General features: G+C 38.5%; 1 long non-coding RNA gene across 1 annotated transcript; it reads left to right on the top strand.

Annotated features, from left to right (window-relative positions):
- The first annotated feature begins 22,937 nt into the window (after window positions 1-22,937).
- On the top strand, window positions 22,938-54,247 carry LOC140710022 (uncharacterized). The gene is made up of 5 exons (XR_012090898.1): window positions 22,938-23,097; window positions 23,454-23,514; window positions 33,635-33,775; window positions 51,768-52,132; window positions 54,043-54,247. It is a non-coding gene; the product is annotated as an uncharacterized lncRNA (long non-coding RNA).
- The last annotated feature ends 17,842 nt before the right edge of the window (window positions 54,248-72,089 follow it).

Raw genomic sequence — 72,089 nt, 5'->3', positions numbered from 1 at the left:
AGCCAGAAATGAGCAGGCAAGGGAGCCCCCTAGGAAAAGAGGTCCTGAAGATGCTGCCCACTGATAGTCAGGGCTGGACTGACACTCAGCAAAAAGGACGATGGCTACATTGGCTACATCTGGCCTTGTGGTTGGGATCCTCTAGCCCTGAAGGGGACTTAGACCATGCCTTAGCCAGAGACAGGTATGCTAGGGATTTTCCCCACTGACAAACATGCCCATTCCTCTAAAAACTCACCCTAAAGTAGCCTTTTGCTCATTATAATAGTAAAAAAACACATCTCTGGGAGATTTAAAATGCTAATAACACATGCAATGTGTGTACTAACATGTACAACCATAGAGCCTGTGTATCCAAAAAGACCTCCCAAAACATGCTTGCAATTAACATCCACTCACGCCCCTTCATAAATAATCATGTAAGATTCTCCTAAAGAGTGTCCCTCAGCATTAGCTCCTGGTTCATTCTTTTGTGCATTGCACTCTGTTTTGATTTTCAGAGTGTTCTGTCTTTTTAAATAATGGTGATACTGCTGCTACTACTATTTTTCCAGCTGGACCAGCCAAGAGCTGTTTTCCACTCCTCTCTAGAAATGTACCTGTAGTCCTTCAGTAAATTCTGCTACAATGTGTCTCTTGGCTGAATTCTTTCTTCCAAGTTAGACAAGAACCAAGGATGCTCCCACTTCCTGGTAACAATACCAGGAATTTTACATGTTGCTGTGGTTGACTAGAGCTATGCCTACCCTCATCTCCACAGAAGGCCTATTAAAGTACTGATGCTATTTGTCCTAAGGAAAAAGTTAAGAAGATAAACTAAACTCTGGTTGCAGGGTTGTTCTATGTTCAAACTAGGGAAGAGCTAATTTCCAGCCAAAAAGGAGACTGCAGAATTGGATATGTACATCTATATATTGGTCTATTATGCACTTATTAAGATGGCTATAGAAAAATGTGTAATATCAGAGAAAATTTTTATGATATGCTATGGAGGTCAAAAAATTGTTCTCAGTTCATTCCCCATCATTCTCTGCTCTGTTCCATCTCAGAGGGAGCCATATTTCCTTGTCCTGTGGCTTCCAATAGTTGCAATGACAGGCACAAGCAGAAAACTGAGCACAGGTACAGCCAACAATGTCAATACTGAATCCAGACTGCCTGGGATCCCTTTTTTATGGATTTTGTGTGTATCTCAGCTGCTTTCATGTGATTTCATTTCAAGGGAATGCCTCCAGTTATTTTCCAGAAAACTGTTTGCAAGTTCCCAGAGCCCACTTTTCCTAGCAAAGAACTGGAAATGCCCAGGAATTTAATTCCAAGAGTGGGGCAGTCACTCTTAACCAATGAATAAGATAACTGGAAGTAAGAAAACATTTGCTTCAGGGTCAAAGAATTGAGGTACAGCTTACACTTCGGATGGTCCCTGCAGGATTCAGCTACAGCCATCCTCTAAGGTACTTTGCCTGGATTTTGTCTTTTGCCCCTCTCTTATCCTACTCCTTACACTCCCCTATGGGTTCCCCCAGAAACACTTCTGTGATAATTCTTTCCATACAAATTCTTGCCCAAATAAAACTCATTATAAACCAGTAGAAGAAAGGGAGACACTAATGGATGTTTTCCCTGTCCCTCTGCCTCAGTACTGTCCCCAGCAAAGGCTGCATCTTCTCCTTGGCTCCAATTTCCATCAGGTAGCCTTCAATGGGGTTATTCAATGCAAGTACACTCAAAGTCTTTTACATTACAGTTCAGATGTTGTGTGGAAGAATGAGACTGCAGGATTTGGGATGGGTGTCTCAGATAAAGCTGAAAAATCTTAAACCACCAAAAACCTCTTGCTATTTTAGGGCAAAAATGGAGACTTGCACCTACATTATTCCCTCATCTTATCATATAGCCCAAGAAGCAGCCAGTCTAACAGAATAGGAGATGGTCTATGGAAGATTTACTGGGGTTGGTTTGCTATTTTCCAAAATGTAGTATGTTTTAAAACGGAGGCAAATATAAGGTGTTATTTTCTCCCATTGCCAATACACACAGACCTGAAATCAATAGATAGAAATAGAAGTGGCTCTTTCACTATTACACATAATATTCCATCATTGGAATTTTGCAGCCCTGTGTTCTGATGCTTTATAGATCATAGTTCCCAACTGGCAACTGGTCATTTGGGGCTCCTCATACCAATGATTCAACTGGCAGAAGAGGAGTTACTACACCAGTTTTGATGGTTTACCCAATTTATCAAAGGGAAATTGCATTGCTGCTACACAATAGGGACTGGGAAGACTATGTCAGAATCCACTAGGAAACATCGTAGTATTTCCATATCCAGCAGTAAAAGTTAATGGAAGATTATAGCAACCAAATCAAGGCAGGACCACTAAAGACCCAATATTTCAGGAAGAGTTAGATCTCTCCAACAAAAGAGAACCCAGTTAAGGAACACCTGAGTGTAAGAGAACAGGGAGCAGATGGTGGAAGAAGAAATTGAAAAATACCAACTATGGCCTCATGACCGTTACATAAATGAAGACTGTATCAGCTATGCATATTTTTATTGTTACTATGCCTGCATTTCTTAACAAAATACCCATTTTCCCCTTTTATCTATTCTCTACTATTTTGTTGGAGGAGTACTAGTGGGTTCTAATTTTATAAACTTAGTTTTCAGAGATGACCCTGAGAAGTGACAACGTGCTAGCAGCCCTCACTCTCTCGGCGCCTGCTTGGCCTCGGCGTCTGCTCTGGCCACTCTGGAGGAGCCTTTCAGCACGCCGCTGAGCTGTGAGGGCCCCTCTCTGGGGCTGGCCAAAGCCTGAGCCGGCTCTCTCTGCTGGCGGGGAGGTGTTGGGGGAGAGGCACAGATGGGGAGCCAGGGCTGCCAGCGGCACTGGTTCCAGGTGGGCACAGGCTCAGTGGGCTGGCACTGGGCGCGACCTGCAGGGGAACTGCTGGGCTTGATTGGGGGATGAGCTCCCTCTGGGCTGCCAGAACGCCGGGGCTAAGTGCTGCAAAGTGCTGCGGCTAGTGCCATTGTGAGGTGAAACCGGCTGGGCTTCTGGGTAGGGTGGGGACCTGAAGAACTTTTCTGTCTAGTTAAAGGTTTGTAAACACACCAATCAGCACTCTGTCTACCTAATTTGGCGGAGGCTTGGGGAACTTTTGTGTCTAGCTAAAGGATTATGAATGCACCAGTCAGCATTCTGTGTCTAGCTAAAGCTTTGTAAACGCACCAATCAGCACTCTGTCAAAATGGACCAATCAGCACTCTGTAAAATGGACCAATCAGCTCTCTGTAAAATGGACCAATCAGTAGGATGTGGGTGGGGCCAGATAAGGGAATAAAAACATGCCACCAGCACTAGAGAAGCTACCCTAGTCAGCCCCAGCAACCTGCTTGGGTTCTCTTCCACTTTGTAGAAGCTTTGTTCTTTAGCTGCTAGCAATAAATGTTGCTGCTGCTCACTCTTTGGGTCTGCACCACTTTTAAGAGTTGTAATACTCACTGCTAAGGTCTATAGCTTTACTCCTGAGGACAGTGAGACTGCGAACCCACCAGAAGGAATGAACAACTCCAGACGTGCTGCGTTTATGAGCTGTAACACTCACTGGGAAGGTCTGCAGCTTTACTCCTGAAGCCAGTGAGAATACGAACCCACCGGAAGGAATGAACAACTCCAGACACACCGCTTTTAAGAGCTGTAACGCTCACCGCTAGCATCCGTGGCTTCACTCCTGAGTCAGGGAGACCACGAACTCACCAAAAGGAATAAACTCTGGACGCATCTGAAGGAACAAACTCCAGACACACCATCTTTAAGAACTGTAATACTTACTGCAAGGGTCCACGGCTTCATTCTTGAAGTCAGCAAGACCAAGATCCCAGCAGTTTGGGATACAACCCCACCACAAGTAGGTATCCAGAATTAATGAAAGGGTCTATATATCACCTGGATAAACTGTCCTTGGATAATAGTTACTTTTTGCCTCCGCTTTGAAGGAAAGGAAGAAATTTTTTTTTTTTCTATGTAAGTGACTGCTGTTTTCTCTTAGAAATATTAAGTTGTTGTGTGGGCGTTAAACGTGGGTAGAAGGATTTGAAAATGGGGGCCAAGTAACAAAAGGACAGACTATAAACAACCATTCTACTGTTTACTTTTAAATCCATTTCTTCTCTTCTCCACCCTGGTATGTATTACAGCCAACTACATTTCCATGGTCCAAACTACATAAGAAGCAGAAGGTCAAAGGATAGGAAAAGTGAGGAAACTTGGTTTTGTTCCTTATTTTATTTATTATTTATTTATTTATTTATTTATTTATTTTTGGAGATGGAGTCTCACTCTGTTGCCAGGCTGGAATGCAATGGCGCGATCTCAGCTCACTGCAACCTTTCTCTCCCGAGTTCAAGTTATTCTCCTGCCTCAGCCTCTTGAGTAGCTGGGACTACAGGCGCCCGCCACCATGCCCAGCTAATTTTTGTATTTTAGTAGAGATGGGGTTTCACCATGTTGGCCAGGATGCCCTTGATCTCTCGACCTTGTGATCCGCCCACCTCTGTCTCCCAAAGTGCCGGGATTACAGGTGTGAGCCACGGCGCCCAGCCTATGTTTTTCTTCTTTTCCTGCTGCAGGTGTACCCTCAGCAGCAAATGTATCTTCTCTGTGGCTCCAGCTTCCACTGAATGTCACCATTATCCCAGCTCTACTTTGCAGCCCCTCTGTGGATCTAATTCTCACTGGATGACGCTGGCGTCTGTGTTATGTTAACTCTGCTGCTTCTCTGTATTTCTTAAGGTCTATGACAGTAGTAAGAAGCATTTTCCTACTGTTGATAATTTCTGGGTTCCCTCATCATTCTGTTTAGCTTCTCAACTCTTGAAGCTGCAGTGTAATACATTTCCTTTATTTTACACTTCTATTTAAAATATTGCTGTGGCTTGATTGTCCCCACCAAAACTCATGTTGAAATTTAGTTGTCATTGTAACTGTGTTGAGAGGTGGAACCTTTAAAAGGAGATGAGATCACAAGAGCTCAGAACTCATGAATGAATTAATTGCGTTATCAAGAGAGTGTGTTAGTATCAGGAGAGCAGTCTCCTGATAAAACGATGAGCTCAGTCTGGTTTTTTTCCTCTCTATGCCTTGTGTACACATTTCCTTGCCATGTGATACCTTCACCAATGATGCAGCAAGAAAACTCTCACCAGATGCTAGTTCCATGTTTTTGGACTTCCCAGCCTCCAGAACCATGAGCCAAATAAACTTCTGCTCTTTATAAATTACCTAGTCTGTTGTATTCTGGGTAATTTCTATAGCAGCAGAAAGTGGACCAAGATAAACAAGTACACTGGTTTCTATTTGCTCCTAATACCATGCTTAAGTGTACAATATAGAATACCACATAGTATATACAATATGATCTCACTTTATTAAAGAAAATACACAAAAATTGTTTTGGAAAGATATACTTGTATATTATTAACAGTGGTCAGGGAAGTCAGGTATATATACATATACATATATACACACACACATATACATATATACGCACACGTGTGTGTGTGTGTGTATGTGTATTTGAGACAGGGTTTCACTCTTCCCCAGGCTGGAGTGCAGTGGCACAACCACGGCTCACGACAGCCTCAACCTCCCTGGGTTCAGGTGATACTCCCACCTCTGCTTCTACAAGTTTGACCGTTTTAGATACTTTATATAAGTGGAATCATATAGTATTTGTCTCCTGTAACTGGTTTACTTCACTTAGCAAAACATCCTCCTGATTCATCCATATTATCACAAATGGCAGGATTTCCTTCTTTTAAAAGGCCAATAATATTCTATTGTATGAGTATGCCACAATTTTTTCTCAACTCATCTATCTGTGAACAGTGAGGGGTGGTGTTTTAGTTGGACTTACTAATGCCAGTTGTTCTGACAACCCCTAAATCTCAGTGGTTTAACACAATGAAATTTCATTGCTGGCTCACCTCACAGTCCAATCAGATGTTTGGCAGATCAGTAGTGGTTTAGGGCTTCTTACTTATTCTGTCTGTGGTTCTAGCATCTATCCGTTGGTATTTCTTTGGAGTTATCTGTTGGATCCCCTTCATTCAACCAGCTAACAAGTGAATTGGGAAAGTATAAACAATGGCATAAAAGAGTTAGGGGCCAGGTCTCTCCCAAGTGCTTGAATCATCCACAAGTGTTCTAAGTATGTCCAGTATATTTTTCAGGTTTGTTTTGTCTACACATAACAGAAATCCAAGTACACTAGCATTAACAAATCGAGGTTAATTTTTTCCACATACAACAACAAAAGCAAAAATGAGACATCTAACACTAACTAATACAACTATACCAAGTTGCCACCAGGAACTCAGGATTCTATATGTTTTCACTTTACCGTCCTTACCATGTATCTTTCTTCTTTATACTTGCAAAATGGTGCTATACTACTAAAGATTAGCATATTGGATCAAGTTCTAGGAAGGAAGGGAGAGGAGAAAGGGTTAATAGCATGTGCCACCTGTCCGTCTTTTTTTATTCAAGAAAAAAATAGCTTTCCCAGGAACCATACCTAGAATGTTTTCTCTTATTTTTCATTGGCAAGACTGCATGTGCAGGGAAATTAATGCAATGAGTATTTTACTAGCTCCATTGCCATGGTGAACAAAGATGAGCTCCTGTAGCTAAAGCAAAAGGGAGGAAGGACATTGGGCAGCCACTATGAGCTTGTGCCTCGTGTAGATGTGCCAGTCTCCAGAGCTTTAGTTGAGATCTCTGGTACACTGATTTTTTTTCTCTGCTTCCTTTAAGAGCTTTAACTGTGCAGCCCAACCAATCAAAATAAACATCCTCATTTTCTTTAGTATCCATAAGTCGAAGGAGTTGAATATTTCAGATTTGCTCCCTCACACAAGCTATAACTCTAATTTCCTGTTTGAGTCAGACAAGAGTTTGACTCAAGATATAATAATATAGGGTGAGATCTCTTTATAGCATAGGCTTGGTGCCTTTTCAACTGAGGCACTTTCTGCCATACTCTAAGTTTATTCATGTTTCCTGACCTGGGAATGTGATTCCAATGACTGTGTATATTACTCTGGTTTGCAAGAACAGAAATCACACATGTAATTGGAGAGGGCTCTGGACATGCAGTTAATGCTTACTATCAACTTTGCCCAGGATCAGGGAGAGGCTTAGAACACTATTTTGCATTCGATAATGTGGTTTTAGTTCACGTACCTAGGACACATCTTTAAAATAGTTTCTGCTCTGTGTAAGATTGATATTAGGTAATTGGGAAGACATGAAGATATATTAGACACAAAGCCATCTTCAAACATTTGACAAATTAATAGAGGATAGATAACATGTATTACAATACCCATAATACAAATTAGATTATGATGAGCATAATGTGTGTAAAAAAATTATTTCCTTTGTGGGTATGTAGAAAGATGATTATGACATCTACCTGGGTAAAATTTTGATAGGTAAATATAGGGAAGAGGAAGTTCAAATGGAGAGAAAATAAAAGCATGTAAGTGTAGGAAAAAAAAAAAAAAGGTGAAGTCTATATTCATAAAATCTAGAAAATACTTGAAAAATGAAGTTAACAACATGGGTTGAGACCAAGTTATGGGAAAAGGAATTAAATAAGTCCACCTGTCCTGAGTTGTAAAACTGACAAGAAGCTTTTTGTTTAAAAAAAGTTACGTCTTAAAGGGTCAAGGGAAGAATTTGCAATAACAAGATTTCCAAAGGTCCAATTAAAGGAGGTCAGAGGCTTAGAGTCAGGAATAAGCTTGTCTAGAGTCTATTCAAGCTGAAGGAAATGTTAAGTCTGTCTTGGTAGTATCTAAAAATATAACCCGGGGTCTACACAGGTCATGGTTGTTTCAGGCAATATGGAGGGGAACCATAATATTGAAGTAAAACACAGTTAACAAATCTTGTATCTTCTTAATATTCATATTTAGGGAGGTGAATATTTTAAATTAAATATATAACAGGTTTTATAACAATGGATTTATTTTAAAATTCAAAAGCATCTCTGTTCTCAAAATTTATTAAATCAGTGCACATTTCTAACTGCATGCCAAACAGCCTGCAGTGCTACGAGTACAGAGACAGCACCAAGACCAGAATCTTGCCTCATTTCTCCTAAAGCAGATAATGTTATGCTTGCTTGGCATTGTTGCCAGCACGACTGTAGCTTGCTGTCACTCATCTCTAAAAAATTAATGGCATTACTATAGAAAGTGTTGCCCTCCTACCAGTGTAATCCTGAGTTACTTGTGTCACTAATGCGAAGGTGGGAAGTTGAAGATTATTTTCATAATTGCTGCCTACTCTGATGGAAACATACAGTGAACTGCTTTTTTTCAAGTGTCAATGAAAATACCATCTTGCACATATCATTTGAATGATTCATAAATCACAATGAAAGTTTGCCCTTGCTCAAAGGCAAAGAAAAAAATTTATGGGGGACTTAAATAGGTAGAAATGGGTTTAAAAACTGCTTCTCAAACAAAAATGTTGGATAACAATAAGCGATGGTTAGAGACGCTAGCTTCAAAATAACTCAGCTTTTCTTCAAAATTGCTTGATTCTTTCAGAGTACATCTGAAATTTTCTGTTAATTTTTTGCTTCTCTCAACTCTATGGATGGGAGGCATAATAAAATTTGGTGTAGATGGTATTTCCAAAATATATTTATGTAAATGTCACTTGGATAAAAATCCTGTATTCCAAGGGCAAGAAAATCAATCCCCAACCTCACTGAATATTTGATCTATAATTACCTTCCAAAATTAGGTACTGGAAGGACATAATAGGTCTAATTCCACTGAAGTATTTTTAATAGCATATTTAAATCATCCTTGATTCCTCCTATACTTATTAACAATTTTCTCAGATAATTTTATGAATGATAATGACAATCTTCAGGGATTACTTAAAAGGAGCTTTCAAAACCATGCATCAGGAAGACAAAAAAAACACTCCACTGCTTTTTAGAGTGAGTTTCTCTCTAGTGAATGGAAAATAACGATCAACGTTTGAATTTCAGTATTTCATGAAAATAAAATATCCTATTATGCCAAATTATTTAGGAATTCAAAATAAAGTCCAAAATATCTTCAGGTTATGGTTTAGTGCCATCTAAAAAATATATGGGGCCAATTTTCAGATAGAAGCCATACATTTTCTTATTTTTCTTTCAAAACTAAATAACAGCAAGAAAAAGGTAATAGGAACAACACAAAATAAGTGAAAGTAAGCAAGCAGAGAGGTCAGTGAGTACTAAGCTGGCTTTGCAAGAATGTTTCTGCTGAACTTGGAGCCCTTCAACTTCTGCTTTGAAGTCTGCATAAGTCAAGGACAGAAGCACAGCCTAGAGCAAGTGCTAAGTAAGGAATCTCATAAGAAATTATACTTCATAAAACTGAAATCTCACTGGGTTTCACCCTCAGTGTAAGGATTTTAAAAAGAAATAAATACTCAGTCACAAGAATATAATAGTCTCAACCTTGGCACTGGAAACTGGAAAGAAAAGAGTTCCCTTGAGAACTCATAACCGCAATCCAGACCTCATACTAGTGTGCAAGCCAAACCATGCAGTATGTGCAATCCATACAAGTTTAATTGAGAATTCAAAGTGTTTCTGCGTTGGTAGTGACCTAAGGGAACTGGCAGAAGCAAGTACAAATTATCTCTGGAGACCTCAAAAATATTCCCATAGGTGAAATTCAAAGAAATACCAACACGTCAAGTCAAAAGTCACAAAACATACAAAGAAACAACACTATAGGTGAGGGCAATCAAAAATAATAAATGTTAGGATCTGACATGCAAAGAATTTGAGATTTTTGAAACTATCAAAATGCTAATATTTCTCACAGAATATTAAAGAACTATTAAAATATGTATACAGAAATAAAAGGGATCACTGAAAACATGAGTAAGAAGACTCTAAAGAATTGCAAGACATATATGAAAATAGAATTTCTAAAAATGAAAATATATAATTAAAATGTAAAACTCAATGGATACATCCAACAGCACACTATACACAGAGAAAAAATTATCTAAAAGATGAAGCCTAAATATTATTCACAGCCTAGCAGGAAAGACAAAGAAATTAACATATTAGTATTTGTTTAAAGAGAAATTAAGGAAACAAAACAGGGATTGAGAAGATCTAGCAATAATCTAATGGAAGTTCCAGAAAAATAAAATAATATGGGAAATTTAGAAGAATATTGAAACAGATGTCTGAGAATATTCTAGAATTTTTGAAAGTCTCCAAATATCAGAAGCCCAACAATATTAAGCATGATATAGGAAAAAAAAATACAGATACAGATATAATCTCCACAGTTAGCTACATTATTCATTTTGGAAAACGACAGGACACCATATTTCAAGAAACCTTAAAATCAGTCAAGGAGATAAGATCAATCATCTTGACTATTTTACAGTAATGAAAGCTAGAAGCAAGATGTGTTCCATGTGATAGAAAACGAAAACAAAGAAACTGCCAGTCTAAAATTTTATAACTAGTGACAAAACACTTCAATACTGAAGGTGAAATAAGTATATTTTGAGAAAATAAAAACTGAAAAGAGTTTGCCTTTGTAAACCTGAGTGTGTTAGTTAGGGTTCTCCAGAGAATAGAACCAATAGGATGTCTGTACACACACAGAAACAGTGTGAGAGAGACAAGAGAAAGAGAGAGAGAAAGAGATTAATCGATTATGGATATTGGCTCATGCACTTAATGAAGGATAAGAAGTCTCACAATCTGCTGTCTGCAAGCTGGAGAACCAGGAAAGCCAGGGGTGTAATTCAGTCTGAGTCCAAAGGCCTGAGAGCAAGGGAGAGGGAAGGGGGCTGTGGGGAGGAGATGCTGGTGTAAGTCCTCAAGTCCAAAGGCCCAAGAACCAGGAGCTTCAATGTCTGAGAGGTGGAGAAGATGGATGTCCCAGCTCAAACAGAGAGAGCTAATTGACCCTTTCCTCCTTTATGTTCTGTTCAGGCTCTCAGTAGATTGACTGATGCTCCTCTATTTTGATGAGTGCAGATTTTTACTCAGTCTACTGATACAAATGCTAATCTCTTCTGGAAATACCCTCACAGACACACCCAGAAATAATGTTTTACCAGTTATCTGGGCATCCCTTAGCACAATCGAGTTAACATAAAAAATTCACCACCACACTGTACTAAAAGAAATTCTAAAGAATGCATACTACAGAAATAAGCCTTCTACAGTTTTTATATAGAATTTAAGTATACCAAAAAAGAATATAATTGAGATGGAGATACTTTAACTTATAGTGTTTTATGGACCTTGTGTTTTCCTGAAGGAAGTTGAAGGTTTTGATTAATAATAGGATTTTATAAGTTAGAAATGTATGTTTTAATTTATACAGAAATAATAAAATAATAGAAACAGGCCAGGCATGGTGACTGATGCCTGTAATTCAGCACTTTGGGAGGCTGAGGTAGACAGATCACCTAGGGTGAAGAGTTCGAGACTAGCCTGGTCAACATGGTGAAACCCCGTCTCTACTAAAAAAAAAATACCAAAAATTAGCCTGGCGTGGTGGTAGGCGCCTGTAATCCCAGCTACTCAGGAGACTGAGGCAGGAGAATAGCTTGGACCAGGGAGTTGGAGGTTTCAGTGAGCCAAGATCGTACCATTGCACTCCAGCCTGGGCAAGAAGAGTAAAATTCTGTCTCAATAATAATAATAATAATAGAAACAAATTATATAAATTCTAAACTAGTAGCAAGGGAAACTGAGTTAGTAAAAAAAAATATATCTACGAAAGGGAATAAAAAAATACAAAGCCCAGGAAACATATTTTGGAGAAAAATGTATACATTTATAAATGCATATATAAGCTAAATATGAATAATACACTAAAATTTAAAAACATATGAAAATTTAGAATAAAGTGAATGATAGTACAAATAAGATGGTAGATTTAAATCCAAATATATTATTATATTAAACATCAACAGACTAAATGCAGCAAAGACAAAAATTATAAAAATGGGTATAAAAGAATTATATGTGCATTGTGTGTGTATGCACAAACATACATGTTAATATATATTTATATACATACATATATAATCTAAACTATGAGGAAACAGAACATTTCAAAGTTAAAAGGTAGAAAAAGATAAGTACTAACAAAAAACCCTAGTGAGATAAAGATAGTGACAAAAGTTTTAAATCACCAGGATTTACAACAATCTTATGTTTATATGTATGGAATAAAATGGTCTCAAAACATAAAGCAACATTGAAAGAACTACAAGAAAAATAGAAAATTCCAGCACCATAATAATGAAAAAATGTGTCACGATCTTTCTCACTGATTGCTCACTACAAAAAAGAAAAGATGCTCAAAGTCATTAGTAATCAATGAAAAACAAGATATAGCTATAGCAAGATATAACTGCATGTCTGCCAGCTTGGCAGAAATTTGTAAACTGAACAATAGGCCATGAAGCAACAGGAATGCTCATCCACTTGCAACTGCTCAGAAAAGTTTGGTATGTGCATTCCTTTGAACTAACAATTACACTCCTGGAAACAGACTTTAGAGAAACTTCTTGCACATGTGTATCAGAAGAAAGTTGTGTTCATGAATGTTTATTTTTGCATTTTTCAAAACCCAAAAGTGCAAACAACAGAAAGTATAAACTATGGTATATTTCTACAAAGGAAAATTGTAAAGCAACAAAAACAAATGAAAATAAACACAGCAATCATCAGATAAAGAGGAAATCTCAGAAATATAATGTTGAGTAAAAGATTCAAATCACAGAAGAGCATAAGAACTGTGTTTCTATTTAAATAAAATTAAAAACAGGCAAAATCAAAGAATATATTTGAGAGAAAGAGAGAGAGTGAGAGTGTGTGTGTGTGTGTGTGTGTGTGTGTTGCAATACAGTACAGTGGCTTGCATTGGGCCAACTAACAAAGTTGACTAAGATAATTCAGAAAAATCAGGACATCTGGATGTGACAGCCCACACATTCAGGACTACTAGAACCCAACTTGCAGAACATTTTCCAGTATTCCAAAATTTTCCCAAGTCAATATAGGCAATGAGGAATCAAAAAGAAATTTGAAGTTAAAAGGAATAAAAGCTCAAAGCTCTGAAAGATAAATAGTAAGACTATGGCCTGAGAAACAAAAGCTGTACAAAGCCCACAGTATTCATCATATTCTCTCCCTCAAGTCCTCCAATTACTCCTCATAATTAAATACTAATTCCTTAGCATTCTGAATTCAACCCACTTTAGCTAAGCAAAACAGGCCACTTTACTCTCCAGCTTCACATTTTCTTCATTCCTCATTTTTGTTACTATTATTCCCTCTCTCTAAAATCCCTTTTGCGCATCTCATCATGTCAAATCCCTGCTCAATAGGGAAAAACTGAAGGCCTTTCCTCTAAGATCTGAAACATGACAAGAATGCCCATTGTTACCACTGTTATTGAACATAGTACTGAATGTCTGGCTAAGGCAATTAGACAAGGAAAAAAAAAAAAATAAAGAGCATCCAAACTGGAAAGGAAGAACTCAAATAAGCCTTGTTTGCAGATGGTATGATCTTATATTTGCAAAAACCTAAAGCCTTCACCAAAAAAACTATTAGAACTGATAAATATATTCAGTAAAGTTGCAGGATATAAAATCCACATACAAAAATCAGTAGCATTTCTATATGCTAACAGTGAATAATCTGAAAAAGAAAGAAAAAAGTAAGCACATTTACAATAGCCACAAATAAAATTAAATACTTAACCAAAGAAGCAAAAGGTCTCTATAATGAAAACTATAAAACACTGCTGAAAGAAATTGAAGAGGACACCAAAAAAATGGAAAGATATTTCATGTTCATTAACTATAAGGATCAATATTGTTAAAATGCTCATACTACCCAAAGCAATCTACAGATTCAATGCAATCTCTATCAAAATAGCAATGACATTCTTCACAGAGATAGAAAAAACTATCCCAAAATGTATATGGAACCACAAAAGAACCCAGAATAGCTAAAGCAATCCTAAGCAAAAAGGACAAAATGGGAGGAATCACATTACCTGGCTTTAAATTAAACTATAGAGCTATAGTAACCAAAACAGCATGGTTCTGGCATAAAAACAGGTGTATGGACCAATGGAACAGAATAGAAAACCCACAAATGAATCTACTTACCTACAGTAAACTCATTTTTGACAACAGTGCCATGAGATACACTACACAAAAGATAGTCTTTTCAATATACAGTGTTGGGAAAATTGAATATCCATATGCAGAAGAATGAAACTAGACTCCTATTTCTCATCATGTACAAAAATAAAACTAAAACAGATTGAAGACTTAAATCTGAGACCTCAAACTATTTAACTACTACAAAAAAATTTCGAGGAAACTCTTCAGGACATTGGTCTGGGTAAAATTTTCTTGAGTTACACCCCGCAAGCATAGGCAACCAAAGCAAAAATGGACAAATGGAATCATATCAAGTTAAAAATCCTCTGCCCAGCAAGAGAAACAATCAACAGTGAAGAGACAACCCACAGAATGAGAGAAAATATTTGAAAACTACTCATCTGACAAGGGATTAATAACCAGAATGTATAAGGAGCTCAAACAACTCTATAGGAGAAAAATCTATTAATCCAATCTAAAATGGGCAAAAGATTTGAATAAACATTTCTCAAAAGAAGACATACAGGACTGGGTGTCGTGGCTCATGCCTGTAATCCCAGCACTTTGGGAGCCAAGGGTAGTGGATCACTTGAGTCCAGGGGTTTGAGACCAGCCTGGGCAATGTGGTGAAACTCCATCTCTACAAATAAACACAAAACAAATTAGCTGGGTGTGGTGGCACATGCCTGTAGTCCCAGATACTTGGGGGGCTGAGGTGGGAGGATTGCTTGAGGCCAGGAGGTTAAAGCTGCAGCAAGTCAAGATCATGCCACCGCACTCCAGCCTGGGCAACAGAGCAAGAGGCTGATTCAAAAAGAAAAAGACATACAAATGGCAAACAGGCATATGAAAGGAGCTCAACATCATTGATCATCAGAGAAATGCAAATCAAAATTATAATGAGATATCATCTCACCCCAGTTAAAATGATTTATATCCAAAAGATAGGCAATAACAAATGCTGGCAAGGATATGGAAAGGGAACCCTTGTACACTGTTGGTGGGAATGTTAATTAGTACAACCACTATGGAGAATAGTATGCAAGTCAGGCAAAAAAACTAGAAATGCAGCTATCATATGACCCAGGAATCCCACTGCTGATACCCAAAATATTGGAGATCAGTATATCAAAGAGATATCTGCATTCCTGTACTTGTTACAGCACTGTTCACAACAGCTAAGATTTGGAAGCAACTTAAGTGTCCATCAACAGAGGAATGGAAAAAGAAAATGTGTTACATATACAGAATGGAATACTATTCAGCCATGATAAAGAATGAGATCTGTCATTTGCAACAACATGGATTTTATCATGTTGGAACTGGAAATTATCATGTTAAGTGAAATCAGTCAGGCACAGAAAGCCAAACATTACGTGCTTCTCACGTATTTGTGGGATCTAAAAATTAAAGCAATTGAACTCCTGGAGACAGAGAGTAGGAGGATGGATACCAGAGACTGGGAGGGGTAGTGGGGAGGTTAGGGGGAGGTGGAGGGGAAGTGAGATGCTTAATGGTTACAAAAAAAAATAGTAAAGGAAATAAATAAGACGTAGTATTTGGTAGCACAACAGAGTGACTATAGTCAATCATAATTTAATCGTACACTTTAAAATAACTAAGAGTATAATTGAATTGTTTGTAATACAAAGGATAGATACTTGAGGGGCTGGTTACCCCATTTCCCATGCTGTGATTGTTATGCATTGCATTCCTGTATCAAAACATCTCATGTACCCCATAGTAGATGTGTATACCCCTATTATGTACCCACAAATATTAAAATTAAAAAATGTGGATTGACGTCACCGAGGGACAGAGTGATGGCATTTTTCTCAGGAAAAGTGACTAGCCTTCAATACCTGTTTCTATTAATAGTTATCAGATATTTAGGCAAATTACACTATTAAATGTACAAAAGCTAGCTTCTTTCACAACTCTGAATACACTGCTTAGACGTGAAAGCTACAAAAGAGTGCAGACTGAAAATAAGTGGCCATCTTTTAATGTTTCTCCATTCCTTTATGTACAGGAGTCAACAGTTTTATTATTAGGACAATTGCACTGGCTGAACTATCAAGAATGAAATGGAATTGCTGAACCTTAACCCAAGGACTACCATATTGCTTTGAAACCCCAATTTTACTTCATCAGAAATCCCATTGATGAGGGAGTATGAGTGTAGCACAGCTGTGCTATCTGTAAACTTTAGTCTCCCACCTTCTGTTTCTGAGGTGACCAAGGAGTTGCTTGTAAACTATACAGTCTACTTCTCCCATGTTTGGCCTGCTCAGTGAACGGAACAAATCTCATAGGGGCAGGAGAAGTTAGAAGACAAATACCGACCTGGGGAGTACCTGGGGATTAAAAGGTATAAACTTGGTGTTCTGCAGTATATTATCTGGCAACAGCTGTCAGCTATCTCCAAACAATGAAAGTTAATTATATTCTATTCATCTCTTCCCCTGGTCATAGTCATTATTCTAGCCCACATCAGCATACAAGGTTATTTAACATATTAAATAACATTACAGCATTACAGGACTAGTTATTTTCATGTCCCAGTTGATCCAAGCACTGCTTAGATATTGGCTGCAAGTCTGTTGGTTGCCACAAAATTCTCTTTGGAAAATCTCATGCAGCAGGGGTATGTAGAACATTCATTGTGTCACTACACTTAATGAAACTTGTTTTTGGATTTAAAATTTCCCCAAGAATTATATTCAAATATATTACTTTCATTTATGTCATTCACTTCCTCCAAAACCAGCTCAAAAATAAATTATTTAACTCAAATTATTTTACTCAGCCTTGATTAAACTCAGAGATCATATGTTTCAGTAGCAACTAGTGGAAATTTTAAGTAAAGAGCTGTTGAAGTAAGGTTTTTGAGAAAGTAAAGCAGATGATTACAAATTAATCTTTGTTGAAATGAAAAATAAGGGCAATGTTAGTGGTATTTGCATATTAGTTGCCTCAAAATTTCAGTGAAAGTTGTTTTTTTAAGATCTTATAATCATAGTTGATTTTTTCCTAAATCTGTTTACCCAAGGGAAAAAAATGAAATGTTTCTTTTAACAACTACAGGAGTCATTAATTTATAAACTTGAGACTAAATGTTTATTATCAGAAACTATATTTGTTAAAAGAACTTACTGTTTCTTTAAACAATGTTTGTCTTGGGAAATTGGCTTTCTCACTAACCTTAAGATAATTAACCTACTATCTATGATTTCACTGATCTGGCTCTAATTTACTTAATCAGTGTAAAAGAACAGAAAGATATTCCTATGATTAAAAATATACATAAGAGAAATCAACTCCCAGAGTGATGATGTGAGAAGTGTGGACCCTCTTGCCAGTCAGTCAATCATTCAGCTGCTGAAAATGGTATTAAAAAAAAACTCTAGAAATTGTCTTAAGGCATATAGCAAATGGAAAACATTTAGTCCAGAAAATCTACTAAATTTCACTAAGGACATCAACAGCCTGGGGCAACTGAGCCATGAATTTGCTCACATACCATCACTTCCCCCAGGCCCCAGATCAATATGATGGAAGCTCTACTGCAGAAATGTGCAGCTGAGACCAAAATTCTTCTCTACCTAACTGCCAGCCAGAGACACATAGAACTAACAGACATCTATAGAACACTCACTCAGTAAAAGCAGAATACATATTCTTCTCCAGTGCACATGGAACATTTTCCAGGAGAGCCCACATGCCAGGCCATAAGCAACATGGGTATTAACCACAGGAAAAGGTCAAGAGAATTGAAAAGAAAGCAAATTCTGACTTTACGAAACCCCTGAACCAACCAACCCCAGCAGCCACCTACTTACAGACTTATTGTTATGAGATGAAAATAAATGTATTTTTATTAATCTGCTGTTAGTAAGAATTTCTATTTCTTGTTGAAAGCTGAAAGTGTTCATAACAAATTCTATCGCTATGCCAGAAAGAGGAGAAGATGGTGCTTAGAATTTTGACAGGAGACTCTGGGGCTTTTTACAAAAGAATATGTTTTTTTTCTTCCCCACATACACCATTCTATTAGGGCCATGTTAGAAGTCACTTGCACTATGGCTAGCTACAATCTCACTTAATACTATGCACAGCCTGACAATAGAGCAGCCCAGTCATTCACCCTTATTGCTCAGGCTCTCAGTGTGCATGTGTAATGATGTCTAATCCTTCCTGTTTTTTTCAAGGCTCTCAACTTGCAGTTTAAAGCCTTTAATAATGATCTGAAAATCACTTTTCATTTAATTTGGTCAACAAACTGAAAAAAAATTACAGTCGATACCAGAAAGTGGTAAACATCTTTCCTAGTCTCTTCCCATAAACTCTTGTAGTGGATCTCAAAGTGTAGTCCCCAAGCCAGCTGCATCAACATCATCTGAGAACTTGTTAGAAATGCAAATTCTCAGGCCCCCACAGACCTTCTGAACCACTTGCTCAGAGTTTGAGAGCCCCTGCCCTACAGCGCAGAGCCATATCAGGTGATGCACTCTCTCCTCCTACTCTTAGGCTTTTCTTTCTTACCACCTTCTTCTAGTATCTAGCTTTTCCCCTCTCTTCTGTCAGTGTTAAAAGCCTGCAGATAATATCCAAATCCATCATCTGATCTCATTAATTATCAGGATGACTGCTGACCCCACAATAAGGCTCACGGGAGATTCTCCACTTACATATCATAATACATAACCCAAAAGCCCATGCTCCAAATATTTAACCACAGCCTGTCAAAACCAGGAGGAAAGTAGAGTAAAAGGTCCTATATGTCTGTCCCCATCCCAAGTAAAGACATTGAACCTCTTTCTTCATTTAATCCACCCTTAATCATGGGCCCTTCCTCTCATTTTTCCTTCCTTCTTCCTCTATCCCTTCACGTAGCACTCAGTCAACTCACTTCAAGTTAAAAATAGCTCTCACTGTCAACTCTACCTCATTTCAAACTCCAATTATTATCTTTACTCTGTCTAAACTTTACACTGTCTATTTTCATTTCTTTTAACTAGGAGAGTGAAAGCTGAGCATCGATGATCTGTGTTTATATATCCTAGAGATTCAGCCTAATTATCTTGTGTTAAAGACAATGTATTATTGTTTCATTCATTTTTAATCAACCCTCTCTGCAGTGAAAGAATGTCCTTTTTGAAGAAGTGATCTCAGTGTGAATCACCCCCAACCCTGGTTAACCTTTACTAATGTCTAATTTATGTACATATTCACAAGGTTGTTTTTATATGCTTCTCACTGTGTATCCCCTAGCAGATTTTTTTAACAGATATTTCTCATGTATTTTCCTGATTACTTGAAGACTTTTGAAAATCTGACTTTGGTTATATGTTCATTAAAATGTCATGCAGCACTATCCTTCCAACTAGAGACACAAAAAGTAATGAAAGACAAACCAAAGCCAAGAGACTCCTCAGCCTGGGTGTACAGTAGAGTTCACCCCAATTACAATAAAGTATCCCTCATTTAAGCATCTAAAAAACAATTTTAAAAAGTACTATAGAACAGACGTCTCTCAGGAGTGTCAGCTGTTTGAAAAAAAATTTGAAGGGTATAATAGAAGTAATGCCTACATGTGTCTCTATTCTATGAACAAAACTATTCTGCTGACCTGTGTATTCTTCTTTTTCCCTTGCCACTGATATTTCTCTATTTTTATTTTATTTTGCTCTTTGAAGCCACCACAAATCCTTCTTGGAAAAACATCATAAAATCAATGATTTATTTTAAAAAGAGTTTCAGTAGCAAATTTGTTACTTTTAGTAATATTAAAGTGACAATAATAAAATAACTTATACAGTGCTTTTAACTTTTCTATGCATTTCATTAACATTTTTCTATGGATTCTTACACTAAATCTAAGAGCAGGAATTTTTAAATTTTAACAATAAGGAATTAAAATTTAGAGATGTAAGTCTCTCACGGTCATTCATTTAGATATCATTAACAATAACAAAAACAGCAGCAGCAGCTCATTACATTTGCAGATTGCTAACTAGGACTTAAACTAAGGACCACCAACTCCAATTCCTACACTATTTCTCTAGTCGTAACATACCTCTCCAGTACCTATGAGAAAAAGTAACTAAATTACTTAGAATTATCAGAAAGGAGAAATGATTAAAGCCCAAGCCAGTGTTACACATCATCAATCACTAGCATACACTTGAATATTTACATAGTTCCTTAATTCTCTATTTAAGAAAGTCTAATAAAGAGAGAAGTTAACAAAAAAAAGAGCCTAAATAACAAAAGAAATTCTAAGCAAAAAGAACAAAGCCAGAGGCATCACATTGTCCAAATTTAAACTATACTATAAGGCTACAGTAATCAAAACAGCATGATGTTGGTTTAAAAAAAAAAAAAAGACAGACACATAGACCAATAAAACAAAATAGAAAGCCCAGAAATAAAGCCACACCCACAACCATCTGATCTTTCACAAAGATGCAGAAAGGACACCATATTCCATAAATTGTGCTGAGATAGGTGGTTAACCATATGCAGAAAAATGAAATTAGACACTTGTCTTTCACCAGATACAAAAATTAACTCAAGATGGATTAAAGATTTAAATGTAAGACCTCAAACTATAAGAATCCCAGAAAAAAAAAAAAAAATCCTAGGAAACACCCTTCTGGACATTGGCCTTGGGAAATAATTTATGACTAAGTTTTTGAAAGCAATTATAACAAAAACAAAATTTGGTAAGTGGGACATAATTAAACTAAAGAGCTTTTGAACAGCAAAAGAAACTATCAACAGGGTAAAAGAAAACCTACAGAATGAGAGAGTAACTTAAACAATGGAAAAAATCAAATAACCCCATTTTTTAAAATGAGCAAAAGACATGCACAGACACTTCTCAAAAGAAGGCATACATATTAGCCAACAAACATGGAAAAAGACTCAACATCACTAATCATCAGAGAAATGGAAGTCAAAACCACAATGAGATACCATCTCACACTAGTCAGAATGGTTATAATTCAAAAGTCAAAAAATAACAGGTGCTGGGACAAAGGGAACACTGAAACACTGCTGGTAGGAATGTAAATTTGTTCAGCCACAGTTTGAAGACTTCTCAAAGAATTTAAAGTAGAACTGCCATTTAACCCAGCAAACAAATTACTGGGTATATATTCAAAATAAAATGAGTCATTCTACCAAAAAGTTACATACACTTGGATGTTCATTGCAGTACTATTCACAATAGCAAGGATATGGAATCAACCGAGGTGTCCATCAATGGTGAACTGGATAAAGAAAAGGTGGCACACATACGTCACAGAATACCATGCAGCCATAAAAAAAAAAGAGTGAAATCATGTCCTCTGCAGCAACATGGATGCAGCTGAAAGCCATTATCCTAAGTGAATTATCACAGGAATAGAAAACCAAATCCCACATGTTTTCACTTATAAGTAGGAGCTAAACATTGGGTATTCGTGGACATAAAGATGGCAACAAAAGAAACTGGAGGCTGCTAAAGGAGAAGGAAGGAGGCAGACAAGAGTTGAATAACTATTGTGTGCTCACTACTTGGTTACACCCCAAACCTCAGCATCACACAATATACCCAGGTAACATATACCCCTTGAATCTAAAATAAATATCTCTTTTAAAGAGAGATTGAGGTTCAGTGGTAGGACAAAATAATGGAAAAATCAGTGGCTCAAGATCTACCTAGTAGGTAGAGCCAAGACTAATTACTAGTATTATCACATGCTGGGAATGTACCATTACTTCCATTTGAACCTATTCTTTTCTGTCTTCCTCTCTAACATATAAACTTGGGGTAGGTCACTGAGTTCTATGAACCTTGGTGGTGCTGCCTGTAAACTAACATTATTGGACTAGATGATCACTAAGCTCCCATTCTAATGGCCCTTGTTTCTATAAATAAGAAGTGGGCAGGTTCTTTTAACAATTCTTGAAAAGTAGCAATTGAGAAAGCAATGCTCAGCCATCATCAAGTTGGGCTTGATCAACCTCAGCTCATGATTACCACACTTTGTGTGCAGCAAAATCATCTATAGTATGCTTAGGATTCAGGCTGCATATGTGGGGAATACAGCAGAGTTATGTTTATAAGAATTACTTCAATCTCAGTGTTTTCAGTTCTCAATTGAGGAGCAAAAGGTCTCAGCCTTTTTATGTAAGGCCTTCTGCCTCCAAATAGTTGAAAAAGTTCCGGAAGTACCCACATGTACAATTTAAATGGCCCCTAACCCTCACCAGCATTGGACCAGTGATAAAAATCACTTTTTCAGAGTCTCCAAGAGAGGGATCAGTAAGGGAAAAGTTCACCAAACACCATGAGAGCAACTCCTTACAGCTCAGGTCTGAGATCTTCTAGTGATGCTGGTCTCGGGCCTCTGCCTCCCTACAGGTGCTCATTTGGGATCATTGACCATTAGCCGTGGAATGTATGTGGCTTATCATTCTGTCTAGTTAGTAGAGAGATGCTTTCCCTTTTCCTGTACAATTTTGTAAGATTATCTCAGAGTAAAGCTGTTTTGAACCCAGACAACAGTGGAGTTTTTCTGTTTGTTTTTCCCACCCCGCATGAGCACTTATGCAGTTATGTTTATCTTCCTTGAGCACCTAGAGCTCATTGGTGGTGGAGGGAGTCTTACAGCATAGGTGGCCTCTCAGAGTCTCAGCAAGGTCACTCTTTTCCATATGTAATAATGAGCCGTTGTTCTATTCATCATTACCTCATAGAGCCCTTTCTTTGTCTCAGTTCTCATTTACTTACTCTTTTTTTTCTCCTTTTCCTTTTCCTATACCTTCCTTTGGTCCTTATAAGTATCCAAATTGCCCTGCAAGTATGAATTTTACAATAATGTCCTCAATTTGGTATATCAAGACTGATCTTAGTAGTTTCCTTGCACTAGGCACGTTCAGCTTAAAAACAAAAAGTGCCACCTCTTTTCAATAGAAAGAGATAATGTCCAAAAGCCTGAGGATAACAGTTAAACCCATTGAAAATCAATAAAAAGCCCTTTAAAGGCTACCATTTTCTTTAATGACATTTTTTCTTAGTGTTGGATGTCCCCTACCATCAGGCAATCAGTAATAGGATTGCAACTCTTACAGGGAAGGTGGAGGGACTGAGGAAAAAAGAGAAATTGAATTTATGTGTCTTTTCCTTAGCACAGCCTCTGATTTCTTTTTCAGAAAATAACTTCTGAACATACAGCATGAGGAAGCAGTGCTTCCCAACCAGTACATTTGAGTGGTGAGTACTCAACCCAGAGGTCTCAGAAACCTACCAGATTCCCAACTCTGCCACAATTTTGCACCAAAGGGCACCCTCACTTCACTTCTTTGTGGGTGTAAAATGAAGAGAAAGATACCTGCCCATCAGAAGCCAGCACCATGCTCCAGGCATAGGGCTTCAAGAAAACACAGAAGATTCAAAAATGAGGATTGTCATCTCAGAGAAGTTTATGAAATTATTAAAATTTGCAAAAACAATTTTAATCCTATCCGGGGTCAGCATGACAAAGCATTCTCCCCCTAGTCAAGCAGCAAGCGAGGGAAAGGAAGAGCTGCTCACCTTCCATCTGAGGGACTGGGCCAGGGACAGTTTTATCGAATGTGAATCTAGGCATTGCACCTCCATACATGACCATCCATTTTCACAACTTTCTTTTCTGCATTTACTCTGGTTTCACCTTTCACATGGGACTCCTCTGACCTTCAACTCTCTCCCAACTCATGTGTTATCAGGCTGGCTGTGACATCTGATAACTGACATCATCTGGCCGTATGACTTCTCTCTCTCATGAATAGGCAGTCAAGGTCTGGCATATCCTGACTTCTGTAATCAATTGTTGTGATGAAAAAATTCATTTGAACAAACATAGAAGTGTCAGAAACATTTTTAGGAAGGCAGGACCCTGGAAACAGAGTAGGAAGTGATGACAACATGCCAATTCAAAAATAATGTAAGTTATTCTACAAATAAAACCTAGTCAACATGAACAAATGACTCAACTGTTTCTCCTAACAATGACTATAGAAAATATTTAAAAAAAAAAAAAAAGATGTTGAAAAATATAAATATTTGGGTAATTACCCGCTGTCATTACTCCACACAGTGTCTGGATTTTCAACTTTGCCTTCCAGTCACATGAAAGATTCTTGAACTGGTATGTGAGCTCTGCATCTTCTTTTTAGAAGAACTATTTAGACAATGCTCAACTTACAAAGAAATTGCCACTACCCTTGTGTGAAAGAAAGGCACACAGGAGAAGTAGTGGCAATTTCTTCAAAGTTTAGAGAAACTCTGCTAGTTGAGAGGAACTGCTCAAGTTTCTCTCAACTAGCAGACTTTCCTGGACTGCCTGAATCCCCGTCTGCTGTGAGAAGAGAATTTCAAAACGTGCTGGTGCTCTTGGAGAGCTCCTGGGTTCAGAAGTGAGGAAAGGGAAGAAGTTTCAAAACCTATGTGTATCAATTAGAAATTTTTTTTGCAATTAAATAAAAAACTCTGGTAACAAAAAATATTTGTTTCCTTAGCAAGAATTCAAGAGGAGGACTGAGAGAAAGCCCCTGATTTAGCAGTTGGGAACCCAGAATCAGAACAGGTTCAGCGGACTTCAGTAGAATGGTCAGGGTAGAGACCATGTTGCAATGGCTTGTCTGGGAACAAGCAGTTTTTTTTTTTTTTTTTTTTTTTAAGTGCAGAGATAAATTATATACTCTAGACCTTAAAAAACATAAAAGACACAAAAATGGCCAACAAATATGTGAAAAAAAAATGCTCAACTTCACTAATCAACAGAGAAATGCAAATCAAAACCACAACGAGGTATGACTTCAGCCCCTATTATCAAAAAATAAAAAGTAATGAATGCTGGCAAGGATGCAGAGAAACGGGAACACTTGTATGTGGTTGGTAGGACTTATACTAGCAAAGCCACTACAGAAGACAGTATGTGGTTCCTCAAAAAACTACAAAGAGGGCTACCATATAATCCAGTAATCCCACTACTGGGGCATTTATCCAAAGGAAAGAAAATCAGTGTAACAAAGAGACCTCTTTACTCTCATTTTTATTACAGCACTATGCACAATAGCCAAGACATGGAATCAACCTAGGGTCTAACAACAGATGGCTGGATAAAGAAGATGTGGTATGTACACACAATGGAATACTATCAACCATTAGAAAAAGAGGTTTAATTGGACTTAGAGTTCCACACGGCTGGGGAGGCCTCAGAATCACAGCAGGAGGCAAAAGGCACTTCTTACTTGGTGACGCGGCAAGAGAGAATAAGGAGGAAGCAAAAGTGGAAACCCCTGATAAACCTATCAGATTTCATGAGACTTATTCGCCATCACGAGAATAGCACAGGAAAGACCAGCCCCAATGATTCAGTACCTCACCGTGGGTCCCTCCCAAAACATGGGAATTCTGGGTGATACAATTCAAATTGAGATTTGAATGGGAACATGGTCAAACCATATCATGTATATATATGACATTTCATGGATGGAACTAGAGGACATTAAGTTAAGTGAAATAAGCCAGGAACAACACCACATGTTCTCATTCATATGTGGAAACTAAAGAAAAATTAACCTCATAGAAGTAAAAAGTAGAACAGAGGATACTAGAGGCTGAGAAGGGTAGGGGAAAAAGGGTGGGGGGGGTAGGGAGAGATTTGTTAAAGGATACGAAATTTAGTTAGATAGGAGGACTAAGTTCTAGCATTCTATAGCACTATAGATAACTATAGTTAATAACAATATAAAGGTTCAAATAGCTAGAAGGAGGATACTGAATGCTCCGAACACAAAGAAATGATAAATATTTGAAATGATGGATATGCTAATTACTCCAATCTTATCATTACACATTGTATGTATTGTCATATCACTAGGTACCCCATAAATATGTATGATTATCCATTTAAAATATTTTTTAATTTAAAAAATAGGAAGAAAAAAACCTTAGCTTTAGAATTTGGCAGAGTCACAGAGACAAGAAAAATTTCCCAAAAGGTATCTATAGATATTAAAAAACATCACAGAAGATTAAAAAGGGAAAGGGTAGGTTTTATGGTAAAATAATTTAGGGATATACTGAGTAAGCAAAGGTAAGAAGATGTCTTTTCATTACTGCAGAACTTCTCAGCACCTTCAACAAGCTACTGTGAGTTCTCAGTATTCAAAAGGAAGTTAATAGTATACAAATGACTCAAGTTTATTTGACAAAATGATTATTTTTTCCACTGAGTACCTGCCAGAACTAGTATTTAGAAGACAAGCTATGGAAAACACGGCTTAAAGAATAGAGGATAACATTGTATAAGCCAGGTAGAAACAAGAAGTAAAAAAGGTGAGATTAAAGAAGCATTAAGGGATACCTGACGGGAGAAGGGCTCAGAAAGAATAAGGGATGTGGCAAAAGTGAACAGGTGGAGGCTAGAAGGGTGCTTCTTCCTCAGCTGTCTGAGAGGCATAAAGAGAGAGGGAGAGAAAAAGGCGTCAGCACATCTACACAAAGCAAAGGTAGTTGAGGAAATTCACAGGGCAAGACTATATTCTTTTCACAAAAGGAAAGGTTAGATGTGCGTAAAGGACAAAGGTCAGGGCCAACTAAGGGAAAGAGAAACAAAGCCATCAGTGTCTGGGAAGGGGTACCAGGAACAAGGAATAAGTGAAGGCAGGGAAATGGGACAATATCAGTTTCAAAAATATGCTTTTATTAAATGTGAAGATTGGAATTATGCATAAGCTCTGACCTAAAATTTTATTTTAATGGCATTTACTCCATATATGTGTGTGTGTGTATATATACACATACTCGTATAATATATATATACATGTGTATACATACACACTTGTATAAGTCTGTAGTTACATGCTCTAGGATGTTTATTAAAACATTGTTTATAGTAGCAGAAAATTTTTAAAAACATCTACATGTAAATTACTTAAGGATAGTTAACAAATTAGTCCACATTCTTAGAACAGTAGATAGGCAGACAATAAGAATATACTGACTTGGAAAGATGTCCACGATATTAAGTGAAGAAATCAACTTGTAGAACAATATGTGTAACATGAACCCATGTGAAACCTGTGGGTGCGGGTGCGCACGCACATGCACACATGCGTGCACACAAAAAATGGTGGTTGCATGTCTAAGTACATAGTTCTAGGCTATGGTTTTGGTGGAACTCAGGCTGGAAAAAAAAGGAGTAATTTTTATCTTTTACTTCATATCCTTCTGTTTGGACATTTTTACAGTAAGCACATACTGCATTTATAGTTTTTATAGTTTGTTCCTTCCTGGATCTACACTCTAGAGACCCTCCTCCTTCTCTCCTGCGGCACGACTTTGCCTCCTAGCTCCCAAGAATCAAGGGCAGGCTGTACTCTCCTGCTGTGACTCAGGCCCTCCTAGACCTCAGGGCCTCATGAAAGACAGAGATCACTTAGATTTACTGATAATTTCACTTTGTGACTTCACTTTGTGGCCAATCCTTTCTGGTTCTCTGATCTTCAGACCACAAAAATGTCATCCAGCTCTAAGTTTGATCCCAATTCTACGCAGACTAGAAAGGGCATGCCAGGACAATGACAAAACATTAATTTTGGGGGCAAACAAACTTTGTTTCCAATAAATAACATAGAATTAATTCCTGGAACATAAGTGTGTTTATAAGTCCAGCCTGATCACATAATACTAAAAAATCAGTAAAAATACCGACTTAGAAATTATTTTTATAGAAACATGATTTTACCTGAACTTTCCTATTATTATTTCTTCTACAGACTCAAAATTCTACTCTCATTTTTATTTTATTTATTTTCAAGGAGAAATTCATTGTCCGATGTTCACTTTTCAGAAAGTCCAGTCAAAATTTGCTTACAATAAGCCGTGCAGATGTTTCTTATAACCACTAGGGGTCAGACTACTACATTAGTAGAAGTCAAACCCAACTTGAAACATGGTATTAATTGGTTGAGGATCAGGCTAACATTCTCCTGCATAAAAACAGAAGACTGACCATTTAAATTAAACATTTTATAAAAGAGATAATGAGAAAGAATTCATTTGACAAGAGAGGCTCAGAAAGTTTAAACTATCATATATGATAAATACAATATAGTAAAGAAATTTCATCCTTAATAAAAATTTCAATTATTCACTTGCTCATTCTCATTGGCAAGATATTACTCCAATCTAAGTGGGCTCAGATCAGAGGATTAATCATTGAACTGGGCAAATGTTAGGAGAGCAGAAACAACTAAAATCATGAAACTGTCAGCAAAAAAGAAGAAATCCTCATTTATAAAGGATAAACCGCATGACTAGCAGAGGATTGAGATGAATGGCTGAAACATTTTTCCAATGGATTTCAGCCATGGTAACAATAAATCTGAGTCATCTCACAGAAATGGGTGTGTTCAGGAGTGTGGGCAGCTCTGGACTGGGCCTTTGTTCCACTCCCTGTTTGTGCCACAAACAGGGCCCTGACCACACTCCTCTTCTCCTCGTCTCAAAATGTCTTGAGTAAGATTAATAAAGAATATTCAGGCCTTAAAATTAAACAGATTTTTCTAACAATATTGTTATATAAAAGCTAAGAAAGTGAGGGGAAAACTTTCAAGATTTAAGTTTTAACAAAAATTTTTTAAATGAGGGTATTGACTCTTAAGATACATTATTACAAGTTGTGTTTTTTAAAAATGGAACAAACTAAGATCATAGACCATATCTACTGCCAGACAAAGTGATTAACAAAACATCAAAATTTATTTACATTTTTAATGATAGTGTTTTAAAGTAAATACTCTAAGTGTATATGTAAACATATATGCGGACTATTCCCTGGAATAATAAACAAATTAAAAAGTGGTTACCTGTTGGGGGTGGGGTAGAATTAAATGGATATGGATAGTGTGGCTGTAAGAATATAAGGTTCGTTTCTTTATATATTGTTTTGATATTTTTGTGATTGTATTACATGATGCATTACATTTTTTAAATTTTGAATATATCCATTGCCTATTCAAATTTTTTAAAAATTAATTTTAAGCTTTATAAGGGCAAAAATGTGGGCCAATACAAAATTAAACACAACTGAATATGAAAACCCTCCATGATTTGAATGGGGGTTAGAAATGACACAGGTATCTTTGTTGCTGATATAAGTTGGCAATATAACAGTGATACTATGTTTTAAATGGACGGCATCAAAATACCTCAACCAAATTGACCACATCTTAATGGTTGTATCTAAAGATTTTGTTTGGCAGATTTTTCACCTGTGCCCCAAACCCTCACTGAACTGCTTGTACCTCGTATGACACTAAATTCGGAGAGGGAAGAAGTTCTCCCCTCCCCTTTTTTCTTTACATACACACGTGCATGCACAGCATGCACACGCATGCGCACACTGGCATGTGTGTCAATGAATATTAATGTCTGCAAATAAACAATGGAGATGGTCACAGGCAAATTTATTCTGCAAATCACTAACCTAACTCATAGCCTTCTCAACATACAGGTCAAATGTGATTTCTATCAAAATTCCAGCAAGAGAATTTGTAGATGTAGACAAGATTATTGTAAAATGTATATGTAAAGGCAAAGGAACTCAAATAGATACAACCATTTTGATAAAGAATAAAGCAAGAATTATTCTACTCGATTTCAAAATATATCGCTACAGTAATCAAGGCTACATGGCACTGATGATAAAATAGACACATAAATCAATGGAACAGAATAGATAACCCAAAATAGACCTATAAAAATATGTGCAGTTTATTTTTCACAAAGGTGCAAAAGCAATTCAATGGAGGAAAAATAACTTTTCAACAATGGTGCTGAAACAATTGGACATCCACAAGTCAAAAAGATGAACGTGGGCCTAAGTTTCAACATTAAATTAAAATTAACTCAAAAAGTATTAGCCTGGGCAACATGGTGAAACCTCATCTCTAAAAAAAGAAAAATACAAAAAAATTAACCAGGCGTTGTGGCATGTGCCTGTGATCCCAGCTACTCAAGAGGCTGAGGTGGGAGGGTGGCTTTAATGTAGGAAGCCAAGGCTGCACCCCAGCCTGGGTGACAGCGCAAGGCCCTGTCTGAAAAAAATAAAATAAAATAAAATAAAAACAAAAATAAATAAATAAAGTATTAAAGATGTAAGTGAAATTTTAAAAGTATAAAACTGTTAGAAAAAAGTAATAAGAGAAAGTCTTCAGAATGTAAGACTAGGTAAAGAATTTTTAGATTTGACACCAAAATCATGATCCATAAAAGAAAAGATTGATAAATTGGATTTCATCAAAATTTCAAACTTTTGCTCTATGAAAGATTCTATTGAAAGGATGAAGAGACAAGCTTCAGAATAGGAGAAAATATTTGCAAAAAAGTATCTGGCAAAGGACTAGTATCTACAATATATAAACTATTCTAAAAACTTAACAAAGAAAAACCCAATTAGAAAATGAACAAAAGACATAAACAGACATACTAATAAATATGGTATACAGGTGGCAAATAAGTACATTATAAGACATTTCACATCATTAACTGGCAGGGAAATGTAAATTAAAACTACAATGAGATATCATTACACATCTATTAGAATGGCTAAAATAAAAAATTGTGACAACACCAAATGCTGACAAGAATGTGTAGAAACTGGATCACTCATACATTGCTGGTGGGAATGTAAAATGCTACAGACACTCTGGAGATTATTTTGGCAGCTTCCTAAAAAACTAAATGTGCAACTGTCATACAATCCAGGAATTGCCCTCTCCAGCTTTTAGCCGGGGGGTCGGGGGTGCGGGAAAAAACTTCCATCTGTTAAAAAAACCTATACATAGATATTTTTAGCTACTTTACTTGTAATAGCCTAAAACTGAGTACAGCCCTGATGTCCTTCCACGAGTGAACAGTTATACAAAAATCTGGTATATCCATACGTGCAATACTACTCAGCAAGGAAAAGGATTGCATGAACTATTGATACACGCAGCAACTTGAATGAATGTCTGGAGAATTATGATGAGCCCAAAAAGTCAGTCCCAAAAGGATAGGTACTGTATGAGCCCATTTATATAACATTCTTGAAATGACAAAATACTAGAAGTAGAGAACAGGTTGGTGATTGCCTGGGGGGAAGAATGAGGTTGGGAATTGGTGAGAAAGAAGGATGAATGCTACAAAAGAATGCTACAAGAATCTTTGTGATGAAAGTTCTCTGCATCTTGACTGTATCAATATCAATATCTTGGTTGTAATATTGTACTAAAGTTCTGTAAGATATTAGCATTGGAGGAAAGTAAGGGTATATGAGATTTCTCTGTATTATTTCTTAGAATTGTGGGTAAATCTACAATTATCTCAAAATGATGTTTGGTTATATATATACACACCTATGTGGGTGTTATTATAATTTTATACCTAAAGAAATATATATGTTTAGTTTACATAAAATATTTCTAAAAGAATTAATAACATAAACTATGACCTTGAGTTGTTATGGAAATGAGGATCATAGTAGCTATGCATATTTTTTCCTTGTTGGATGTGCATGTGTGTGTGTGTGTGTGTGTATGTGTACAAATTATTAAGTTATTGCCTACCAGTTCCAAAGCTACTCTTCTCTTTGCTTTATGTTTCTGGAACTGGGACTTCACAAATCACACTTCTGCTTTCCTAACTTAGGCTTTCCCTCTTAAGCTCCACCAACACAGGGAAACTAAAAGACAGAAGGAGAATAAAGGAACTTCCTCCTTCTCATTTGCTTCCTGTGGGCTTCTCTGTTCCATGTCCTTCTGGGCATCACACAATAACAGGTCTTCTCCATCTAAGGGTATCAAGGTCTTCGAGTAGCAGCAGCTGAATTCAATTTGCATGTTTTCCAATCCTTGCAAAATCAGTCACACTGAACTGGTGTCAGCAAACTTTTGCTACAAAGGACCACATAGTATATATTTCAAGCTTTGCAGTCCATTCGTTCATATAGCAACTACTCAACCCTGCTGTTGTAGCAACAGCTGTAGATAATATTTAACTGAATATGCATAGCAAGTATAACTTTATTTTTGGACACTAAAATTTTAATCTTCTATGAATTTTATGTGTCACAAAATATTATTATCATTATAAGTGAAATTGTGCCCCTCAAAAAGATATGTTTTACTTGTAACCTCCTATGTCTGTGATTATGACCTTATTTGGAAATGAGGTCTCTGCAGATAATCAAATTAAGGTGAGGTCATTAGGGTGGCCCTAATCCAATATGACTGGTATCCTTCCTTTTACTTTTCTTTTTATTTTTATTTTTTCCTTTTTTAAGAAATGGGGTCTTGCTATGTTGCCCAGGCCAGTCTTGAACTCCTGGGCTCAAGTGTTCCTTCCTCCTCTACCTCCTAAAGTGCTGCAATTACAGGCATGAGCCTTCATGCCCAAGCAAGTGGTATCCTTACCAGAGAAAAATGTTACAAAGACATGGACACAGAAAGGAGTTCGTTCTGTGAAAATGGAAGCCAAGATTGAAGCAATCAGCTACAAGCCAAGGACTGATTGCTACCTCCAGACTAGAAAAAGTCAAGGAAGGATTCTACCTAGAATCTCAGGGGAATCATCGCCCTGTTGCTAACTCTAGTTTGGATTTCTAGTTCCCAGAACTGTACAAGAGTAAATTTCTGTTGTTTTAAGTCATGTAATTTGTGGTATTTTGTTACAGGTGGCCCTAGGAAACTAATACCCTTATTCTTTTATTTTTTATTCAATATTTTAAAAACATAAAAAACCATTCTTAACTCCCAGGTCATACAAAACAGGTAGAAGGCTGGATTGGGCCTATAGGCACCTGACCCCCACCTCAAAACATCAACATGTGCCAAGCAATGCCCATACAGTCTGTTTTAGACCCACACTACTACATTCTAAGAATTTCAGTCTCTTCCCTTTTCCTCCACCCTGAGGGAAAGGTAAATGCTTCTGTAATTGCTACTTATATTACACTTTGCTATTCTCTCTTTCCTCTTCAGTTACCTAGCTAATAACTTTATACCTAGCTAACAATTATTTATGTTAAATTTTCTCTGTTAAAATAATTGTGTGGTTTTTTTCCTGGCTGGATCCTGACAGATATAATTTTCTTCTGAAAAGATTATTCAAGATTTTATATGAAGTACATTGACCTTTAAGGCTTTTGGGATGCCACGGTAATTATTAAGTTTGATTTTAGGTAATTAAGTTTGATTTTAGGTAATTGAGACAACTCTTTGCAGAGCTGAGATCCCTGACACAGAAATTGCATACTTTATTTGTCACAAACTTTAATTAATAATCATTCTTGCTTTAATAGATTCATTCCTCTGAGGACCCTCAAGTACTTCAGAAGAACTAAAAAATGAATACTGTGTTACACCAAAGAAGAAATAAAAGCTGCCAGTGTCTTCAGAAGTTAAACAGATACCTGTTCTTTGACCCAGCAAACCCATCCTAGGTACTTACCCAAGAAAAATAAAAACATGTATTTACAAAAAGACTTGTATAAGATGTTCAAAGCAGCCTTACTCATAACAGCCAAAATCTGAAATAACCCAAATGTCCATCAATAGGGTAATGAATAAGCAAACTGAAATATAACCATATAATGAAATACTACTCCATCAATAAAAAGGAATGAACTTCTGATACACAAAACAATGTAAATAAACTTTAGGAACATTATGTTGAATAAAAGAAAAGACACCAAAGAACATACGTAATTTTGTTTATATGAAGTTCAAGAACAGGTAAAAATAATCTGTGATGATGGAAATCAGAAGAATGGTTGACTTAGGGTAAAAGAAGAATGTTGACTGGAAAAGGGCAGGAGGGAAGTTTTGGGGTGATAGAAATACATCCTGGTTGGGATAAGGATGAAAGAGGCTTATATATTTGTCAAAGCTCATTGACATGCACTTTATTTTTTTAGATGAGGTCTTACTCTCTCTCAGGCTGGAGTGCAGTGGCACGATCACTGCTCACTGCAGCCTCAACTTCCGGGGTTCAAGTGATCCTCTCACTTCAGCCTTCTCAATAGCTGGGACCACAAATGTGCACCACCACACTCGGCTAATTCCTTTATTGTTTGTGGAGATGGGATCTGCCTATGTTGCCTGGGCTAGTCTTGAACTCCTGGACTCAAGCAAACCTCCCACCTCAGCCTCCCAAAGTGCTGGGATTACAGGCATCAGTCACTGCCCCCAGTTAATCTGCACTCTTAATAGGTGCATTCCACTTTATGTAAATTTTACTTTAAAAGAGTAAGAATAAGTAAAGAAAAAAAAAACTAAGGCATAGGTGAATCTCTAATTTTCAGACCTGAAATTCATAGCATAAGCTTTGGAATTATAGACTAAGCTTTTAGAAGGCAAGCGCTAAAACTATCTTGTTTATTTTATATCTAATTTAACATGCTGTAACATATCTATTGATCCAATAGGTGTTAATATTAGAAGCATGAGCACGTTTCAAACATATAAAGTAGGCATCACTTCCAAATAAAATCTGCGTAAATAGTTCAAGTTTGGCCTTCCCTTTCACCCTTCTTTTTTTTTTTTACAGTATAAAAGATTCTGAGGGATTTTTTTTTTTTCTCACCTGATTTTGATTCCCAGCAAGCATCACCAATATACAATAACTCATTGAAGGAAAACATTCTTCCTTTGGAAAAAAGACTAAAATTAAACACTTTTCATCTACCTAAAAATCATTACAATGGCATCAAAATGTGAATAATTTAATCTGCTCATAAAATATTGCCTACCACTGACAGTGCTTGGCTGTATGTTCAGATTGACCCAATTTAAGAATTTCTAGACACAAAAAATTTCAAGTTGAAAAGTAGTCACAACAGTCACCTTTTCAAGTCTAGTTCACAGACATTATGAGTAATTTTTTTGCAATGTCAAGCCATTTTGGCATAGCATTTGCCTTCCGTCATGAATAACTAAGTGTTCCTTTTCTTTGTTTACCTTACTTTTAATTAAACAAATAACATATTGTTGGGGGCTGGGCACAATGACTCACACCTGTAGTCCCAGCACTTTGGGAAGCCAAGATGGGTAGATAGCTTGAGATTAGGGGTTCAAGACCAACCTCACCAACACGGTGAAAATCCATCTCTACAAAAAAAAATCCGAATAACAAAATAACATATTGTTGGGTGTGTGTGCATGTAACTTGAAACAACCCAAGTGCTTATTAATATGAGAATTGATGAAATAATTATGGAAACATGCAGCTTTTTTTTCTTAATGAGATACCTTTAAATGTGGTGGCATGAAAAATTTTTCTGGATATATTAAGTTGTTAAAAACGAAGTCACAGAAGGAGAGGCATAGTATGATCATATTATGTTCAAAAATCTATAACTGTGTAAAATAATAAAATGTCTGTAAATATTATCAAACGAATAAAGAAAACATTTAGAAGGATCCATCTACACTGTTAAAGTAGTTAACTAGAAAGAAATGTTAAAAAGAAGGTGTATGCAAAAGGATTTGCACTTGAATTTTATAAGCAGCATATAAATCTAGTTTCTGGAATGATGCTTGATACAAAGTAGATAACAAATAGTTGTTGAATGAATTAATATATTACTTAAGGAATCAATGGCTTCTATAACTTTAAAACAAAACAATTATATTAAAAAACACAAATAAGTAAAACAAATAGAAACCATCTAAAATCAGCTCCCCAAAGAACTGTTGTTTACATTTTGGCATATACATATAGCCCAAAGTTTTTATTTTTAATTTTCAAAAATTGTATATATTTATGGTGTGCAACATGATGTTTCAATATATGCACACATTGTAGAAAGGCTAAATCAAGCTAATTAACATATCTATTACCTTACATACTTTTCTTTTGTGTATGTGACGAGAGATCTAAAATCTACTCTAAGCAATTTTCAGCAATGTTAATAAGTATACAACATATTATTAACTATACTCATCATGTTGTTCAATAGATCCCTTGAACTTATGACTCCCATTGAAATGAAATTTTGAATTCTTTGTATCCAATATTTTTCTTTTTAATACACAATATTAAAACACCAGACCAGGTATGTAGCACAAGCCTATAATCTTAGCACTTTGGGAGGCAAAGACAGGTGCATCTCTTGAGGTCAGGAGTTCGAGACCAGTCTAGCCAACATGGTGAAACCCCATCTCTACAAAAAATACAAAAATTAGCCAGGCGTGGTGGCACACACTTGCAGTCCCAGCTACTCAGAAGGCTGAGGTGGGAGGATAACCTTGAAAGAGAGAGACCCTCTCACATTGTTTTATATTGTTTTATACTCAGTACCTGTTTTAAGAAAAAAATAAGGAAGTAAAACCAAAGACAGGCAGCCTGGCGCCAGGCCCGAAACCAGGCCTGGGCCTGCCTGACCTAAACCCAGTAGTTAAAAATCAATTCATAACTTAGAAACCGATGTTATTCATAGATTCTAGACATTGTATAGAAGAACACGTGAAACTCCCCGCCCTGTTCTGTTTCACTCTGACCACTGGTGCGTGCAGCCCCTGTTACGTACCCCCTGCTGGCGCAAATCAATCATGACGCTTTCACGTGAAATCTTTAGCGTTGTGAGCCCTTAAAAGGCACAGAAATTGTGCACTCAAAATTGTGCACTCAGGGAGCTCAGATTTTAAGGCAGTAGCTTGCCGATGCTCCCAGTTGAATAAAGTCCTTCCTTCTACAACTCAGTGTCTGAGAGGTTTTGTCCGCGGCTCGTCCTGCTACAACCAGAGCCCAGGAGGTAGAGGTTACAGTAAGCTGTGATCATGCCACTGCACTTCAGACTAGGCAACAGAGTGAGACCTGTCTCCAGAAACAAAACAAAAAAAGATAAAACAATGCACAATATTTTGTAAATTGTCGCTTTCCCCAATCAAAAATATACCAGGGTATCTTTCTTTTCTTTTCTTTCTTTTTTTTTTTTTTTTTTTTTTTTTGAGACAGAGTCGCACTCTGTTGCCCAGGCTGGAATGCAGTGATGCGATCTCAGCTCACTGTAACCTCCGCCTCCCAGGTTCAAGCGATTCTCCTGCCTCAGCTTCCCAAGTAGCTGGAATTACAGGCATGTGCCACCACACCCAGCTAATTGTTGTATTTTTAGTAGAGACAGGGTTTCACAATGTTGGCCAGGTTGGTCTTGAACTCCTGAGTGCCAGAGATCTGCCTGCCTCGCCCTCCCAAAGACTGGGATTACAGGCGTGAGCCACCGCACCCAGCCACCAAGGTATGTTTCAATGCCAATAAATACATGCCTCAATAATTTTTAATATCTTCATTTTATTTTAGCATTCATTTTTTTATTCTAACAGAACTATTCTCCTTAATTTAAATGTCAATAATGTTCATTCAGTCAGTCAGTCAGTAGCTCAATCAATAAATAGTTTTAAAGACCATGCAATATTTCAGGCAGGTACTCAGGCAAGCATAAGAATACAACAGTTAATGAGGGGAAAAAGGCACCTGTCTTCATAGCAACTGAAGTCTATGAGGTGAGATAAACATTAAACAAATAAATAGAAAGATAAATACATGGTTTTAAAATATAATAAGAAACCTTTTTAAAAAATTTGGAGACAGGCTCTCACTCTGTCACTCAGGCTAAAGTGCAATGGCAAGATCACAGCTCACTACAGCCTCTATCTCCTGGGCTCAAGTGATCCTCCCACATTAGCCTCCCAAGTAGCTGGGACTACAGGTGTGCACCGCTATGCTCAGCTAATTTAAAAAAAAAAAAAAATTAGTAGATATGAGGTCTCACTATGTTGCCTAGGCTAGCCTTGAACTCCTGAACTCAAGCCATCCTCCTGCCTCAGCCTCCTAAAGTGCTAGGATTACAAGTGTGAGCCACAGCACCCAGTCAAGAAATTTTCTTAGAAGATGCTATTCATAATAGAAAAAAAATACATTTAGAAGATGTAATTCAATAATTTCCCTTTGTGAGTGTCCAATTTAAGCTGAACTTGCAGGATGGGCTGAATGTGGCCAGACAAAGAGAGCAGAGAGCACTACAGACAGTGAGAACAGAATCAGAGAAGAGCACACCACTGTGGAACAGAGAGAAAGCAGAACTGAAGAAACTTCTGGAGGAAGGGTGTGGCACTAGACTAGGTTGCAGGGTAGAACTTTGGATTTTATTCTAAGTGCGGAGGGGAGCCACCAAAGAGGGGTTTTGTTTTTGTTTTTGTCCCCTCCCCATCCCATGTATAAATGTACAAGGTTTTTCTTTCTTGAGTTCACTGACCACTAAGAACAGAATTGATTGCAGGAGCAGGAATGAAAATACACAGATGACGAATAAAATGAGGGTTTCCAGGCTTGGGAAATATGAAGGAGTAAGAACAGCTGCCCACGAATAGAAAGTGTTACAGAATGATTTGGCAAAGAAAGATGATGGGGAAGCAGTTGGAAAGTGTCTTTCTGTAGCAATTCAATGCACACAGTATTTTACATATAATTTCAGGGTCCTTGTAGAACCCCTGAGTAGAAGACCACAGCTTTAAGACTGGTCACCATCCTTATCAAGAGAAAAGTGGGATTTGAGATGGGTTTAATAATTCTCTTGCCCTTACTGCCCTACTTGCCTTCCTTCCTTGCCCTTGAGAAGGCACCAAGACCTCAGGAGCCACGGCAAGGTTACTCTTAAAATATTAAAACTAATTTACATTGCCAGTGTACCTTCATACTCATTTAAAAATAGAAGACTGCCCAGAAGGAATGTGCTGGGAACAGAAAGAAACCAACTTAGTGCTATACTCTTACCACAAATCATTTAGAATAACATTTACAAACTGGCCAGTAGGTGATGAAATACCTTCCCAAATTTCTCTGCTTGTCTTTCCCTGTCTGGTCATTTACAGTGGCGCTTCTACATTGCTAAAAATAGGTTCTCAAATATGCCAGAAATAATTGAGTCTGCTGTCCTCAATCTCCAAGGGATAGGAGGCTGATATTAAACTGAAAGTAATCATTCTGAATAGAGAGATGTTTTATTGTTTGGGGCTTGTTGGTATGGATTCTTCACCAGTGTTTGTTGTTGTTGTTTTTAATACACTTTAAGTTCCGGGATACATGTGCAGAATGTGCAGGTTTGCTACATAGGTATACATGTGCCATGGTGGTTTGCTGCACCCATCAACCCATCATCTACATCAGGTATTTCTCCTAATGCTATCCCTCCCCTTGCCTCCCATCCCCCAACAGGCCCAGTGTGTGATGTTCCCCTCCCTGTGCTCATGTGTTCTCATTGTTCAACTCCCACTTATGAATGCTTGGTTTTCTGTTCCTGTGTTAGTTTGCTGAGAATGATGGCTTCCAGCTTCATCCATGTCCCTGCAAAGGATATGAACTCATCCTTTTTTATGACTGCATAGCATTCCAGGTGTATATGTGCCATATGTGTATATATTTTGTTTATCCAGTCTAATATTGATAGGCATTTGGGTTGGTTCCAAATCTTTGCTATTGCGAACAGTGCTGCAAAAAACATATATGTGCATGTGTCTTTATAGTAGAATGATTGATAATCCTTTGGGGATATACCCAGTAATGGGATTGCTGGGTCAAATGGTATTTCTGGTTCTAGATCCTTGAGGAATCACCACACTGTCTTCCACAATGGTTGAACCAGTTTACAGTCCCACCAACATTGTAAAAGTGTTCCTATTTCTCCACATCCTGTCCAGCACCTGTTGTTTCCTGACTTTTTAATGATTGCCATTCTAACTGGTGTGAGATGGTATCTCACCGTGGTTTTGATTTGCATTTCTCTGATGACCAGTGATGATGAGCATTTTTTCATGTGTCTGTTGACTGCATAAATGTCTTCTTTTGAGAAGTGTCTGTTCATATCCTTCACACACTTTTTGATGGGGTTGTTTTTTCTTGTAAATTTATTTGAGTTCTTTGTGGATTCTGGATATTAGCCCTTTGTCAAATTGATAGATTGCAAAAATTTTCTCCCATTCTGTAGGTTGCCTGTTCACACTGATGATAGTTTCTTTTTCTGTGCAGAGGTTCTTTAGTTTAATTTGATCCCATTTGTCCATTTTGGCTTTTGTTGCCATTGCTTTTGGTGTTTTAGTCATGACGTCTTTGCCCATGCCTATGTCCTGAATGGTATTGCCTAGGTTTTCTCCTAGGGTTTTTATGGTGTTAGGTCTTATGTTTAAGTCTTTAATCCATCTTGAGTTAATTTTTGTATAAGGTGTAAGGAAGGGGTCCAGTTTCAGTTTTCTGCATACGGCTAGCCAGTTTTCGCAGGCCCATTTATTAAATAGGGAATCCTTTCCCCATTGTTTGTTTTTGTCAGGTTTGTCAAAGATCAGATGGTTGTAGATGTGTGTCATTATTTCTGAGGCCTCTGTTCTGTTCCATTGGTCTATATATCTGTTTGGGTAACAGTACCATGCTGTTTTGGTTACTGTAGCCTGGTAGTGTAGTTTGAAGTCAGGTAACGTAACGCCTCCAACTTTGTTCCTTTTGCTTAGGATTGTCTTGGCTATGCAGGCTGGTTTTGGCTCCATATGAACTTTAGTTTTTTCCAATTCTGCGAAGAAAGTCATTGGTAGCTTGATGAGGATAGCATTGAATCTATAAATTACTTTGGGCAGTATGGCCATTTTCACGATATTGATTCTTCCTATCTATGAGCAGGAAATGTTTTCGCATTTGTTTGTGTCCTCTCTTTGGTCTTCTCATGTAGTCCCATATTCCTTGGGGACTTTATTCTTTCCTTTTCATTCTTTTTTCTCTAATCTTGTCCTCACGCTTTATTTCATTAAGTTGATCTTCAATCTCTAATATCCTTTCTTCCACTTGATCAATTTGGCTATTAATACTTGTGTATGCTTCACAAAGTTCTCGTGCTGTGCTTTTCAGCTCCATCAGGTCATTTATGTTCTTCTCTAAACTGGTTATTCTAGCTAGCAATTCCTCTAACCTTTTTTCAAGGTTCTTAGTTTCCTTGCATGGGGCTAGAACATGCTCTTTTAGCTCAGAGGAGTTTGTTATTACCCACCTTCTGAAGCCTACTTCTGTCAATTCATCAAACTCATTCTCCATCCAGTTTTGTTCCCTTTCTGGCAAGGAGCTGTGATCTTTTGGAGAACAGGCATTCTGGCTTTTGGAATCTTCAGCATTTTTGTGCTTGTTTTTCCTCATCTTCGTGGATTTATCTACCTTTAGTCTTTGCTGTTGGTGACCTTCGGATGGAAATTTTGCGTGGTCATCCTTTTTGTTGATGTTGATGCTATTGCTTTCTGTTTGTTAGTTTTCCTTCTAACAGTCAGGTCCCTCTTCTTCAGGTCTTCTGGAGTTTGCTGGGGATCCACTCCAGACCCTGTTTGCCTAGGTATCACCAGTAGAGGCTATAGAACACCAAAGATTGCTACCTGCTCTTTCTTCTGGAAGCTTCTTCCCAGAAGGGCACCCACCAGATGCCAGCCAGAGCTCTCCTGTATGAGGTGTCTGTTGGCTCCTGCTGGAAGGTGTCTCCCTGTCAGGAGGCACGCGGCTCAGGGACCCACTTGAAGAGACAGCCTGTCCCTTAGCAGAGCTCAAGCGCTGTGCTGTGAGATACTCTGCTCTCTTCAGAGCTGGCAGGCAGGAACATTTAAGTCTGCTGAAGCTGCGCCCACAGCTGCCCCTTCCCCCAGGTGCTCTGTCCCAGGGAGATGGGAGTTTTATCTATAAGCCCCTAACTGGGGCTGCTGCCTTTCTTTCAGAGATGTCCTGCCCGGAGAGGAGGAATCTAGAGTGGCAGCCTGGCTCCAGCGGCTTTGTGGCGCTGTGGTGTGCTCCACCCTGTCCAAATTTCCAGGCAGCTTTGTTTAAACTGTGAGGGGAAAACCGCCTACTCAAACCTCAGCAATGGCGGGTGCCCCTCCCCCGACCAAGCTCCAGCATCGCAGATCGACTCCAGACTGCCCTGCTGGCAGCAAGAATTTCAAGCCAGTGGATCTTAGCTTGCTGGACTCTGTGTGGGTGTGATCCACTGAGTAAGACCACTTGGCTCCCTGGCTTCAGCTCCCCTTCCAGGGGAGTGAATGGTTCTGTCTTGCTGGCGTTTCAGGTACCACTGAGGTACCAAAAAATAAAAAATACATAAAAATTTAAAAATAAAATTAAAAAACAATCTCCTGCAGCTAGCTTGGTGTCTGCCCAAAAGGCAGCCCAGTTTTGTGCTTGAAACCCAGGTCCCTGGTGGCGTAGGCACCCGAGGGAATCTTCTGGTCTGTGGGTTGCAAAGACCATGGGAAAAGTGTAGTATCTGGGCTGGAATGCACTGTTCCTCATGGCACAGTCCCTCATGGCTTTCCTTGGCTATGGGAGGGAGTTCCTTGACCCCTTGCACTTCCCGGGTGAGGCGATGCCCCTCCCTGCTTCTGCTTGCCCTTCGTGGGCTGCACCCAGTGTCAATCCAGTCCCAGTGAGATGAACCTGGTACCTCAGTAGGACATGCAGAAATCACCCTACTTCTGCATTGATCTCACTGGGAGCTGCAGATTGGAGCTGTTCCTATTTGGCCATCTTGTCTGGGAATCCCTGATTCAACCAAGTGTTTTTAACTAAAAACAAAAATGTAGTCATTTCTCTGCCCTGATAAGGTACTGTACCATATGTTTTCACAGTGTTCTGTAAATATCAAGAATATGACATGTCCTTTGCCTTTAGGTATAAGGGAAATACCAAGATAGTTTCCAGTCTGTAACTTTCTACTGGGAGGGCTAAAGGAAAGAGTCATACCCCAAATCTAAGGGTCTCGTCATTGAAGATTCCATAGCGCCTCTCTGACTTCTCCATGCCATAGGGTCCTCCCCTCCTCTGAGCTCATTCGCTGGTCATAGGCTCCTTATAGTATTAGGTATCTTGTTATAAAATATGTCTTGCCTTTACAAGACCCTGGAGGCACTATCTCTTGCCTTTATCTGTGCTTCCCATGAAATTGGTACAGTGCTTGCTCCCTGTAAGCACTCAGCCAATGCCGATTCATACAGCATAAAAGTTCCTAAAACTTGGTATGGGATAGAGTCTTTTTTTTCTTTTTTTTTTTTTTAAGGCATCCAGAAAAACAAGATCTTCTAGATTTTAGAACAATTCATATGCCTATTAGATCATCCTCTGAGATTCACATTCTTGTGAATGTGGTACAATCTTTAATTTTTTTTAGGAATCCTCTGGTTCTGGGTTTGTCTAGGCAATAGAAAATGAAGACTCTAACCCCAACGAGGGCAAAGCTCCTGGGAAGTAACATGAATACCTCATCTCACCACCCCTGCCTTGGGAGTCAACACAAATTTGTCTTTAAGAAAAACAGACATCCTAAAGAACTCCAGGGCCAATGGAGGACCCTGACCTTCCTCAGAAGCTGACACAGAAGGCCAAACCTTGCTCGCTCTCAATCTAATTTCCCTAAGCTCACTTTTAACCTGTCAGGTCACCACAACCCAAATAGCCAGCATTCCCACAAGAACAGGTCCAGGTCAGGACAGCTGTATTAATTGTATTAATAGTATGATACCAACAATAAAGGAAATGAGAAGCCCATCCCCCGATCATGAATGCAGCCCTGCACTGACCAAACCCAATGGAGCAGTCAAGGAGCCACAATTTAAGATAATGACATATTAAACTGAAGCAAGAGGTGAGAGACTAAAAACTGCATTTTGAGGAATCATTAAAGGAAAATGAGGGTGTTTGACCAAGAAAAGAGAAGGCCTGGTAGCTGCATTGCAGAATTTGAAGGAAGAAAGTATATGAAAGATGTTGACCATTCCAAAGCCAGCCAGTTGGCAGAATTAGGAGCAGTGAGTGAAACATATACAAGGCAGATGTCTTAGTCTAGGTTCCTTAGAAAACAGACTCTAAGGCAAAGCTTAAGCATTACTGCTTTATTTGGGGCAAAAGGTCAGAAAAAAGAGATGTGTGGCAGCAAAGGAGGGAGAACAAGAAAAAAATAGTATGTTATCAGGCTGTACACAGCTTCCCAAGAAACACTGCTGGTCACACATCTCTGCAGAAGCAGGGCAGGCACTGCACTATGTAGCAGTCAGCAGGAAGAAGAAGAGCCAGTCATTTATCTCCCAGATCCTTCCTGACTCTTCACTATCCACATGGCACAAATATCCCTACACTTCTTTTTGTTTTGTTTTGAGACAGAGTCTCACTCTGTCACCCAGGCTGGAGTGCAGTGGTATGATCTCAGCTCACTGCAACCTCTGCCTCCTGGGCTCAAGGGATTCTCATGTCTCAGTCTCCCCAGTAGCTGAGACTCCAGGCATATGCCACCATGCCCAGCTAATTTTTGAATTTTTAGTAAAGATGAGGTTTCACCATGCTGGCCAGGGCTGGTCTCAAACTCCCGACCTCAAGCGATCCGCCCTCCTCAGCCTCCCAAAGTGAAATACCCCTACACTTCTTAGTAACCTTCTCCTACTCCTTCAAGGGGCACTGAGAGAACCAGAGTCTCAGTGGTGCAGCAGGATCTGATCTGGCCCAAGCCCTGGAGTTGCCACAGTTCCTACCACAGAGAATGTGACCGAGGCTGTGCCAAAGCCCAGCCCTCACACCCAGGAAAGTCAGAAACTACTGAGTGTAAGGAGATTAGGTGGCCACAATGGCAGTGGCAGCCAAAGCTTTATAACTGCAGGAATGGCCAGAAGCTGGGCTAACAGCAGAGGCTGTGGGGATCGGTTCATAGACCACATCAGTACATCAGGTTTTGGTAACATGTCAGTTTCTAACATTTGATATGATCTAACGATAGAATTAGCCAGTGCTTTTCAAACATTACATGTATATGAGTACCCAGTACCCAGGAAACTTGTCAAGTGAAGATTCAGATTCAGCAAGTCTGGGATAGGGTCTCAGATTGAGCATTTCCTACTAACTCTCCAGGGATGCCTCGCTGCTGCTCCCAGGCTACACTCTGAATATGAAGTGAATGTTCTGCTTCACAAAGTGGTGAGTTTTACTTCCCTAGGTGTGTTTTAGCAGATCCTGAATTGATTGATCTTCTGTCACAAAAAGTCAGGTATTTTGCAGAAAAAGTCGTCTGCCTGGGATAAAGGGTTGAACTAAATGACTACTATAGAACTTTCCAAATCTAAGATTTTGATTTATTTACCAAAACCTAATGAGCACTAAACCAATAATGAATGATACATTAGTTTAAAAATGAGAAATGCCTAGCTTTAATTTTTTTCATTGCTCACTTTTCAGTGACACCTTATCAAACCCAAAGCACAATTAGCCAAGATCCTGACTGAAATTTAGAGCTTTACCTAATGACAACTGACCAGAAATTGATGTAATTCAGTCAGTAACTAACATGAGCGATGTTTTTCTCATCATCTCCCTTTCAAAATCCTTCCTCATCCACAAGAAACTCAAGGAGTAAATGCAGAGATGTTAAAAGGTATAGATAGGACATCTAACATTATTAGAGACTGTCTCCTGCAGACTCTTATCGACCCTGAGTTAAGTGTAAAGTGAAAATTCAATCCTTTCACTTCATTCCCTCATGAATGAAAACCAAAAGAAAATCTCAATCCAGAGCCTTAGGAATGTGAGTTTATAGACAGCTGAGTTTGCTAGAGAGACAAAAGCTAACCCTTTAGAACTAGATATATTTTTTTATTTTTATCTAATGATTTTATTCCAATTATCACTTAGAACTGTCGTACAAATTTGAATTCGCCACTTCTCTTTACTTTTCAATTAATTTATCAAGTTTTCATATTCCCTATCATCAAGAGGCACATATCGGCTTTTTAAAGCCTTCTCCACATATACACTGGCTTTGTCCCCGAATGCTGAAGCCCTCACACTCCGAGGAGAGAGAGAGCTGCTTAGTTTTCAAGGCTGGGCTGGGAGAACCGGCATACAATTCTACGGAGTTATAACTGCCACTGCTCCTCTCTGCCACACGGTGGCACTGTTGAAGACTGGCTCTACCCAGTGATGCGCGTCCGCTGCTGCAGAGCCTCTGCCCGCCCAAACCCAGGTAGAAATTTCCGTGGCTCCCAGAGCAAGGACTGCCCTATCTCCCAGGGTTGAGCTCAGCCACGTAGTTGCAGCTCTTCCTTCCTTGCACTCTCGTGCCGCATACGCCCGCTTCCCCAAATGCTGCCCAGCCCCGAGGGATGCTGTTCAGGACTCCTGCCAACATTCACCACTTCTCAGATCCAGAATCCTTTTCTCTCTTCCCTCCCTCAGAATGGGGTACATAGTTAGATTTTAAACCTTCAAAACACAAAAGGTCTTATTACAGCCCTCTTTCCTGTACAACCTACACCAACCTTTCCTAGGAAAGCTATCCTCAGTGACTCCTAGGTGCCCTTACCCAGCCCCAGCCTCCTATTCACTTTCCTGACTTCTTAGACAAGATACACTGAAAACAATTGAACTTTTTGTTAACAAAAAGTGTTAACAAAAAAGTCTCACAGCCATCATTATGAACATCATGGTTTGGTTTGGTTTGGTTTGGTTTGGCGTGGTATTTTTTTAAGGTAAGTATACACGTGTCTTTTGTATTAGAAAAAATATAGATTCAGAGACATGATTTGACGATCCTATTGCAGAGCTAATATTTTGGGGAGATCCTTGATTTCTAACCCATCTCTGGCTGGGAAGCACATGCTCTTTGCAGTTCACCATGTGGTCCCCCCACCTCCCTGCCTCACTGCCTCCCTACCCAGGACTCTCTGACATATGCCATCACTTCTCCTCCAATCTTACTCACTTCTTTTTTACATGCATATCTTTATGCTCCAGCTAAATTTAACTATGACCGTTTCTCCAAAAACGAGCTATACTTTCCCATCTCTGTGCCTTTGCTCATGTTGTTCCTATTTTCCTAAATTGCCCCTTATTTTATCCCTGCCTTTTGAAAGCTTAACCATCCTTTGAGGCCCACCCACACACTAAATCCTTCTCCAGGTTTTTTATAATCCCTCTGACCGAATGTGATCTCTTCCTCCTTTGTATCTCCACAGCAATTTGTGCTTTATCTCTTTTAAAGTAATTTCATTCCTACATTGCAAACGTTTGAGATGTTGACTTCAGTGAACATAGCATTTTATTTTTTTTTTCCTACAGCATTGAGAATAGCATCTTATAGTTAGTAAGCATTTAGTAAATACATGTTGAATGGAATTTCATTGCCAAAAGCATCCTTGAACTTTTAGTAAAATTCTGCTAATCTAAGCTTGGTCCCTTTTAGCATACTCTAATCGCTTGAGGATTAAATTCAAAAGAGGAAATATAAAATAGGAAGAAAAGGAGGATATTGAAGTTTTGTATAGGTTGCAAAAGTCCCAAATGGTTCTGAGAGCTAGGAATTTCTACTGATACATTCAGTGACCTCACGGCATAGAAGAAAATCATCCATGTTTGCAGTTGAGAAAGACAAAGGGGGAATTGGGGGAGGTAAAAATGGGGGTGTCATTTCATAGAGCTGATCGCTCTCTCTTCTCTTGGTTCCCATCATGGCACTCTCACTTTGCTTTCCTGACATCCAACTGATCCCAATTCCCTCTCCTCAGTCTCTTGATGCTAGAGTACCCCAGGACTTAGTTCCACCTCGTTCTATTGTTCTCCATCTCTCTCCTTCTTCCTAAGAGGTTAACTTTGCCACATGAGCACCTTACAATCCACTAGAAAATGACTGATAAGGAGCACAGGTGGGGACTGCTCTTAACCATCATAACATATTTCCAGCTTCTGACATTGGCACAGGACTTGCAGGCTGTGAGCGACAGGTGGCAGTGAGTGTATAAAATCAGAACTTTGGTTCACCTAGGTGTTTCTTTGGACATGTGATGATTTATAAGACTGGTAAATAAAATCAAGTGCATGTTTGAGAACTAGCCGTACCCAGTGATGTGTATCTGCTGCTGCAAAGAGCTTTTGCTGGTCTAGACCCATGTAAAGATTTCTTTTACCTGGAAAGAAAAGGATAAGTAGAAATGATACTGAACCAATGTCTTTCCTTTTGCTTTCCTTAATGGTAATCAGAAAACTCTGCGGACATTAGACCTCATAAGGCAAGTCGCTGTGTGCTTACACTTGCCAAATGTTTTGTTCTTTGGAGCCTTTTTAAGAATGGAAGAACATAAAAAATGCAAGAGCCTTTTATGATCGTTTATTGTACCGCTGCTAATTTGAAACCTGCCACTCATAACATGGAAATGATGATTATGATACATATAGTACTATATACATAGAAATATATAGTAACATATATATTACCATATACATTTATATAGTATATATAATTATATTGTAATATATAGTATATATTGTTTTATATATAATATACTATATATTCGTATTTTCCTAAATTGCCCCTTATTTTATCCCTGCCTTTTGAAAGCTTAACCATCCTTTGAGATATATAATATATAATATACATTTATACACAAATTTATACATTTATTAATTTACCATATACATTTATATATAGTATATATTGTTTTATAAATATATAATATATTATATTTTATAACATACATAATATAGTATATTATATGTAAAACAATATATACTACATATAAATAGATATAGTAATATATATTACTATATATTCCTATATATAAAGCAATCATCATTCTCCATGTTATGAGTGGCAGGCTTCAAATTAACAGTGGCACAATAAATGATCATAAAAGGCTCTTGCACTTTTTATTTTCTTCCATTCTTAAAAAGGCTCCAAAGAACAAAACATTTGGGACGTGTAAGCACACAATGACTTGCCTTATGAGGTCTAATGTCTGTGGAGTTTTCTGACTTTATATATATATATGTGTGTGTATATATATATGAGACTATATATTTATATATATAGTACTATATATAGTAATCATCATTTAATCATGATTCCACAATGAGAGAGAGAGAGAGTCTTGCTCTGTTGGCCAGGCTGGAGTGCAGTGGCACAATCACAGCCAACACAGTCTCACCTGTACCTCCTGGACTCAAGCGATTCTCCCATCTCAGTCTCTCAAGAAGCTGGAACTACAGGTGCATGCCACCACACTTGGTTAATTTTTTAAAATTTTTTGTAGAGATAGGGTCTCCCTATATTGTCCAGGCTGGTCTCTAACTCCAGAACTCAAGCAATTCTCCCACCTTGGCCTCCCAAAGTGCTGGGATTACAAGCATGAACCACAGCATCCAGCCTTATATATTCTTCTACCATGGAAGTTAGTAGCTTTGTCTCTGGTGAAAAGTCTTTCCCCTAGGATACATACATGTTGGTGTGTGTGTGTGTGTGTGTGTATTTGTGAGTATATAAGTCTGTGTGTATGTGTAAGTGTATATGTATGCATGTGTATATGTATTCGTGTGTGTATATGAGTATGTGTGATGTGTGTGAAGTTCTCTCCTTACCCAGTTCTACACACTGATGCTCTGACTGAATCAAATTGCATTCTCCAGAGGTAGCTGCTGAACTTCCTGATTTTCTTCTATATAAAATACCAAAACAACTTCCAAATAAATGGATTGTTAAGTACCCTTCACTACTTTGGAGGGCTGTGCCTGATTTTCTTGCCACTGTGGGAATTTTACCAATAGTATTGAATAGAAGTCAAATGTTTAAAAAATAAACAAAACTTACTTTCTAAAAACAACTTCACTTAAATCACTTTAGAAACTATCTTTAGAACCTGATACCTATAAAGAAAACATTTTTATTTAAATCTTCATAGGAGAATATGAGTCATCCAATTCGTAAACTCTTTCCTCTTATAATGAAACTTTGGTTAGTTCAGAACTTCTACTTCCTTGATAAATTGCCCTAACATGTCCTATATCTGCAGAATCTAAAATAGCTAGGTTTAGAAAGGAGGAATCTAAGCCACATTATCATGGCCAGTGGTCCCCAAACATTTTTAATTACATACCTCATCAATAAAACATTTTAGCATTTGACCATGTTCATGTATATTTATTTGTAAATTATGCACATGTACTACTGTATAGACTATCATATTACCTATATAGCAAAGTGGACATAAAATAATTTTAGGATCCAAATTAAAATAAATGTCGTTATTTTAAATTTTTTATTTTTTAATGGCACAAAAAAATCCTTTATTCTTCTCTTAGAAATTTTATTATTGATGGTAGTATTTTCATTGACAGCAGTGAATTGAATATATTTCATTTTTTTTAAAGTCTTGGTTTGTCTTCATGTTCTGAAAGCATGGTTTCAAATGTCTTTCTAGTCATAATGGCTTCACACTATCATTAATTAATAACTCAAGGCATAACGTACAATGACTAAGGCACATTGCTAATGAGACTGGATGTGAATCTCTATTAGTTTGTTAGGGCCACCTTAATAAAGAGCTAAGACTGAGTGACTTAAACAACAGAAACTTCTTTTCTCACTGTTCTAGAGGCGGGAAGTCCAAGATCAATCAAAGTGTTGGCATTGGCTTATTGTGAGCTGTTCCTGTGGGGGAAGGATGTGTTCCTGGTCTCTCTTCTTTGCTTGTGTATGTTTTTCGTCTGCCTGGGTCTTCCCATGTTCTTCCCTCTATTCATAGCTCTGTGTCCAAATTTCCTCTGTTTTAAGGACACCAGTCATATTGGTAGAGCCCACCCTAATGATCTCATTTTAACTTAATTACCTCTGTAAAAACCTTATCTCTGAAAAAGGTCACATTCTGAGATACTGGAGGGTTAGAATTTCAAAATATGAATTGGGTGGGGTAGAGACACAATTCAGCTCATAAGAAAATCCATATTTCAAATAGTTTTGTTTATAATGTTGAAGTGAGGGGTCAATTTCTTGTCAGATGTGATCACCTCTGTCACGGACTTTGCATTATTATCTGATATTACCTTTATCACATGATTTCAATACAGAAATCATTTAAGACCCTTGCCCATTTCCCATGCTTATATATGTAAACTGTAAACCCTCTTAAGATACTGAAAGAAAAGGATGAATGACAGCACTGTTGTGCAGCTCCACCCCTCCCTCATGGTACCTTGACCATCTGAAATCTAGACCATCTGAGGGCACAACCAATTTCTTCATTGCATAAAGTTCTGATTCATCCTTTTTTATATTAATTCTAATATATGATAACTAATTTTATATTTAAATACTACATTTTATATTAGTTCTGATAGTTTATGCATACTATATATGTACTTAGTTATAATATATTCTTCCAGTGTGGCAATGGATTGTCTTGTGGGTGTGATCATCCTGTGTTGGAGACCTCTGATCCAGACCACACTTTCTAAAAACTACCTGCACATTTTCAAATTCAGACTGAAAAAGTTATTTATAAGAAGGCCCTGTGGCTGTGATGTAGGCTGTGAAATCTTGTTGCAGTCAAACCAAATCAAAAGGGCCCACAGACTTATAATACTCACTTTCTCTTTTCATTGCCTCCAATACATAGGTATTTAATTGTTCCCTGAGGTTTAAGGCAGTGGACTGAGACTAATACACGCTCCAGCTTTCATTAGTTCAATGGATGTTGATATTAAAGTCATATTATTTGGGGCATTTGTTGAAAATGTCATTCAGAAGATATCAACACTTTCTGAGTCATGGTTTGATTGAATTCATAGAATTATGTGATAGAAACCACATTCTTCACAAAAGTCACAAGGCTATAATGACGACAAAAGTTGAAAATGAAAGATGCCAAATATTCTGATCAATTCAATAAGGCAAAAAGACAAGCTAATTCACTCAGTGCTCCAGGCATTCAACTTCATAGAAGGAATGGAAATATTACATGTTTCCTAAAGAACTACAGAGGTAAAATCTCCTTTGTTTATAATGCATTTGGTCAAGTGTATTCTAGTTCTGGGGGCCTAAATAGGCCATCAAAAGAGCAACATTGCAGAGGCCAAATTATATATTCAGAGGAAATTAACAGCCTGCCAAAAGGAAAGGAGACCTACCAAAGAGAACAAGACGGCACACCCTGTTGAGGTGACTCTAAAATTCTCAGAGCTGGTCCTGCAACCATAACGCAAAAATAGCAACAAAAGCCAATTAAATGGAGAATGTTTGATGTTTTTCATCCTCCAAGTGCATTCTAAACTGGCACAAAACAATTACTTTCTACAGTTCTGGATAGAAAGGAAATAGCTCGGGTGAGCATTACAACGGTATCTAATCATGGTACAGCAAAAGTAGAATAAGTCTGGAGCCTTGGTCCTCAGTGACCTAGGGATACTTACCTCACATCCTGCCCCACCTCACTGATCTTAATTCCCAAACACACCATGCTTCTGGGTGTTTCTATGACTTGTAATGGTAGTTAGAAGCTAAGTTCATGTCTCTGCTCTATGTAGCTTAAACTGTCCTACTCAAGTCACTTTGAGTACCGCCTCTATTTCATTGCATATATTTCTACAATTGTCCATCTTATTACACCATGATGTTCTTATTTAAACACTAATCTCCCTTACTAGACTACAAGTTCATTAAGATCAGGGATCGTGTCTAATCTTTGTATTTCCAGTGCCAACACAGATACTGACATTTAATAAGTATTCAGTAAGTGTTTGGGGGACATAAAAAAATAACCTGTTCTACTGTTGAAAATGTTCAAAGTCCATAGTGTTGTCATACACATGGTCTTATGGACCCCTCACAATAAATTCATTATCAATATTCTTGTTTTAAAGGTGGGAAAATTGTGATCAGAGAAGATCAATGATTTGCTCAAGGTTACACAGCTTTTAGGAGCAGAAGCAGGACTTTCACCTAGTTTCTGATGCCTAGATTAGCTAATATTTTTTCACCACCCTACAGCAAATTCATGCCTTCTTCTGAGAGAGAAAGAAGGAGGCACTCATGCCCAATAGTAAGGGAACCAGAGGCAATATTCTAGGTCTGTAAATGATAGAGTCAGGACCTGTGAGTTGCTTTCTTATACTGATAGAATACCTGGAAGGTTAGCCCACTATTCTGTGCAATGAGTTAATGGATAAATGAATGAAAAAGCTGCCAGACTTCAAGACACAGACAGCAATTTTCATCCAACAATACAGCTCATCACTGGCTTCAGGTAAGGGCCTCAAATGTCCAGATGAGGCCTGAAGACTTTGAGGCTGATTCTGAGAGAAAGTACATGTAGGGTAAATCAGTTCTCATTACAATTGAGACCTTTGTCCCACAAAACAGGCACTGCATTAGATTAGTTCAGCTTATGGTTAACTTTTTCCAGAAACTGCAAAGAAGCTAGGCATGTGTCCCTGTCTGCCCAGTGATCACTCCTATGCACTTCCCTTGGGATTCTGAACAGATTTTCTAGAGTAGGGGTACTGAGTTCTCAAAAAGAGAGGCTTTGGAAACAGATGGACTTGGGATGAAATCCTGGCTCCTCCCTCACTGCCTGTGTGGTGCTGGACAAGTTATTTAACCTCCGTGTGCCCCAGAGTCCTCGCTGGTAGAGTTGGGTTGATGCTAGCATCTATGTCATAGGTTTCTGTGAGAATTAAATGGGGCTGAAACAGATGATAATTTAAACAAGGTTTCTTAATTTGGAGCCCTAGGACCTCTGAGGGTCCTCAGATTTTTCTCAAAATTCAAAAGGTCTGTAAGAATGCAACCTTGTGTTTTCATTTTCATAAAATAAATATTAATGCAACACAGCTGTGTCATCTGGATGACCATGAGATTCTAATAGCTGTCTATGTATTTGTGTTCACAATCAGGTGTACACCAAACTGAGGGCAAATACTGTTACCACTCATTGTGCAAGACTTTTGAGGTAATTTGTACATAGAAAAATGATGGAAACATTGAATCATTATATGGCTCATGACAGTGTTGAAAATTCAAACATGCAAGCACCTGTACCTTTGCTAAGTGCCAGGCATATGTTGCTGATAAAGACGCAATAAACACTCTTTTGTTAAATTATACTTATTATTTTTCAGTATGGGGAGTGTGCATTCTAAATTGACCAATCTTCAGTAGTTTAAAATGACTTTATAATTAAAATAGCAAAATAATAACAATTAAAATTTAAATGATTATTAGCAATAATTAAGATTGTCATGAGTAAAAATAATTATACCAACTCATCTTTCTATTAATATACCTTGCATTGACAATTTAAGTTCAACCAATATCTGCTTTTTAAACTGTCTTGAATTTGAATTATATTGGTTGTCATTTTGTTTATATATACATACACGTATCTACATCTATATATAGTTTTGTGGGTTTTTTTTGAGACAGGGTCTCACTCTGTCACCCAGGTGGGAGTGCAGTGGCACAACATCAGCCCACTGCAACCTCCTCCTCCTGGGCTCAAGCCAACCTCCCACCTCAGCCTCCAGAGGAGCTGGGACTATAGGCATATGCTACCATGCCCAGCTAATCTTTTGATTTTTTGTAAAGATAAGGTCTCACTGTTTCCCAAGCTTATCTCAAACTCCTAAGTTCAAGGGGTCCACCTACCTCAGCTTCCCAAAGTACTAGGATTACAGGCGTAAGCCACCATGCCCAGTTTATATTTAATTTACAAATTTGTTTCAGTTTTTATGATTGTATAGCACACATGTAGTTTTATATTTTTACATATTTCAGAAATTTTATAATAAAAAGTAATAAAGGTAATGTTGAAGATCTGCAAGAATGGATTTTCTTTAAAAGAGATTTGTATATACCCTAGATTACTCAAATTCAGACATTAAACCAGATTATCTCTTTCAAGTTGAAAACCCTCTGATGAAGAAGCTAATAAGTGCAGGATATAGACAGAAGGAATAGGAACCAATGGGTGTCCTCAGATCGTTATGAGACTTTTCATTATAATCATTAAACTTTTTTTTTTTTTTTTTTTTGAGACACCCAGGCTGGAGTGCAGTGGCATGATCTCAGCTCACTCCTCGACCTCCTGGGCTCAAGCAATCCTCCCACCTCAGCCTCCTGAGTAGCTGGGACTACAGGTATGCACCACCACACTCAGCTAATTTTGTTTTGTTTTTGATGGTGGTGGTGGTGGTGGTATTGGTGGTGGTGGTAGAGACAAGGATTGAGAGTGAGTTGCCTGGGTTCGTCTCAAACTCACGGGCTCAAATGATCCTCCCACCTTAGTCTCCCAAAGTGCTGGGATTACAGGCATAAGTCACCACATTCAGCCCAAAATATTTTTTCTGTCTGCTTTCCTACAAGGAGAAAGTGAAGACGGCAGAGATATTCTAGTTGATCAAGAATGAAATGCTACCATGCAAATTCAAAACTATAAAGGGAAGCATCTTACACTTTGCATGGTTGTATCTCATCACTCAGAGGTGAGTAGACAGGGAAAGAGCTAGTAGTTACCATCTAGTCAAATAAGGACTGTCTTGTCCATGGTGGATTCATTACAAAACTGCTCTTAACATTTGTGAGCTACAAAGTCCACACATCTGAGTGGATTAACCCAGCAGTTTTGTTGTAGGAGCCCAGCTGGAAAGTGTTTCTAAGCAACTGATAGCAGCTCCTGTTTTCTTCAAGCCTAAGCAATGACAAATACATTTCTTTTTAAAGTTCCGGGGAGGGTGGGAAGGGTACGGCTTTTTAAACCTGTAGTGTTCATTCCTAGGTTAGCATTCTCTTTGCCTCTGTTGATGAGTGGCACCTCTCCCTTTCATTTAAATTCACTAGTTTGGTGATTATGTGGTTCCAGAGGAGAAGGCAGAAGTGATAGTGCAGCAGAGTTCCCACTCCTGTAATCTATGTGCCAAGTTACAATCTGATAGATTCATGTAATAGGTTTCTAAATTGTGGAGTCAGACACAAAAGGTCATCAGCAGATGGTGGAACTGGTTGGGCCAAGCTAAGGGAATAAGGCACCCTGAAGGGCACACTGCCTTGGACTGGCGCAACATCACACGTGCTTTCTTCCTTCTTTTAGTCCTAACGTGAATGGATCTTCTCAAGTACATGAAGTACTAGAGACCAGAGGAGGACATCTAACCCCAGACAGCAAAAATATAGGATGTGCACAGATGCTTGGTGGGAGAGATAAGACCAATAACCATGACAGTGACTCACTACAGCAATCTGTGCCTCTTTCGCAAACATTTGAACTCAAGGTTTAGATTGAGTGAGTTAATTGTAGATATAACTAGAAGTATAAAGACACAAAAAGACAATAATGACAGCTTGATATTGTGAACAGTTACTGGGTCCTGAGCAATGATTTAAACATGTTACACCCGTTATCTCATTTGATCCTACAACAAGTCTATGAGGTAGGTAGCATTAGTATTCCCATTTTTCAAGATCTAGAAACCAAAGCCAAGAGAGATTAGGTAAAGTGCCTGATAGTACACATAATAAGCCAGAATTTTAACTCAAGTAATCTCATTCCAGGACTCCAACTAAGCCACTATGCTGGGAGCAGAGATGGGGAAGAATTGCTGAGTCATGATAAGAGAAGGCACTACAGGAAGAAACAGTGAACTCCTACAGCTGGACAAGCAATGAGTCAGCCTGGGTGGTCACTCCAGATGCTCCCAGACACATCCTAGTTTCTGGGACGCCTTGCTGTGAGTGGTTTGTCACATATGTCCTAGTTGTGCAACTGTTCCTGGGTTCCTATGAAGCCTAATCTCATTTCCACAAGTATCCTTGTAAAAAACCTTCTCCATTGCATTGGATAAACTGTGGATAAACTCTCTTGCCTCCCAAAAGCCTAACCCTGGAGTAAACTGGAAATGATTCTCCAGCAGTGGTTCTCAAACTTTAGTGTACATCAGAACCACCTGGAGGTTTGTTAAACCAGATTGCTGGGCTCCACCCCTAGAGTTAGTGATTCACTAGGTCTGGGAGGGGCCCAAAAATGTCCATTTCTAACAAGATCCCTGGTGATGCTGATGCCACAGATGCAGGAACCATATTTTGAAAATGACTAATTTAGAGCCTCACTAACCCCAACGTGGAGATGCCCAGAAACAGCGGCTTCAACTGGGAGCTTGTTAGAAATGCAGGGTCTCAGCACCCACACAGGCCTACTGAACCACACTCTGCATTTTAAAACCCCTAGGTGCTTTGTGTTCATGTAAAGTTAAAGAAGCACTGCTAGAAATATCAGGAAGCCACACACACAGGCTAATTTAGCAGGTTGGGAGTGTGGCCTGGGCATGGGGACTTCCCGGATCTCTCTATGTGATTCTAATGTGCAGCCAAGGTTGTGAACTGCTAACCTTTTGGTGACATACTGGCATTTTCTTTTTCCCCACATGAATGTACAGGATATGTACATCTCAAGGAAAAAAAGTGGTCACTATATGTATTAAACTGACAGAAGAGGAAAAATGGGAATAACATATGTCTTAGATCTCCATTTTGGCGAAGACAGGCTTCAGCTATAAAGAATCAAAGAATCAAATGAGACCAACGAAGTGAAATCATTTCTGAACCCGGTAAATATCACTACAGCACTGATCTGCTGACCCAGCAGAGGAATCAGAAAGAAAAATCTACCCATTCCAAATGAGTATTTACTCTCAATATGATGTGTTTCACTAGCCTCCTTTCCTCTAAAGCACTTTTTTTCCCTTGCACTTTTTTTTCTAAGTATGTGTGTAGCTTTAGATAAATTATTACAGTTCTCTGCACCTCAAGTTTATCAAATAAAAATCAAGAATAATCTCTAGCTCATAGTGTGTGGAGACTGAGTTGGATTCTGTATGAAGTGCCCAGCGCAGGCCTGGCCATCTAGTGAGAGCACAGTGTATGGTCTACGTGGGCGAATTCCTCAGTTCGGAACTTTAATGATTAGGTAGCTAATGATCTGTAATACCCTCCTTAGCACCCGTTAATCTCACTTTAATAAAGAGAGTATGTCTGGCTTTTTACAGGAAGCCACAGAAACTCCAGCTGGCAAGGTTGGAGGCAAGGCTGGATCTGGACCAAAGAGGCTGGTCAGCAAGTGCTTGGGAGCCAAGTATTGAAAACATTCATCAGAAATGTTTCCTGCAGCTTTAATGGCCTATAGACTGGGCAGGAGGCAGCTCTCTAAATTTACTGAAGTCAGAAGTTCAGGATGGGAACCTGCTCAGAAAGGGTGGGGCACAGCATTTCAGGGGTTGTGGTCATCTCCAGGAGAGTGGAGTAGGTTGTGAAGAGGCGAGTACTTCTACAGAATCTCTAAAGCCATCATTTTGACATAGGAAATATGGAGGGGAAGGGATTGAGATGAAAAGTGAAACAACTCTTTCAAGTGTGTTTCCCCCACACTTCTCTCTTATCCTCCTCTGTCTGAGCTCTTCCATAGGTGGGTATTTTAAAAGACGCCTTTTCCAGCAGAAGTTTTGTAATACTTTTAAAACGCTCACAGGCATTTTTCCAATTTGGAGTCAATATACTTTGTATACTGATGAGATACTGCAGTTAAGCAATTAGCTGTCTGCAACTAGTTAATTAAGAGATACTGCAGTACCTTGGCCTCAGGCATTAAGCAAGTCTAGCTGATAAGCTGGAAATTGGCAAATAAGAGGATTGACAAGACACAAGAGCATAATGCGACACTCAGGAATTTGTTTTTCCAGCGGGTAAATGAGTGAGTGCCACCTAAAGTTGTACAGGCGCGTCTTTTAGGAAGCCCAAATATTGTCAGGAAAGCAGAGACTTCCAACTGTTGGAAAATGTAGCAGTAAACAGAATTCTTCCTAAATTTCATTCTGTTTTTCCTTTTCCTATCACCCCAGTCCTAAAATTACTGAATTCAAGGGGAGAGTTAAGACTGAGAAACCCGGCCGGGCGCGGTGGCTCAAGCCTGTAATCCCAGCACTTTGGGAGGCCGAGACGGGCGGATCACGAGGTCAGGAGATCGAGACCATCCTGGCTAACACAGTGAAACCCCGTCTCTACTAAAAATACAAGAAAATTAGCCGGGCGTGGTGGCAGGTGCCTGTGGTCCCAGCTACTCGGGAGGCTGAGGCAGGAGAATGGCGTAAACCCGGGAGGCGGAGCTTGCAGTGAGCCGAGATCGCGCCACTGCACTCCAGCCTGGGGCACAGAGCAAGACTCCGTCTCAAAAAAAAAAAAAAAAAAAAGACTGAGAAACCCTCGAGGTTGCCACCTGGTAGGGTCAAAACTAGCAGAGATCTTGTGTGGACTTTTAAAAGGCAGCTTTTCCTCTAGCCAGACCCTTGCCCTTGCTCCAGCATCCAGCTTGCTGAGTAGGACTGCACTGGACTCTACCTACACTCACCCTTTGGGAATTCATGCTCAACCTACACAACCGTAGGCGGGACCCCCACCTCTCACCCATCCAGATCAAAGGAAAACTAGACTTTGGAAAGTAAATCCTCTCAGAGAAGAGATCAGATCATTTCTCCCTACCTTGGAAGGAAAGGAACGTTTCCAAGTGAAAGGTCTTGTCTGCTACTCACCTATAACGCAAGTCCCACAGTGCCTTGAGTGTTTGCAAATGTCTCCTCATACCCAGAAATGCCCCACTAAGGGGCATCTGCATTTCTTGGAGCTGAGAATCACCTATTGGTGAGTGGAGTAGGAAATAGAGGAATAGTATCAGAATCTGGACGGGCCTTCCACATGCCCACCTGAAGACCATGATGTGTGATCACGCCCCATAGGAGCCTACCCTCTCCCACTCCCCACTCCCATCGCTTGCAAATTATTATGTAATGAGAAAATGCTGAAAGAGTATACACATGTGAAGAGGATCAAAGCAGAAAACAAATTGGGAAATTACAGATTCCTCTTTAAGTCAAAGCACAAGACTATTTGAATTGTATCTCTGTCCCACACAGTGTTCTTCAATGCCATGCTCATTGTGAGCTGCACTGACTACCTGCATACGAATCACTTGGATACATGTCAAAAATACATCCTAGGCTTACTAAATCTCAATTACTAGGAAGAGAACTAGAAATCTACATCTTTTAACAAAGTCTCCAGGTGACTTTTATGTATTCCGAAGTTTGTGAATGACTAATCTACCAGGACGGGTATCTTATACAGTCAATGTTTGTTTATCTATCAGAATCTGGGAGGGCTTTCCACACGCCCACCTGAAGACCATGTGTGACCACACCCCCATAGGAACGTGCCCTCTCCCACTCCCCAATCCCATCGCTTATGACTTCTTTCACATTTAGAGAATGGGCAGTGAATCCTCAATGTCATTTACACAGGTATCTATTAGCCCTAACCTAGTATAATTCTGTAATTCTACTTGACTGTAAGCACAGAACAGCAATCTAACTTCCACTGGCCATAAAGAATCATGAGCTTTTGCTAAGCTGTTTCCATTGAACTTATATGGGATCAATCATCCAGTTCTGAAACTGCCCTAAAACCAATCATATCTCAAATATGTGTCTGTTATCATGTATCCCCATTCACTCTGTTTCAAATCTTGGGACAGTGCTGAGAAGAAGCTCTTTGCTGAAAGAGTGAAGGTGTAGTTGGGATGGAAGGAGAAACACATGAGTAGATTAACTTGTCTCTGAACAAGGCAGTCCATTTCCTGGCCACATTCAGAACCTCCTTTTTAGTGCCCATAGAAGACTCCATGAAGTTAAAGGGTGCAAAGGGCACAAAGGGCTTTAGGACAGACCAGGAGAACAGCTTTAAAGTAGCCAGGGTGTATTAGTTTCCTATTGCTGCTATAGCAAATTGCCACAAGTTTGGTGGCTTAAAACCACACAGATTTATTATTTTATAGTCCTCTTGTAGTTAAAAATCTGGTATACGTCTCACTAGGCTAAAATCAAGGCACCCGCAAGGCCGCATGCATTCCTTTCTGTGGGGTCTAGGTAGGACGTTTCCTTGCCTTTTCAAGTTCTAGAGGCTGTTCTACACTTGTTGGCTTGTGACCTCCTTCCTCCATCTACAAAGCCACAAAGGCAAGGCAAGTCCCTCTCATACTGCATTCCGCTGAGCTCCTCTTATACCTCACTATTCCATAAGTAAGGACCCCTGTGACTATACTGGGCCCATCAAGATAATCAACCATAATCTCCCCATTGTAAGGTCAGCTGATTGACAACCTTAATTCCATCTGTAATTAACTTATTATTAATTCCATCTTAACTCCCCTTTGCATGTAAGCAACATATTCACAGGTTCCAGGTATGAGAACATGTACATCTTGAAGGGGAGGATGATTATTCTGCCTACCACACAGGAGAACTCTGAACCCTAGTTAAGGATGAGAGCAGATGTCATAAACACCACATGTCAATTCCAAGATATGAGGTTAGGCTACAAATAGGAAAGTAAATCTAGTGATCAGAAGCATAAGGGATTGAAGCAAACCAAGTTGCAGAACAGGCAAGAGGTTAAAGTGGTTCAGGACTCACACAGAGAATTATGCAGTAGAGTTGAAGGCTTGCTTTCACAGGATGCCAGTTGGATTGTGGCACCACTCATGAGCTTGAAAGGACATGTAGGTCCAGACAAAATTTCACTGATGCTATCTCATCTCTCAATTTCTTACCATTTTTCATAATTCTCCTGCTTACTTTTCTCTCTTCTGTTCAGCTCTCTGATCTCTTCCATATCTTCCTCCTAACCCTTACTTTTTCTTCAAAGATAAATGAAAGAAAATCAACTATATATAAAATTGGGGGGAAATTAATGTTTTTACAGTATTTTCTGAATTTCATTAGAAACATACACTACATGCCAGTGACATCTGCTTTGATTATAACATTCTAAGAGGCATTGCCTTGTATTCATCTTTGAAAAAAGTTGCAAAAGTTTTACATACATTTTAGCACCTATTACAAAGAATCTAACAGTGTCATAAACCCAGTAAACATTAAAATGTAAATTGATGGGGACAAAAAAGTATTTAAAAATTGTTTCAGGTGAGAAACAAGAGGTCAACCTGAGGTTCAGAGTTAAAGGAATTGCTGAGGAATAGATAATGCTACTAGGAACCCTGGCTGAAGTACACTGGAACGCAGGAAAAATTGGATTCCTGTTCTACTAGCTACAGTCTTGCCTGGAGCAGATTTTTTTTTCTTTTTTTTTTTTTTAATGACACTTTAAGTTCTGGGGTACATGTGCAGAACATGCAGGTTTTGCTACATAGGTATACACATGTCATGGTGGCATGCTGCACCCATCAACCCATCACGTACATTAGGTATTTCTCCAAATGCTACCCCTCCCCTTACCCCTTACCCCCTGACAGGCCCCAGTGTGTAATGTTCCCCTCCCTGTGTCCATGTGTTCTCATTTTTTAACTCCCACTTATGAGTGAGAACATGCAGTGTTTGGTTTTCTGTTCCTGTATTAGTTCGCTGAGAATGATGGTTTCCAGCTTCATCCATATCCCTGCAAAGCACATTAAGTCATTCTTCTTTATGGCTGCATAGTATTCCATGGTATATATGTACCACATTTTCTTTATCCAGTCTATCACTGATGGGCATTTGGGTTGGTTCCAAGTCTTTGCTATTGTGAATAGTGCTACAATAAACATACGTGTGCATATGTCTTTATAGTAGAATGATTTATAATTCTTTGGGTATATACCCAGTAATGGGATTGCTGGATCAAATGGTATTTCTAGTTCTAGATCCTTGAGGAATTGCCACACTGTCTTCCACAATGGTTGAACTAATTTTCACTCCCACCAACAGAGTAATAGCATTCCTATTTCTCCACATCCTCTCCAGCATCTGTTGTTTCCTGACTTTTTAATGATTGCCGTTCTAACTGGTGTGAGATGGTATCTCGTTGTGGTTTTGATTTGCATTTCTTTAATGACCAGTGATGATGAGCCTTTTGTCATATGTTTGTTGGCTGCATAAATGTCTTCTTTTGAGAAGTATCTGTTCATATCCTTTGCCCACTTTTTGATAGGGTTGTTTGTTTTTTTCTCCTGGCACAGACTTTTTTGGATCTCCTAACTGGAGCAGATTTCAGCATGTGTCTGTATTTCTGTATTAGATGCTGGTACAGAATCATCCATGACCTTAAGTCATCATTCTCTGCCTCTGGCTCAGAAAGATTGTTGTATTCTACTGACTGTTCACTTTTGTGTTCGGTTTATTTTAAATTATAACAGTAATAAATGCTCAATTTATCTTCCCAAAATTCAAACCATGCAGAAATGCATGAAGAGGAAAAGTCACTGCTCTACTCCTTCCCCATTCCACCTTCTCTCCCCGCAAAATAACCATTAAAGGGTATATATTCTTCCTGGCCTTTCTCTGTGTCACACAGAAGTATATGAGCATATAGGTATATCATTTTTGTTGCTCTCATTAACTTGCTTTTTGCACTCAATACATCCTGGATATCCATCCATGGAAGTATAATTAATTCAACCACCTTTTTAATTGGTTTCATAAAGAGAAAAATGCCCTGTGATTTGTTTAACTCCTCCTTTGTGGATGGATATTTACTTTGTTATGGGATTTTTTTAAGTATATAATGATTAATTTCACTTGCTTTTTCCTGATCAGTTTCAACTGTATTTTGATGCTTCATTTGAAGGCTATTAGGCTCCTGTGGATACTTTGGAAGGTTGCTGTGGTCATCAATACACAGTATCAGGCCACCTGGAGTTAATCTGGAACAAAGCAAACTGAGATTCTGGACAATGGAGCAGAACCATCCTTCATTCTCCTCTGGGCTTCTCCCTATCTATCCATAGGCTTCCTCTTCCCTCTCTGTGAACTAACACAGAAGACTGTGAGACTTAAATCAATAGTTCTCATGGGGCAAGTCATCAAGTTTGGGGAATATCTTAGTCTTCTTTAATCCTCAATTTATGGAAGAATATTGGGCAACAATCTCTGAGAATTCTCAAAATGGTATTTAAAAAGAGAATATGGATTTTAGAGTCAGATGAATCTAAATCCTCCACCTGTTAAATTAATGATCTTGATCAAAACACTAAACATTTCTGTTAAGGATGCTCCCAGGGTTGCTGCAAAAATTAAATGGAATATTAGATGCTCAATAAATTTAAGAGTTCCTTTCATCTTCTTGTCTCCTTCTGTGTAGCCCCCTTGAATACCTGGGTCTCTCCTTCAACTCCACAAGGCACCAGTGTCAGCCAATATAGTATTGTCCTCTCCTTGAATCATGGACTGGAGGCTGTTATTTGGCCTCGGTTCAGCCAGCTGATTTCCTGAAGACTGGGTTTTTGTCCTTGCTCTTCTTTCACCTCATGTTTAGACAGGAAAGATTTTCTTGAAGGACACTACTCCACCTGATGGTCCCATCCTCTTTTCTCTAAAGCTTAAAAGCCTCTGGATTCCAAAGCCTACCTGACATTGGGTCAAAATTGCCAAGCTTGGATTTAGACTTGACCTTCTTTTATTCATCATTCCCTTCATCTCCCCCCACTCTATAATTCAGTCTCCATTTATGTTTCTGTGCCCCCATCCCCTCCGATCTGTCCCTCCTGTGCTGGTTCTACCATAGCTTTCCTTTGCTAGAACAATGAGGCATTGCCGTGTAGTCTATTAGGCTCCCGAAGTTCACCTCGACTGACTGTTTATCTTGGTTCTAGTAAATAATGCTGATGAAGTGAAGGAAGTAAAGTTGTCCAAGAGAAAGGTATGTTTCTGTCTCATCTCTGTCCCTCTTTCTTGCCTATCAGTCACTCACGGTACAGGAAGCTCCCCTTTCTCCCAAATTGGGAAAATTTATCAATCTGTGGAGATAAATCTCTGATGAAGTCAACTAAATCAATGAGCACACAATAGCCCATTATGGGAGCAATGGCCGGGAGTGGAAAACAAAAATAGCCACTAATATTCCACAGGTCTGAGATCTAGTTAAAACCTTATAGAAACTAATCAAAGCTTTCACTTTTTTATATTTGTATCTGGCTCTGTTATTATTAGAGTTATATCTAAGTGCTTTTCTGAAACATACGCAAGTATGTTTGCCAGAATGTCAGAGGCATAGTGTCAAGCATTCTGCTTTCATTAACTAATCTATCAGAACTTGCCTCTTAGCTTTATCACTAAGACCATTAGTGTCTTTAAGTATTAAATAATCATAATAAAAAGAAGGAAAATGTTGTTTATAATTTGCAGAGGTGCTATCTGTATTCACTAGGATATTATTTCAGCTGTTTAAACAGAGACCAAATCACAATAGCTGAAAACTAGATAAAAGGTTACTTCTCTCATTAAAGTTCAATCAGATAGGTTCAGCAGGTAGACACTCTGCTCCACAAGATCATCCAGGGATCAAAGCTCCTTTTGTCTTGTTTTGCCATTTCTTACAGTGTTGTTCTTGTCATGGTCTAAACCAGCTTACCCCACTGCCACATTCATCCATCAGCCTATGGGAAAAGGGAAAAAGGACATGGAAGGCAAGCAGCTTCCTTTTGGGAACATGATCTAGAATTATGGATATTATTTCTGCTCACATGCCATTGGCCAGAACTTGGTTGTGTGGCCACACCTTGCTAAGAGAAACTGTGAAATGTAATTTCTTTTCTTTTTTTTAATTATTATACTTTAAGTTCTAGGGTACATGTGCACAACATGTGGGTTTGTTACATATGTATGTATGTGCCATGTTGGTGTGCTGTACCCATTAACTCATCATTTACACTAGGTATATCTCCTAAGGCTATCCCTCCCCCCTTCCCCCTCCCCACAATAGGCCCCAGTGTGTGATGTTCCCCTTCCTGTGTCCAAGTGATCTCATTGTTCAATTCCCACCTATGAGTGAGAACATGCGGTGTTTGGTTTTCTGTTCTTGTGATAGTTTGCTGAGAATGATGGTTTCCAGCTGCATCCATGTCCCTACAAAGGACACGAACTCATCCTTTTTTATGGCTGCATAGTATTCCATGGTGTATATGTGCCACATTTTCTTAATCCAGTCTGTCACTGATGGACATTTGGGTTGATTCCAAATCTTTGCTATTGTGAATAGTGCTGCAATAAACATACGTGTGCATGTGTCTTTATAGCAGCATGATTTATAATCCTTTGGGTATATACCCAGTAATGGGATGGCTGGATCAAATGGTATTTCTAGTCCTAGATCCTTGAGGAATCGCCACACTGTTTTCCAAATTTACAAGAAAAAAAAAAAAAAAACCATCAAAAAGTGGGCAAAGGATATGAACAGACACTTCTCAAAAGAAGACATTCATACAGCCAACAGACATATGAAAAAATGCTCATCATCACTGGCCATCAGAGAAATGCAAATCAAAACCACAATGAGATACCATCTCACACCAGTTAGAATGACAATCATTAAAAAATCAGGAAACAGCAGGTGCTGGAGAGGATGTGGAGAAATAGGAACACTTTTACACTGTTGGTGGGACTGTGAAATGTAATTTCTAATTGAACAGTCATGTGTCCACTTAGACCTCAGGTGGTTCTGTTACCGAACTTCACCATGCCACATATACAACTTCTAGTCTACTTAAAAATATATATTTTAATAATCATTTCCCCATGCTGTTAATAAATTTTCATGAACATCATCTTTAATGACAATGTAATAGTTGTACATATGGAAGTATTTCCCTGCTGTCAAACATGTAGGTAGTTTACAGTTGGGGATTTTATAAATTGTACTGCAGTTAATATCTGCCATATGAATCTTTATTTGCTTTTCTGGTTATTTCCTTGGTATTTATTCCTACAGGTAAGACTGTTTTACTGAAAAGTTATACCAATTAACCTTCTCCTCAGAAGCAAATGAGGGAGCCAAATTTTACACCACCATCACTCGCAGGAATTTGGTCTTATTTTTTTATCTTTGCAAATTTGATCAATTGAAAATTATATCTAATTATAATTTTAAATTTCATTCCTTTAATTATTAGTGCATTTATTGCCCATGAATTTTAACATGTTTCAGATATTTATTAATTATTTTTATTATTTCTCATAAGAATTCGTCTTTGCCCATTTATCATCTTAGCTTTGTTCCAACTATAAAACAAGATAGTAATAGTACCTGCATAATAGGGTATGGTGAGAATCAAATAAGAAAAGGAATGACAGAAACTTTGTTTCTTCTGGTTTCTTCTGTACACTTTCCGAAGACTTGGGCTCAGTCTATGTTGTAGCTACAATGGAGTGGTCTGAAGAGCCCTCATCACTCTGCCACACAACCCCATCTTATTTTCTTAATTGTACTGATGATGATCAAAGATTCTATTTTTCAATGGTTTACTTATTTTTGTCCCTCTCCTTCCCCACTAGAACCAGGCCCTGGTCTCTCTTCTCTACTGGTATTTCTCTGCCACCAAAACAGCATCTGGCACACAGTAGATGCTCAATTTGCATTTTCTAGATAAATAAATAAAACTGCTTCCCTCACTGCCAGAATCTCTTGACCTTGTTAAAAACTTAGGCATAGTCTTCAATTACCTCTTTTCCAAAGACAAGATGTGATGCCCCCAACAAACCCTCCCACATTCATGCACACTCACTGGCTCATGCTTCCAGGCTCTTGTTGCCTCGGCCCCCATCTGTCACGTTTACAATCCCAATTGAAAGTGCCACCACCAGTTGCTCCCTAACATTCCACTGAACTGCATCACACATCTGGCATGATTTTTACTGAAACATACACGTTTCTAATTAGGAGCAGTCTCTAATATAGTCTCTAACCAAGAAGGAAAAGAGAAGACCAAAAAGAGGAGAAGAACTCTGATCTGGCTGACTATAAAATATTATCCTCATACAGAAAGGAATGTGGCTGCCTGACGTTCTGGTTGGAATCTGTGAGCTAGCAACAGGCTGTGTTGGTAACAGAGAGCTTTTTTGTATCCTCTGCCAGATGATGTGTACTTTTCCATGCCACAGGGTGGAACAAATAGAATCCATGACCGTGTTTCTCAATCCAACACCACTGATATGGCAGATTTGTAAATTCTCAAGTCCAGCACGTAGTCTTTCTATATCTGGCTTATCAGAGCTGTTGCAATTAAAAAATATATACTTGTACATTTTGAGAGAGATTTTCATGGGGTGTTAGGAGAGAACAGATGTGGTCCCTCCATCTAGATTAAAAGTCTAGTTAATGTCAGATTTTAAATTTGTTTTATTTAGCATGCAGTAAGAGGTATTGTATGTTTTTTCTTCAAGGTCTTGTCCTGTTTTAATTTTGTTGTTTCGGAATAAATATGAATAGTTTCAAATGCATTTTAATATTTGAAAATTAATTCCATTTTAATTGGCAACTATTATGGTCTATAGGAATAAATGTTTTTGAGACCCAATAATTAAGTAATTAAATTTCAGAGTCTCTTTGACAAACTAAAAAGCAGGGAGAACATATGAATTGTTTTTGGAACTTAGGGCTGAATACTCCCTAGTAAAAATGTGAGCTATCTTTCTGAAGTTCCCATGGAAGGCATACTTCCAGTTCTCTCAATTCAGAAGCTTCTCTCAACCTCTGCTTCTCTTCCTGCATATACTCAGTTCCTTTCTGAATTGAATGGAAGTCCTCTTTAATAAACCTACTTCAAAAGTATGTTCTGACCACCCTTAACCCCAGATCTTCCCATCTTGAAATAAGGGAAAATACCCTCTTCTCTCATTGTTCTATTTAAAAGTCTCTATAAACTCATGAAAAGACTGCATGTTACTTTAGAGTCACACAAGATACATTTTTACTGGAGATTCACTGGCAAGGGAATAAATGGCCAGATAAATCTCTTAATGTGTCCCATTGTCTCACTACAACCTAAATGTTTGTTTTACGAGGCTCTCTATCATGACCAACATTCAGCATGCCTGAAACTAAAGCAGACTTAGTTGTTTCTTCAGTCTTTTCCAGATACGGCCTGGGATTTACATCTAGGGAGCAAGGATATAGCAGCCCAAGAATAATTAGGTGGGGCAAGATATTTACTCTGATGAACAAGGCACTGACATGGCAAGCTAACCAAAATATCCCCAGTCATGGATACGATGACAAACTATCTCTCTCAAAGTCCTCCTGTCCTACTGTTGTTTGAGTGATTATACCTAATTCCATTTCAATTCCTCTCAATGTTCCTCACAAATTGATGACCAAATACTTCATGCCAGGATATTCTTGGTTATACTGGAATTCCAAGGCATTTTAATTATCATTATGCTTTCAGGGATATTGATTTCTACAATATAGAAAATGTTGAAACTTACAAGTCTGTGAAACCAGAACTTACAAAACCTATCTTGTTTTGAGTAGCATGGAAACTGTCAAGGGATAAACTGGTATTTAATAAAATCATCTTTTTATTATTACCATGGGAACTCTCCACAGTAAACAAATACAGATGCTGGAAAGGAATAAAATACACAGCACCTCTGGCATATATTACTATAAAGGCAACGTAAAATGGCATACAAATATACAAAATTCTAAAATATCCTGTCTAAAATCAGAACAATGTTTAAAAGTTTCCAAGGTTTTCAGTTTAGAAGACCAATTTTTTACAAAGTTCTAGTATGTCAACAGAAGTGGGCATCAATAAGACCTAGCCCACTAGCTAATGAATCTGGAAGATTCCATCTAAACAGGACTATCTTTTTTTCCACAGTATTTTAAAAGACATTACATATCAGATGTTCCAAGATTATTCTTCAGAAGAGTTCAGAGAAATGGCTTTGATAATGACAGCTTTGAATGTGGGCAGATCTTCATTTCTAAGAGGAAATCTGAAACTAGGTTGTGGCAGTGACAGTCACAGGATCCTATAAGCAAGGTCACTGTTAGGAAAGACAGTAGCATGCCATCCTCCCAGCTGATAGGAATGGGCCTTGGGCCTGAAATACTTCCTGACCAAGAGATAAAGAGTCCTCACAGCCTGTGCTGGACTTGTCACCTTGGGTGGGAATATCTCTCCCTGTTTCAGACTCAGTGTATCTCCTTTGTTCTGCACAAGCATGTGTGCTGTTTGGCACCTGGCCAACCCCATGATTATATCTGTTCCCTGTGGAAATGGAATGGCATTATTCCTCCACTATAGCATAAGACGGGTGTGTGCAGGCCAGTGACCCTGTGCCAGCTGCCAGGAGGGACCCCCAGCCATGGAGGACAAACACCTACCACTGAAGCTGACCTCACTCCATCTCTTATCTATATGAGTGAAGCATTACTCCAGCCAGTACTTCACTGCTTTGGGTTTTCCTTAGAGACTCCAATACCAAGATGCAGTGGGCAGAAGTGCTCCTACTTCTGCTTCTGATAATAGGCAACAGAGGCCACTTGCTTGACAGTCATACTTTAGATGTGGCAAGAGTCTCATAAGCACCTTAGAATGAGAATAAGTTGAAAATGCTTAGATAGCTGCTGTAGCAGATGAGCTTCTAAGTTATCCTGCAGGACTTGTAACATCACATAGACATCACTAAGATGGGTTCATCCAGAGGAGATGTGGAGGGAACACTGAACACTGTTTGTCTTGAAAAAGTTGCAGCAACTCCTAGGAAAAGCAGTGTACTAACCTGGATTTAATTTGTGAACCCAACCCAGTGGTGAGCCAACAATGAACTCACTGAGTTGCAATAGGCCATTGAGGCCATGTGATCTAAACACTTACATCATTATTTCACAGAGGCCAGCCTGCCAAACAGCTCTATCAGAATCCACCTGGGGGAACATTCTTTTTTTGTTTTTTTAATACTTTAAGTTCTGGGATACATGTGCAGAACATGCAGGTTTGTTACATAGGTATACACATGCCATGGTGGTTTGCTGCACCCATCAACCCATCACCTACATAAGGTATTTCTCCTAATGCTATCCCTCCCCTAACCTCCTACCCCCTGACAGGCCCCAGTGTGTAATGTTCCCCACCCAGTGTCCATGAGTTCTCATTGTTCAACTCCCACTTATGAGTGAAAACATGCAGTGTTTAGTTTTCTGTTCCTGTGTTGGTTTGCTGAGAATGATGGCTTCCAGCTTCATCCATGACCCTGCAAAGGACATGAACTCATTCTTTTTTATGGCTATATAGTATTCCATAGTGTATATATGCACATAGTATTCCATAGTGTATATATGCCACATTTTCTTTATCCAGTCTAACATTTATAACATTTGGGTTGGTTCCAAGTCTTTGCTACTGTGAATAGTGCTTCAATAAACATACGTGTGCATGTGTCTTCATAGGAGAATGATTTATAATCCTTTAGATATATACCCAGTAATGGGGTTGCTGGGTCAAATGGTATTTCTGGTCCTAGACCTTTGCAGAATAGCCAACACATTGTCTTCCACAATGGTTGAACTAACTTACACTCCCACTAACCGCATAAAAGTGCTCCTATTTCTCCACATCCTCTTCAGCATCTGTTGTTTCCTGACTTTTTAATGATCACCATTCTGACTGGCATGAGATGGTATCTCACTGTGGTTTTGATTTGCATTTCCCTAATGACCGGTGATGGTGAGCTATTTTTCATATGTTTCTTGGCCACACAAATGTCTTCTCTGGAGAAGTATCTGTTCAGATCCTTCACCCACTTTTTGATGGGGTTATTTGGTTTTTTTCTTGTAAATTTGTTTAAATACTTCGTAGATTCTGGATATCAGCCCTTTGTCAGATGGATGGATTGCAAAAATTTTCTCCCATTCTGTAGGTTGCCTGTTCACACTGATGATAGTTTCTTTTGTGTGCAGAAGCTCTTTAGCTTAGTTAGATCACATTTGTCAATTTTGGCTTTTTTTGCCATTACTTTTGGTGTTTTAGTCATGACGTATCTGCCCATGCCTATGTCCTGAATGGTATTGCCTAGGTTTTCTTCTAGAGTTTTTATGGCTTTAAACATTTACGTCTTTAATCCATCTT

Source organism: Chlorocebus sabaeus, chromosome 24 (assembly GCF_047675955.1).
Source record: "Chlorocebus sabaeus isolate Y175 chromosome 24, mChlSab1.0.hap1, whole genome shotgun sequence".
NCBI lineage: Eukaryota > Metazoa > Chordata > Mammalia > Primates > Cercopithecidae > Chlorocebus > Chlorocebus sabaeus.
The sequence above is the reverse complement of the archived record's forward strand: the minus strand, read 5'-3'. Positions and strand labels throughout refer to the sequence as shown.